General features: G+C 37.0%; 2 protein-coding genes across 2 annotated transcripts in view; one reads left to right on the top strand and one right to left on the bottom strand.

Annotated features, from left to right (window-relative positions):
- The first annotated feature begins 257 nt into the window (after positions 1–257).
- HDC (histidine decarboxylase) lies at positions 258–30879 on the top strand. The gene is made up of 12 exons (XM_051980621.1): positions 258–796; positions 4295–4467; positions 10526–10639; positions 11591–11713; positions 13508–13642; positions 15866–16009; positions 16309–16375; positions 18031–18193; positions 18282–18372; positions 23628–23726; positions 28882–28983; positions 29993–30879. The coding sequence occupies exons 1-12, from the start codon at positions 769–771 to the stop codon at positions 30740–30742; spliced, it is 1989 nt and encodes a 662-aa protein (XP_051836581.1). The 5' UTR covers positions 258–768; the 3' UTR covers positions 30743–30879.
- A 7511-nt stretch (positions 30880–38390) lies between these two features.
- Positions 38391–60948, bottom strand: part of SLC27A2 (solute carrier family 27 member 2) — a 68814-nt gene continuing 46256 nt past the window's right edge. The window contains exons 5-10 of the mRNA XM_051980620.1: positions 52840–53034; positions 50495–50585; positions 49394–49592; positions 47344–47441; positions 40649–40779; positions 38391–38890 (exon numbers count right to left, since the gene is read on the bottom strand). Coding sequence (XP_051836580.1) covers positions 38714–38890; positions 40649–40779; positions 47344–47441; positions 49394–49592; positions 50495–50585; positions 52840–53034 — 891 coding nt within the window. The 3' untranslated portion in view covers positions 38391–38713. The remainder of the gene's footprint in view (positions 38891–40648; positions 40780–47343; positions 47442–49393; positions 49593–50494; positions 50586–52839; positions 53035–60948) is intronic.

Genomic DNA, 60948 nt, shown 5'->3' with positions numbered 1-60948 from the left:
TGTGTGTAAGTATGTATGTATGTAATCATTTATAAAATGGTTTCTAAAGTATTTCTAGATCCCATACATCAAAAATCCCTTTGATCAAAGATTAGAAATAGTTTTCCTTTTCCATCACAACTTTACTAATAGAAATATATGATAGCAAATCTAGGGTTAATAGGATAATAGAAGGGTAATGGGATGAATGAAATCAGCATGTTCTTCTGGGTCAGATTATGATCAAACTAATGATCAGGTGGCTGTTCATAAAATTGTATGATATTTTGTTTTAGATTCCACTGATTGTAAGAATCACATGCAAGAATGATCTGAATGGCTGTCTACCCACATTAATGGGAAACTGCCCATATTTGGTCTTCAATCATATTAATTCAGAAACTCCTTTTTATCTTGACAAGCCAGCGTCCTGGTCATTACTCACAAAAGTGTGGAGTAAGAGTTTATTTGATATCAAAGGAAAAAATTACTGAAAAGGGGGGAAATTATATATAGATACATACATACCCAGAAGTCTCAAAGGCCAATCAACTGGATCCTGAAGGGAACAAAGGGGTGGGGTTGACACAGGAGAAAAGATGTTGCCTCCCTATGACGCCAGTCCTTTAGATAAAGGAGGGATAAAAGCTGCCTGGAGAATGAGGAACCTGAAGAGTCCTTTGAGAAAGCTGTGCTACTCTATCTGCTCAAAGCCTCCTACAGTGACTCTGCACATCAGGACAAAACCTAACTTGGTTGTAAAAGGAGCAGAGGATTCAGAGACGCATCATGGACCTGAGGGAATACAGAGAGAGAGGTAAATGATTTGTATATTGCTTTGTCTCTTTCTCCTAGAATTATCTGCTAGGCAGCTCAGATTTCTGGGGGTCTGCTATGAAGTTTTGGAATATAACTATGGTGTACAATATTGTTTTTACTAAGTAATGTGAGACTGAGTGCATGTTCTCTCTCCTCTCTCTCTCTCTCTTCTCTCTGTGTTTCTGTCTTTCTCTTCTAAAAAGATCTGAGGAACTTCACATTCTGTCAGGGACAGTCAGCATATATACAAATAAATACAAAGTAGGTTGGGAGAAGGGCACTAACAACTGGGGAGGGTGGGTAATAGTCAGGAAAAACATCTTCTAAAAAGTAGAACTTAAACTGATTCTTGAAGGAAAACAAGGTTTCTAAGTGGTGGAGATGAGGGAGACTGCATTCTTAGCATGGGGACAAGCTACTACAAAAGCATAGAGATATGGAGTATATTATTGTTGGAACAGTATATGTATAGCTTATAGAATGTATGGTGAAGTATAATGTATACAAAAGATTGGAAAGGTAGAAGTAGGCCAGTTGTGAATAGTTTTGAATGCTTATCAGAGGAGTTTATATTTTATCCTGGAGGCTTTAAAAAAGGAAAAAAAGTAGTTTTTTTTTTTTTTTTTTACAATATACATATATATCTTATCTAAAATATTTTTTCTTTCTTTCCATTCCACATATAAATATATTTCTAGAGCCAATCTTACTATCTCCTCTCCTCAAAGCATAGTCTTGTCTCAACCATTTCATTACTCTTCTTGTGTCATTAAATTTTTTGGCAGTCTGGTGAAGCCTAGGGACTTGCCAAAATAATGTTTTTAAATACATAAAAAATGCGTAACATTACAAAGGAAACCAATTATATTGGAATACATTTATACATATCTCTGTGTACATCCATATATGTACACACATATTCATGTGCATATAGAGAGAGATGTATGCATATGTGTATATACACACACCTATCTATTTATTTAATGAGCTCCAGGTTAAAGATCCCTGTAAAGAAGGATAACATAACTGTCTATCTTGCATGATTTATGGGGCTCTAAGAAAGCTTTTCCCAGTGTTCCCAACCCAACATATTTCCTCTACTGACCTGCCTTATTTCTTGATATTCCACTATTAGGGAGTTATTCTTTTAGATCAAAGGAATTTCCTCTTAAATATCCCATAGGAATAGAAATATACCAACTTGGTCTAAACTCATTTTAATAGATTTCTTTCAGAAAAAGACAATTACTTCATAGCATTCCTCTCTGTGGGTATTTGTTCTGAGACAAGAATCCATGGGAGTTGGAGAGGAAACTAAAGAGATAGTGCAGATGTCTTAGAGTATGGAAAGACAGGGATAGCTAGGTGGTGCAGTGGATAGAGCACCAGCCCTCAAATCAGGAGGACCGAGTTCAGTTTGGCCTCAGACACTTACCACTTCCTAGTAGTGTGACTCTGGGCAAGTCACTTACCCCCAATTGACTCAGCAAAAAAGTATGGAAAGAACTATCTAAGTGGTGCTGAACCGGAGAGAGTTCTCTGGAGTCTGGGTCAGGCAGCAAGAGCACCTTTATGAGGGACTGAGGGAAACAGAAAGGAAAGGTGGGAAAGATGCTTACAACAAACTTGACCTGTTTCATAGTTTTGCCCAAGATCACCAGATGAGAATTTTGCATGGACCTTATACCAATGAGAACTTGACTGAAAATAAAAAGGCTAGGAACAGCCATGAAAAAATAAGAGGAAGCATTTGTCAGAGGTACCAACTCAGCTTTGGGGAATTTCTCCCCCTTCCCCTTAGACTCCAGAATGCTGCATAAACATACTCTTTCCCCTTTTTATTGATAGAAAATTAAAATCTTATGTCTCTTGAGAATTTAGAGAGAAATGATTATGATTTCAAGGATCAGGATGTGGTCAGAGAAGAGTGTGTGTGTGTGTGTATGTGTATGTGTGTGTGCATGTGCGTGTGTGCGTGCATGTGCGAGTGTGCGTGAGATGAAGCATTGGTACAGATGTTCTTAAACATATTATTTGTTTTCAGATGGCTTTGATGAACAAAATGAAAAGATAAAAGAACTCAAAAATTTCTCCTTAGAACAGGGAAGAAATAAACTTAATGACATTCCAGTATTGTCATTTTTATTTTATTTGTATAGACTAGTCATGAACACTGAATATGTCCCACATTTTAAATCATTATTTCTTTAGGAGCATTTTGTAATTGAATCTATATAAACTTTATGTTAGTCCATGGCTTCTATAAAATGATTCCAGAAATTCTTTTTATATTAAAATGGTTCTATAAAATGGGAAAGGAGAAAAGATTACTTCATTTTTTTCTTATTTCCTTAAAAAAAGTTTCATTTTTAATTAACAAGAATTTATTTTCTTACCCTTTCATTCCACCCTCCCAATTTAACAGGGAAAAAAAAAGAAAAGAAAAACAAAATCCTTGGAACAAAGGTACATGGTCAATAAGAAGAAATTCCCACATTGATCATGTCCAAAAATGTTTGATTTGGTTTGCATCTTGAACCCATTGACTAATATCATGAGGTAGACAACTTCCATCTTGAGTCCTTCAGGATTCACAGTTAGTCATTACATTCATTAGAGTTCTAAGTCTTTCAAAATTATCTTTGCCATGTTGTTATTATATAAAATTGTTCCTCTGGCTCTTACTTTTTATTGTATAATTGTTCTTACTTTATTCTGTATCACATTTTTTTTTCTCTTAGGAGTAATAACTGGTCCAGAATTAATAAAGATCTTAGTGACTAGGCATACAGGAAATATATTCCCACAAGGGAGAAATGCATGTAAGCTGAAACTCTCCCCAAATTCAACACATTGCCACTTGAAAGTAAATAATAAGATATAAAATTTTTGAATATTGCTAGTGAAGAAGTGTGTTTTGATTTACTGTGAATCTTTGTTACATGAGTTTTGTTTTTCTTCTTTTTAAATTTCTCAATGGTGGGCAGTATAAGAGCAATGAGGAATAATGATAAGATTTTTTTTTTAAAGGAAGAAAGAAAAGGAAAAGAAAGGAAAGAGGGTCATTGAAATGTCTTTTTTTTTTTTTTAAATTCAGAGAAAACAAAAAGCATGGCAAAAAGAATCACAGACAAGTAGGATAACATTGAAAATTACAAGTTAAACAAGCTTACTGTATACTTAAAAAGCAGTACTATATCCTTAAAAAGAAAAGCAAGCATATACAGTAGAGATCTGAAGTTTCATGTATAATTCTCCTTTTGCTCTATTACATATGTGGAAATGTCTATTTTATTTGATGTTCTTAAAGTTCATAATAAAAAAATAGGGGAAAATATTGTTAGCTGAAGGAGAGCTCTGAGCCATCCCTTTTTTCTCTCTTCTCCAACATGTCTCAGTGTCACTTTTTAGGGTAGAAGGCATGATGAGGTCTGGATAATGATATGAGTACCTTTAAGTCACAAAGAGTAGCCTCTTTCTTCTGCTCTCTTTTCAGGAAAGGAGATGGTGGATTACATTTTCCATTATCTGAGCACTGTGAGGGAGAGGCGAGTTACACCTGACGTGCAACCAGGTTACATGAGAAGCCAGCTGCCTGACAGTGCCCCTGTGGAACCAGACAGCTGGGACATCATTTTTGGAGACATTGAGAGAATCATTATGCCTGGGGTAAGAAATGGGCACAATACCAAAGGGAAAAGGGCAGACAATTCTATTGTACCAGTTTGAGGATAGGAGCAGATACTTGGTGTGAGGTGATGCTTAACTTGGATTTTCTAGAGAGTCAAGCAGGACACTGGACACAGTGTCAGCACTTACAGATGTGTTGATGGCGACTGTCAATGCTTCATTTGCCTTGTTGAGTTGGGCGTCTCTAGGGCACTGGATTTCAGGGCTGGACTGGACTTGTTTTAACATTTTAAGACTTTGTCATCATCAGTCATAGATTTGGAACTGGAAACTCCCACTTTAGGGGTCTAGTCCAAACCTTTCATTTTGTAAGTGAAGGAAATGAGACCAAGAAAAGATTACACCGATAGTTAAGTGGTAGTCAGGATTTAAACCCTCATCCAAGTATTTTTTCTGTTTTACCACACTGATCTGTTCCTCACTTTTCTTATGTCAAGTGTCAGCTAGTCCTTTTGTTGACAAAATTCTTCCGAGTCTGCCTCCCCACTGCCTATAAGGAGGTATGTGTTCTGTGTTACTTTTCTAGTTATGGGGATTGATTTCATAGAATCACAGAATGCTTAGGCAAGAAGAGACTTGAGAACATATTAAAACAGAAATTTGGAAGGACTTTGGAGTTAATCTCATTCAACTTTCTCATTTTACAGGTGAGGAAATTGAAACCAAAGAAGTAAAGTAGTTAGCCCAGGATGGAATTGATGAATGAAGCATACTATCTTATATTCTTTTGCTTATCTCTCTTGGGTGCAAAAGTCCATTTTAAATTTATTTTTTACAGAACACATATATGTGATAGAACCTGAGTTAGAGATGTGGTCTACATCAGTGGAATAGAGGCAAGCAAACTAGTGTTGGGAGTGGCAAACACATGCCTTTTCTTTTCATTCAAACAGTGATCTCCAAACTCGTTTGATCTCATATACTTATCAATAAAATTTTTTTGAGCAAAATCCCCAATATGTGTATATTTACGTATTTATAATTTATATACATGTGCTACTGTACTAAAAATTGTATAATTATAAAACATACAAAAAAGGAATACCACGATGAAATAATATTTTATCGTAAAATCAACTGGGAGTCATCCCACTTTGTTGAATAGGAGAGTGATATAATCAGACTTGTATTTTAGAAAAATTGGGCATCTGAGTGGAGGATGGATTGGAATGGAAAAAGATCAGAAGAAGGAAGATAAATTAGTAGGCTATTGCAATAGTCCAGGAGTGAAGTGATAAGGCTGACTGTGAGTAGAGAAAAGAAAGTAGATAGAGAGGCAGAACCAGCAAGACTAGAGGTGAGAGTCAAATGAAAAATAATTATTTTTCATTTGACTCTCACCTCTAGTGCTTTGTCAATCTTAAAGTTATCAAATATACTAGCTATTTATTATTATTTCCTATTATTATTGTTGTGATTGTGATTACTATTAGTTCCTGCTAAAGTACTAGAGGAACTAATGGTTTTTTTTCCCATATGACAACTGTAGAAATGGGGACATAATTGAGGTATAATTATGATTGAAAAGCCACTCACAATTAAGTGGCTTTCTGAGTTTAGACTAGAGTCACATACTCCTGTCCCATCTTCCAGAATTCAGCTAAAATGCAAAACTTTTTTTTAACACTATAGGATCTTAAACCTTGGAAAACAACTTAAGTTGCTAATTCAACCTGTGTCATTGAATGTGACTCACAATGTATTATTCACAATTAAATTGTTATTTATTGTGTGATCGTTTCTTAAACTGCATAGAGGCTACTTTTGTAGTGGAAAGTGTGTTGAACTAAGAGTCAGCAGATTTCTAGTCCTGACTCTGCCAGTGACTCACTGTGTGAGCTTGGCCTTACTATTTCACTTTCATCTAGATTTTCAGTTTCCTAATCTGTAAAACTTAGTTTCTTCTTGTTCTAATATTCTGAAATTTAATGACATTATCAATATGAAATGCTTGAGTCCTAGTATTGTTCTATGTGGCTTAGGAAAACCATTATACTTCCTGAACATTTATTAAGAATCTATTATGTTCAAAATTCTGAAGATAGAAACAAAAAGCACCTATAATGTGCAAGGCACTGGAAATAGAGACCCAAAAAAGTCCTTACTACATGTAAGTCATTGAAGATAGATTTAAAAAAATGTTACTTGTCTTCAGAGAACTTATATTTTATTGTAGTGTAAGGTGGAGTGTGATGGAGAAGGAGAATATGTACTCAGATATGTAAATACAAAAGATATATGCAGCATATTAAAAAGTAATTACAAGTACTAGTAATTGGAGTAGGTGGTAGAGTGGAGATCAGGAAAAATCCTTTGGGGGTGGCAATTGAGCTGTCCTGTGATGAGATTCAACTCTAGTTGGAGGTGAAAATATCTTACAGATTTGGGGAGCTATTTTTATCATGAGTGGTGTTTGTTGGAAACAACTGGTAGCCCATTATGACTAGAATGGAGAGTGCAGTAAAGAGAATCAATTAAAGTAAAAGTGAGTCATGGCAACAAAATGAAGGGAAGACGTTTCTGATAATTCTAGTGCTTTTTAAACCACCCAACACAAAATACCATTAAAAAAAAAATACAAGTGAAACTTTATCAGAAGGAGCTGTTTCCTGGATGAGATGATCAGTGATTGCATTCTGTAGGATGACCCTTCTGCTAACTGTAATCTGGAAGCTGCAATCTCCTGTCTTCTTGCCTAGAAGGAAGCAAGCAAAGTAACGGTCAAAAAGTGTAGGAGAAACATCTGATTTGCTTGATATAATGAAATTTAGTGGTTGTTGCTAGGCAGAGCCAAAGATGCTTATCTTAGAAAATAGGTGCCTGTCTGCCTTTGATAAAGTCTCATCAGTATTAGATAATTTATCTAATAAGAGCTGGCGATTAAACTCTTGATATAACCACTAGATGGTAGCAGTTGTGAAGGGGAACACATCAACAGTTATTGTGGAAGAATGATAATAGGCCATAACCTTTAATCCCAAAGACTGAACCAGCTTCCTGAGATATATCTAGGGGCAGTAGTTCCTTGATTTCTTGGCTCTTCTGGAAGAATATCTTTGATTAGTATGATCATCCATCTATCCATCCATCCACACAGCAGTCATTAAATGCCTGCTATGTGAACTTTGCTGTTATGAACATCTCTGGAGAATAAAGATGAATAAGATACTTCAGTGGGTTTATGGTCTATTAGGTTAAGACTTGTGTGAGGTACAAGGGAAAGAATTCTGACAATGGAATCGAAGGACCCCCATCAAATTCCCACCTCTGATACTTACCACGAGTGTGACAAATCTCTGAGGCAAGTTTCAAATTAAGATCTTCCTGACTGCAATATGCAAGGCCCTTGTACTATTTGCTTGATTTTAGCATAGTGCCTGGCACATAGTAAGTGTTATATAAATATTAGTTATTACTATTGTTGCAACTATACACACTGAGAGTTAACAGTAAAGTCAAGAGGTTCAGTTCACTAAATGTTTAGCAATTCAATAATACTTTATCAAGCATCTATGCTATGTGCTATGCCCTGGGAATAAAAAGGTGAAAACAAAAAGGGAAGCCCTATAGGAAATTATCTTCTATAGTGCAAATCAGTGTGCACTTAATAAATACAAACTGTATGCAAAGTAATCTTAAGAGGGAGAAAGTATTAATTATTGGGGCAACAGGAAAAGAAGTGTGTAAGAAGTAGACCTTAAAATGTGCTTTTTTGGAGGGGGTTAGAGATGATTTTTATTAATTTCAGATTGGAGTTTTGCATACAATGTTAAACTCACATAATAATTTACAAGATTTGTGAGTTGATAATTAACATTAGTAAAGCATCAACCCTTCAGTTATGGGAGAAGTAATAAAAAGTTCATTCTATTTTATGGAAACATTTATGGAAAATGATATGGAATCATTTTGTTAATATATAGGAGAAGCAACACAATTGTGTTGATGAAGGAAGTGGTAGAGAAAAGGCAAGAGGGACACTGTACTTCAAACCACATGATCTGGTTTACGATTCTAATTTAGGAAAACTATTTCAATTCTCCAGGCCTCAGTTTGAAATGAAAACATTTGACTAGTTAATATTGAATTGCCTCCAACTATAATATTCTATGATCTTCTGAATCATATAAGCTATGCTTTTAAGGAAATTAGGGATATACGTTGTGAAATTTAGGATGTTCCAAAAGTCTTAGTGTAGTTTTAAGCTGTTAAAGCTTAAGATACAGTATAGACCAATTTGTTCATAGGAATTTAGAAAGGAATGAGGAGTTTAGTATGGTCATCACTGGACTGGAGTTGATAGGGAAGGACTGAGGAGAAAAGATTTGAATTGGACATTGATGAATTAGTTAAGTTTGGATAGACAAAGAGAAGGAGGTAGGAGAAGAGTAGTAGATGAAGCTTCGGGGCTATCTCTAGCAAAGATGTAGGGACAGGAATAAATGTCAGGGTTGCAGACAAGATCAAACCGGGCTGAAGCAGAAGACTTGCGGGGTAGATTGGGGGAGTAGTGGAAGAGGAAATTGGAGAGAAAGAATAAAGTGTAGGAGAGTAAAAGCAAACATGATCAAGAACAGGCTTCTTTTTTGGTCTTGTCAAACTCCTCATTTAATGGTGTAGTAACACCAAATTTGGAATGAAAAGATTTCATTTTACGTATTATTTCTACCATATGCTAGTTGTGAGCTTAGCTTAGTGACAACTTATTTGAAAAAATGGGAATTTTTTCTATTTGCACAATTTGTTAGACACTGGGCAGCTAAAGCACCATGAAAATGCCAAAAACACCATATGTGCGTCAGGCAAAAGTCCATTTACATAGAATTGCATATCAGAATCCCAAAGGCATCCATGGGTACACTTAAATGGCCTTCCTTGGGAATTGTGTGATGATTGAGCATTTATTTCACATTCCCATGATGCTGCTACAACCAACCAATCAATCAATGAGCATTTAATTAATATCTACTGTGTGCCAGGCACTGTGCTGAGCTCTTCTTCTATAGTGCAACAGTTCCTTTCCCAAAAAGTTTGCATTTTATCAGGAGATGCAATATATATAAATAGATACAAGGTTGTTTGTGCTAGCAGCTGAGGGTGATGGTGGTAGTAGTCAGGAAAAACTTCATGTAAAAGGTGAAGCTTGAAAAGATTCTTGGAGAAAACCAGGGTGGAGGTGGAGAAGAGTGTGTTCTGGGCTGGGGACGAGCTAGTGAGAGAAAGCATGGCGATATGGGGTGTAATATGGTTGGAACAGATGTGTGTATGTGTGTGTGTGTGTACGTGTGTGTGTGTGTGTGTGTGTGTGTGTGAGAGAGAGAGAGAGAGAGAGAGGAGAGAGAGAGAGAGAGAGAGAGAGAGAGAGAGAGAGAGAGAGAGAGAAAGAGAGAGAGAGGGAGGGAGGGAAGGAGGAGAGGGAAGGAGAGGAAGAGAGAAAGAGAAAGAGATACATAGGCCGTATGGAGTGGTAGAAATGAGCCAGTTGTAAACAGCTCAGAATGTTAATGGGGCAGTTTTAATCTTATCTCAGAGGTTCTAAAACATGCCACAATGAAGGGGGGAGACATTCAGAAGAAACGTACCTCACTAGTGTGAAACATTAAGATTATAAATAGACTGGTTATGTTATAAATATAACCAATAATTTCTTTAATGTGGAAATGCTGTATTAATAGACTTTAAGTTGTCTATAACTTAGAGAATTTCCTAAGCTTCAGAGTAGTTGGATTTGCCTATGGTCATATAGCTTGTGTTAGCCTCTCTGGTCTCTGTGATTGCAAGAACCAACCTTTAGATCAAGCGATCTCTCGTGTACGCACATGTATATCTGTCTGCCTCTTGATTGGATGGGACGAATTTGTCTCCTTTCAATTTTCTGGGATATGAAGGATTTCAGGTGATTTTAGAATTGATGGAGGGAAAATGTTCTTTGAATTTTGCTTCTAAAGAGTAAATAGCCTCCTGTCTATGTCCTTTCATGGTGCTGTGGAAGGAACTTGGGCCTCAGATGTGATGTTCTTTGCATGTTCTCTCCCAGGTGGTCCACTGGCAAAGCCCCCATATGCATGCCTATTTTCCAGCCCTGACCTCCTGGCCATCTCTGTTAGGAGACATGTTAGCAGATGCTATTAACTGCTTGGGATTCACCTGGGTAAGTAACAAGGTCAGGGAAGCAAGCTGTTATTTGGAGGGGGAACAAGAACAGGAATCGTGGCATCTTCCATCAGACTTGTGGCCTCTTTTCCTTTTTCCTTTCTCTGATTGTGGTGACAAAGAACGTTTTGTGAGAGAGCGTAGTTATTCTTCTTGATATGGAGATGTATCATCTCTCTACTACCCCCAAGTTCCCTTCTGTCATTTTCCTAACACTCCTTAAACTATAAGTTTTAATCTATGTTATTTCTATGGCAAGAGTTCTTAACCCCGAGTTCCCTAGTTTGTGGATAAATTTGAAGATGTCATGAACTTGGATGGGAGAAAATGACATCTTTATTTTTAATATAACTAATTAAATATAATTGATGTATTTTATTTTATGCATTGTAAAACATTCTGAGAAATGGTTCATAATAAAAAAAAAAGTTGAGTAGTAATTTTGTTCTGAGTAATAATATATTTTTTTCTACTTTCTGCATAAATTAATACTTTATTTTATTTCCAAAAATTTCAAGGTTTTAGCTATCCCCTACTCCCCAGTTCTGCTCTTATGGGGTATGCTGGGAAAGTTCTTGTTTATCTAAAATCTCCCCCAGGCATATTCTCTGTTGTTAGGTCAGAAGGAATTAGTGACCCCCGGCCAGCATTGTTAAGGGATTAGCTGAAGTCTAACTGAGAGATAATCAGCTGCCTGGAAGCTCCCTCCTCCCCTTTCCCTTAGCCCACTTGAGAGCTGGAGGGTGGGAGGGAAGTGAAAGCCGGGAGCTTGCCTGTCACTCACTAATCTCTTCGTGCTCCGGGAGATCTTTGCTTCCCACGCTGAGGAAGGTGGTTTGATCTAGGGTTATGCAGATGAGTAGCTTTTTCCCAGTTTTATGGATGGGTGGGTGGGAATATTCCTTGCAGGTTGGATTTAGGTCTTGACTTTTTCCTTTCTCTGTTCCAGGCTTCCAGTCCAGCCTGTACTGAGCTCGAGATGAATGTCATGGATTGGCTGGCAAAAATGTTAGGCCTCCCGGAACACTTCCTACACCATCACCCAAGCAGCCAGGGAGGAGGTGTCTTACAGGTGTCTCAGATGATGGCGTGCTTTTGCATTTGAAATTAGAAAAAAGTGCTGGTTTAGGAAGTGAATGACAGATCTGTCTTTTTAGCTCTCTAGGCCTTCTGTTTATAAGTATACCTTTTGTACTACACACACTATAATATATCCTTTTAAATTTTACTTTCCCTAACCGCTTTTCCTTTTCTTTTTCTTCTTCCCAATCTCCTATTTTTCTTCTCCTTTCCTTTTCATTTTTTCATATTCTTCCCCTCATCCTTACTTCTTCCATTTCATATTTCCCCTTTTCTCTTCTTTTTGCTTTTCTTCTCTCTGTCCATTATCCCTCTTCCTTTTTCGCTGTCTTCTTTCATTAAGAGAAAATCAATAAATCATCATATTACTATATTCATATGAACCTGATTTCCCCTATTTCCCTCCCCAGCCACCCCCAAACCACACAGAGACAGAAACTCCTTCCTAACCATATTGTGAGATTGGATAATCGAGGATTGTAGATTACATAGGAAATTTAATTCATAGCTTCTACAAAACTGGAGAGAGGGGAGAAATGAGCAGGATAAGTTTGTAGCCTTTATATTCTTTTCCTATGTTGCTCTCTCCTAAGATTCTCTAAGCCAGAGTTACTTAAATGTTCAGTTATTCTATAATTTATTGAAAATAATAGAGCCAGAGTCTGGGTGTTAAATTGCTCATTGTTGGAAGAATCTGTCACCAGGATACAAGTCAGTATTTTGGTACAATTCAGCTAGAGAGTATCAGGATCTGGCTATGTTGTCCTCCACAAGTCTGAATGCCTTTGTGTTTTGTGGAATATGAAGCAATTTAGAGCGTTCACTTGAGAATTTTGAGCTCGGAAAGTGAAGATTATAAATAAGGAAATATATGAGAACTCCAAATGAAATGTAAGGTGATATTCTCTTAGTATGGGACTTCACTTATTTTCATAGTTTAGTCCTTCCTCATTAAATTCCTGATTAGCTAACATATGCTTTGACCTGGGAAGAAGGGAAGATGCCATTTTACAGATGGAGAGATTGAGTCATTTTCTCTCATCCAAGTCCATGACTCCAAGTTCATAACTTTTTAAAATTTAGAGCTAAGGACTTTGTGCATGCCTTGTAGCTGTGCTTCCTCCCTCTTCCTCCCTCCTTATTATCCTTCTCCCTCCCCCCCCCCCCCCCATCTCCTCTCTTTCTCTTTTTCTCTCTTCTCTCTCTCTTTCAATTGGGTTTAAGTGACTTGCTCAGGGTCACACAGCTAGAAAGTGTTTGGAAGTCTGAGACCAGATTTGAACTCAGGTTCTCCTGACTCCAGGGCCAGTGCTCTATCCAGGGCCAGTGCTCTATCCACTGCATCATCAAACTGCCCCTATCTTTTTTTTTTTTTTTAAGTGAATAAGTTTAATAAGTTTCCATGTGTCTCTCTGTCCTCCCCTACCTCTCTCTTCTTCCTACTCCTCAATATTGGAAACTTAAATTATTCACCAGGGAATGGTTGTTCTCTTCTCATTTCCTGTGCCTTCCAGGATAATTCTTTTGGTATTGTGGGGTTTTTTTCCTTTTTGAATTTAGTAAATTAGTAAGAGAGATATTCAGATTAAGTACATTTCTTGGTATACTGTGGACATGGGACAAATAGAAAAGATGATAGAGATTGGAAAATAAATGGGGAGGTTGAGGACCAGCCTTAGGCAGAGATCGTGTTCTTTCTTAGGGAATAGCATAGAAAGCCACAAAACCAAAATAAAATGAAATCTATTCTGGAACATTTGAACTCAAGACCTCTCTCCCTTCACAGAGTACAGTCAGTGAATCCACCTTGGTAGCTTTGTTAGCAGCCAGAAAAAATAAAATCCAGGACATGAAAGTGTCTGAGCCAGATGTGGACGAATCTTTCTTGAACTCTCGGCTTGTTGCTTATGCCTCAGACCAGGTGAGATCTCCTATACTGAGAGAGGGAACTAACAAGAGGGGATTGAGACTTTGAAAAATAATTTTTCTTTTTGGTTATTATGAACGTGACCTATATCAACAATCACAAACATTTTCATATACAAAAAAAGGCAGGAAATGAGAATTATATATGATAGCACCAACATTACCATGTCTATATTCTCTTCTGAATTTACTTCTATTTTCTTCTGTGTAATTTAAAAAATATTCCGTATTTTTTTTTTTAAATCACTGTCACTCTTTTCTCCTTTTCCCCATAATTCTTTCCCTCCCCTCCAAAAAAAAGAAACCTTCCCTTGAAACAAATGAGTACAGTCAAGCAAAAATAAATGTACATACTGGTCATGTCTGGAGATGGATATCTAAGTCTGTACTTCTAGCCCATCGTCTCTGTGATTCAAAATGAATCTTCTGGAGTCTTAGCTGTTCATTATATTGATCATGGGCCGTAATTCTTACAAAATTGTTTTCTCTCACAATGCTGTAGTCATTGTACAACTTATTCTGGTTCTGCTCATTTCACTCCTTATAATTTATATAAATCTTCCCCAGTTTCTCTTAGTGTGACAGATCTGTCACACTATCATTTATCACCTTTTATCATCTGTCACATTTTATCTGATGGCATGATAATATTCCATTACATTCATAATCTATAATTTGTTCAGCCGTTCTTCTGTTGTTGGATATAGCCTTAATTTCTAGTTATTTGTTACAACAGACAACATTCTTATAAATATTTTTGTCCATATGAATCATTTCCTTTTTCTGATATCATTGGAGTATAGACCAGGTGTTGTTGGGGTTTTACTCTTGGGTGCCAGTCTCTGGAGGAGAGAATGAGTTCTTCCTTCCTATCATGACTGTCATCTTTATACTTTTCCTCATGATCTTCTCTTGGTCTGGATTGACACTATTAGGGCAGGGGTGAGCAAATTACTATCTGAGAGCCAAATCTGGCTAACTGTGTGTTTCTGTTGTAAGCTAAGAATGGTTTTTACTTTTCAAAATATGTATTAAAACAGGCAGTGGACCAGATTTGGATTGGGTCATAGTTTATTGACCTGTGTTCTAGGGTCCTGTCATGCCCACTTTCTTTTTCTATCAAAAGTCTTTGTGAAAGATGAAGGCTGGACTCTCTCTTTCCTGGTTTGTTTATATATATGATTTGCCAATTATTGCTCTGCCTTCCCGCCTCTGTCCTCCCCTCTCCCTAACCCCATCCTTTACTCAACTGAATTTGTCCCAGGCATAAAAATTCCAAGTTGTCACTGTCTTCACAGGGTGAATTCTGAAGTCAGTATGTGATATTCTAGAGCTTCTTTATTCTGAAGTGACATTTAATCCCCTTTAAATCCTGCCTCAGACATTCCTAGTGTGACTCTATACAAGTTACTTAATTTTTTGTGTTTAAATTTCCTCATCTGTAAAATGGGAATAACAGTAGCAACTACCTCACAGGATTGTTGTGAGGATCAAATGAATTAAGATATGTAAAGTGCTTTATATAAAAAAGTAAATATATAGATATATATGCTTATATGTATATACTATTATCATTATTATTATTGTTACAAAGTTGTTACAACTTTACTATGAGTCGGCCTGAGAAAGTATTTGATTTAGTCTTGGTTCAAATCCTGCTATAGATATTTAACAGCTGTAAGACCTTAAATTCTCTCAATCCATTTCTCTATCTCTTTAACAAGAATAGTGAAAACATTTCTTTCAAAGTGTGTGATGTGATGCTCAAATGAGATAAAATACATACAGTGCTTTGCAGAAATATATAAAATAGTCCAATGGAACCCCTTTTAATGTAAATAAATATATAAAATATGTAAAGTGGTTCAGGGGATCCTTTTTACATGTAAAAATATAAACATTAAAAGGAACTATGTAAAAACTCTAAAGTGCTTCACTGGATCCTTTTTACATGTCACTATATAAAGGAAATATATAAGATATATAAAGTAGTTCAGTGGAAAGTAATGACTGTGGAGTCAAAGGACCTGGGTTCAAATGTAGCTCCAGCTATTTTATAACATTATGACCTTAGATAGACCACTTAACCTTTTTTTGGCTCCTATTTCCTCATTTACAAAATGGAGAGTGGGGCAGGTGGCAGGATTTAGATTAAATCTGTGATTTTATAGTAATATCAGGTGTCAGGAGTTGATGATTTTCCCTCTCATCTGTTTAGGCCCATTCCTCAGTTGAAAAAGCTGGTCTGATTTCACTTGTGAAGATGAAATTCCTTCCTGTGGATAAAAATTTCTCCCTCCGAGGTGAAATCCTTCAGAAAGCAATTGAAGAGGACAGGAAACAGGGCCTAGTGCCTGTTTTTGTAAGTTGGAATGAATGAATGCACATCATGAGACTTGAAGGGGACTTGAAGGGAGCTAAGTTGATGTGATTTTGAATGATAGAAAATGAATGTGGGAAAAGGGCTTTTGATGAGAGAAGATAAGTAATATGCTAAAAAAAAATGGAATGGAAATAATCTAATATTGTAGGTGATGCTAGAGTAACTGGTGACTTAATATTTATGATTGGAACTTCATTTTAAAAAGAAATCAGATTTACAAGTTGAGCCCATCTATCATGATAATCTATCATGATAATGGATTTTTTTTTTTTTTTCAGGTGTGTGCTACCTTAGGGACCACTGGTGTCTGTGCATTTGACTGCTTGGCAGAGCTGGGACCTATTTGTAAGTATATACCCTGTCTGACTAAGATGACTTAATCCAATGATTTTCTATATTTGTTAGTCAGCTGGAGGTCACCTTGAATTCTTTGAAGCTGTGCCAGCAGAGCATTGAATCTGTTAGATCCAGTTACAAAGCTGAAAAGACTTTGAATGTAGCCTTGGTGACAAAATTGTATGTTTTTGTCCAAGGATCAGCTTACTTAAATTCAGAGAGACTTATCATTGATATTTATTATTATTTTTAAATTGAGAATAGAGTAAGGAGAAAAGATACAGTAATTCACAGACTACTAATTATGTCTTGAGGGGCTCGTGGTCTAAATTGGTGAAGGGAATTAAACACATCAATAAATTTACAGAACTCTTAAGTATTGACAGTATTGAACTGCTTTGGGGGGACTTCACTTCTACCTTTCCTTGAGCTGTCAAGATCTGTCTAATATAGAAGCAGAAGAGTCACAGAAGGTAGCTAAGAGCTCCCTGTTAGCTAGTCAATATTATTGTTCTCTCAGTGACTATTGCTGAAAGGAATAAATCTTAGCTTTGTCCAACTTTGTTACCTTTCTTAGGAGTTAGCCATACACAAATCTCAGAGACTTCTATTCCTGCATCTGAGTGAGTACAGACCAAGTTATTAGGATGGATGGGGCCTTCAGTAAACAAGTCTCAATTTGAGGTCAATGGGAGATGTGAAGGTAGGGGGAAGAGACAATGGAAAGGAGAAAAATGGTAGGAACTCCAAATATCATTGTTTGGATTTCAAAGTTAGATAATCTGAGAGAAGAATAACATTTGTTCTGTAGTTTAAGCTAGGATCTGCTAGATTTGTTGACACTTCTTTCATTAAAATGGAAGAAAATCACAATAACAAAAATCATATTGACATAATGTTTTAAGGTTTACAAAGCACTTTTCTACCAACAATGCTTTGGGTAGGCTTTGCCAGGCAGGTCTTAACCTAAGTCACAAGACTCCTTGCCCATGCTTATGTATATCTTTCCTTAAAAATAGAAGAAAGGAACTGAGATGATTTATGGATTATTTTATATGAAAAAATAAAAAAGTAGGTTATCTTATCCCTAGGATTTAAGCAGGAATGAATTTGGACTTCTTTTAAAAGAAGAAAGAGGATGTCATGTCCCATCTGCCCTACTTCCATCCCTTATCCTTTTGTTGTTGTTGTTTTGTTTTGTTTCAGACCCAAATTGAAAATGCCTTATGCCATAGATCTATGTTTGGGCTCCACTTTGCATTTGGACCACAATCAAATTTCAATCAAGTCCAAACTTCAGAGGAGAAAAATTCTTAAACTCCTCTATGAAATCAGGATTCTGATGATTTCCAAGATCCCAACTCTAAATCCATGATCCTATTACCTTCTGCCCTAGTGAATTAAAGAAATCAAATACTCAAATTTCTTTTGAGTACAGTCCTAGAACAGGACAAAATATTACTGTTTTCTTTACTCTCATCATAGGTGATTTCATTACTGTCATGGTGTGAACCCTGAGATGTGTGCTTCTTTTAAATTCAAATGATTGCACTGAAATTAAGAATAGATAGATATGGACAGACTCAAAATTGCATTATCCATCATTATGCATGATAACTTATTTCAAGAATTCTTGGATTCATGCAGATTTTTTGCTTTTACAGGTGCTAGAGAAGGCCTGTGGCTCCATGTTGATGCTGCATATGCAGGAACTGCTTTCCTTTGCCCTGAATTCCGGGTGTTTTTGAAGGGTATTGAGTATGCTGATTCGTTTACTTTCAATCCTTCCAAGTGGATGATGGTTCACTTTGACTGTACTGGTTTTTGGTGAGTGCAGCTGCCAAGTCACACATGCAGCAGCATCATCTACCTCTGAAGAGGCTTCAGCCAGCAATGTCCATTTTACTACCCACAGGGTCAAAGACAAGTTCAAGTTGCAGCAGACCTTCAATGTGAATCCCGTCTACCTCAGACATGCCAATTCTGGAGCAGCCACAGACTTTATGGTGAGAATTATAGAGCCCCAATCCAGCTCACAAGACCTTAGGTCCTATATTTAGATAATGTTTTTGGACACTCACTCATTCATTCACATATATTTGCCCACACTAAGCTTACTTTTTAAATAATCATTTATACAGGCTTCTAATTTGATCTACTGTAATCAGCAAACTGGGAACTTTTTCAATGTGTAACCTTCTTCCATATCGTGGATATATTTATTTTAAAATATGAAAATTAGTCCTGCTTTTTAAAAAAACTTTTTACATCTTAATCTAGAGAAGTATTTATCTCTGTACCCCTCATTAAAAAGCATTCCCTTTAATCCCACAATGACTCAATTTGAAAAAAAAATTGTCTTTTCTGAAGAATCTTATTAAGGGTTTTCAAGTCTAAATAAATTAAATCAATAAGTTCTTTTTTAACTAAACATGAACCGTATCCCTAGACCCAATATGCCACCTCTGTGTTAAAGCAGCTAAGTAATATGATGAGTGGAACACTGGACCTAAATTCAGTAAATTAATTAAGATTTATAAATGCCTACTATGTGTCAGCCACTGTGCTAAGTTCTGGGAGTACAAATAAGGGAAAGAAATGCAATCTGTTTCTAAAAGGAACTTACAATCTGATAGAGGAAGATAGTATACAAAAGGGAGGTGAAAAGAAGATGATGTTGATGGGATTGAAATTAAGCAGATCAACCTATGGAAAATGAAGTCTGCTGGAAAATCCTGAGCCCTTCATAAAGAGAAAATTTAGGAAGAATTTATTGTTCTGCTTTTTGCCTTCCACTCAGAAAGGAGAGGCAAGTGAAAGTGCTTAGGAGGCTTTAGCATTGAGCATCAAAGCTGAATACACAGAATCAGAAATATCTGAAGCTCAGTTTTGCCTAAGACACCTAATGAGTTGTTTGATTCTTGTCAACCTCTGTGGGCCTGTTTCCTCTGCTGGGAAATCAATGATGACTTCCAAGATCCCAACTTAGTCTATGAATCCTATGTCCTTCTGCTCTAGTGAATTAAAGAAATTGGGCACTTAGGCTGCTTTCTTGGATGATAGTCTTCTTGCCAGATCAGGGCAAGATCCTGTTGTTTTCTTTACCTCTCATCACAGATGCTTTCATTACTGTTTTGGCCTGAGTCCTGAGTTATGTGCTCCTTTTTAATTCAGATGGTTGAACTGAGAGTAAAAATAGATAGATATGGAAAGACTCAGAATAGCATCATATATCAATGGTCTCATGAGTTGACTTCTCTGTGACCTCTGAGAAATATTATTACCCTAAGATTGGCACTGAGCATTCTGACATCAAAGACAATCCCACTACTCCTAATGGAACTATGGAGCAGGGTTGTAGTGAATTAGCAGGGCAGTAGTGAATTTGAGGCACCATCGCTGAGGCTGTGAGGGGACAGTTTGTACCTGTAAAAAAGGGTCATAGGCCAACAATCTTTGCTATAGCAAAGGTCCTTCTTCCATATCATGGATATATTTATTTTAAAATATGACGTTATACTTGCCCCAGAACTAGTGTTGATTTTTTAAAAGAAGAGCTAGACTTGGGATAGCCAATGACCTTTGATATAAAAGTGCTCGTGGTTCACAAGGGGTATAGAAAACTCTGTAATAACCCAAATCAAAAAAGAGCTAGCTAGACTTGGGGATAGCCTTCTCAACCCCTCCATGCTCCAGGCTCCAAGATTTGTTTGTAGAACCAGTCTGTTGAATCAACCATCCTGTTAAATCCTGTTGAGTTAATTTCAGATTTTAAAAAACCAAATTTATCATGATGGGCACAGTTCTAACTAGCAATATTGGTGCCAAGGGTAGGCAACTTGAAATAACACATAGGGAAAACAACACTGCTCATACCCTTTGATCAGCTTTGTAGTTCATATCAGGACAATATAAAAAGTAATTGAAACAAATACAGCTGATCAGGAGAGGAAATTCAGGGCCCTGACTCATGGTAGGGAATTGGAGCCCATTATTCCTGGTTCTGTGTTGAGATATACCTCAGGCAGAAGCATATTTAGGATTTTTTTTTTAAACTCACAAACAAAAATAGTTATATGCACAATGGAACTCAGAGGTCATTTAGTCTAACCCCCTCATCTAATAGATGAGAAGATTTAGGAACATAGAACATCATTGACTTACTGGAGGTATTGCATAGCTAGAATTTGAACTCAGATTCTCTGTCTCCAGATCAATTGCCTATCTTTTTCCTTGTACCATGCTCCTGGCCAGTGGTTCTCAAAATGTGATCCAGGGAATCCTGAAGGTCTCTGAAACCCTTTCAGAAGTTCTACAAATTCAAAATTAGTTTTTATTTCTAATATGATGAATACAACCCACATAAACAAAAACTTTTTGGAATGATTCTCAATAATTTTTTAATAATACAAAGATACTGAGAGCAAACATTTGAGAACCCCTAATCTAGACCAACAGAGGGGAAGGGGTTGAGGAAGTCCAGTCATCTGGTTCAGTGCCAAAGTCCCTAGCTGCCCTATTTTAATTATAAATCTGGCTTTGTAACTTATCATGGTAGGAACTAGGGAGATTGCCCTTTATCAGGGAACAGTGTAGGGTCAGATCAGAGAGAAACTTACCTGGTAGACATCCACTGAGAGAAGGAAACTACCTTTTAGTAACTTCTATCTTAAATAATTTTTCTTGTTATCTAAATGTTAGTTAGAGGGGCATCATGTAGCATTGGATAGTCTGGAGACCTAAGCTTACTCATATATTGGCTGTGTGATCCTGAGCAGACCAGGGAATTCTCCACAATTACAATGCAGAGTAGGTACCAATATATATTTAAGAAAAAGGGAGTTTCTTCCTTGGAAATTCCCTATGCCAGTTAAATTACAAGTATGGTCCTCTCAAACTAGGTGCTAACTTTATTAGTTTCCATTCTACAAAAAGACTGAAGGTGATAGATCTAAATATACACTTAACACACTTGCAAATTACACTCTTTAAAAAAATTTTTTATTTTAGTGTCTTGGGATAAGTTTCACTTGACCTGCTCCAGTTACAGTCTGGTGCTCTTGGGAGCTAAGCACATTTTGAAGAAAGCAAAGTCAACATCCTTTATATTTATATTAAAATGAAAGCAGCATAGCAAACTATAACCATTTGGAAATTGAATGTTCTTATTATCACTGTACAAACGGAATTTTGGAGTCAACTTGACTTGTAGGAAAAGCTAGTCTTTTTATTTACTCTCATTCTCTGTCTCCCTCTGCTGGGCTGCCTTTGAAAAGAGAATTTATGGTATCTGAATTTTACTTAGAAAAACCAATATAGACTGCCCTTGATAAGAACATTTTAAACCAAAATAGAGATGTCACATACATATGCCTGTTAGGAAACAAAGAACAGGGACAGAGATGAGGAAACTAGGATAGGATTGGGTAAGTATATTTGCAGACTTCTAGTGTTATTTGATAGGACAGTCAAAAGTCCGCTATTGGAAATAAGGAGCATCATTAGTGATGGTGGATAAGATGATTGCTAATTGTGGAGGTGGGGAGAAAGGGAGATGTTTCCTGTGAACATGATTCACCTATGGCTATTTTGTTATTTATCAAAGGATCTGCAAATGTTTTTTGCCTTTGGCTAATTTCAAAGTTCTTAGGGATGGTTTCACATTATTTCCTTGGCTAGACCTCTTAGGTTAGAGGGATTGATTATCCTTGAACTTTCAGCTATATTGATTTTGACAATTACAAGGACAATTTACTGTGTTATTAGTAAATTCTAAAACAAATCACTAAACCACAGAGGGGTAAAGTCCTAAGAATCTGAAAGCCTTAAGAAAAGTTAACTTGAGGCCAACAAAAGGCCAAAAAGAAAATCAAGCAGCTTGTGGTGTTGTTCAGTCACATTCAGACTCATCTTGAGTATTGGGTTTTCTTGGCAGAGATTGAAATGTTTCACTATTTCTTTCTCTGGTGTGTTCCCATTTTATAAATGAGGAAATAAAGTAAATAAGGCTTGCCCAGGTCACAAAGCTAGGAGGTGTCTAAGACTGTATTGGAACTCAGATTTTTCCTTATTCCAGGCCAGTGCTCTGTCCACTGTATGTAGCTGCTCAGTCAGTATTTATTAAGCACCGATCATGTTCCAAGCACTGTTCTAGGTGCAAAGATGCAAAGGATACAAAGAAATTATACCATTTGATCTTGTGGAGCATAATTCTTTGATGACTGTCCCAGAAACAGATAAAAGATTGAATGTTATTATTTAACCTTGGAGGCAGCATGGCATAGGGAATGGCCTCCAAATCAGGAGGAGCTACATTCAAGTATCACTTTGGCCACTTGCTAGTTAGGAATCTGTGGCCAAGTGCTCCAGGCAGCTCTCTGAGATTATAAATCACAGAGACCCATTCTGCATTGGTAGAAGGTTTCCTCATCTGTTAAGTTCCCTGTATCAATTAAGTGACAAGTACAATCTCATGTTTGTGGTTTTGTTGTGTTCACTTGTTTTTTTAATCATGTTTGACTCTTCATGACTCCATTTGAGATTTTCTTGGCAAAGGTACTGAAGTGGGTTGCCATTTCCTCTCCAGCATATTTTACAAAAAAAAGGAAACTGGGGCAAACAGGGCTAAGTGACAATCCCAGGATCACATGTGTCTAAGGCCAGATTTGAACTCAGGAAGAGGAGTTTTCCTGACTCCAAGCCCAGCCCTCTGTCCACTATGCCAGCTAGCTGCTCTATTTAATGTAGCTCTATTTAATCTTGTGTTGGTATAGTGCTTTGTACTTTTCAGTGGTATTTCCCCCACATATCCTAGCTTACAAAATAAAATATTAGACTATGACTTTTAAGTTTCACTCCCTGATATTCACCTGTTAAAAGACTTTAGGGACTCTTAGTGGTAAACGAAAGCCTGGCCAACTCAAAAACTAAGAAAATAACAGAACTGGGCCTTATTATTTAAAATTAAATGACATTCAGAGAAGAAGACTCAGTGACCATTTCCACCTTCTTCCTTGGGCCTGACTTGCACTAGCCATAAGGGATTCAGTCCCACAGTCCTCTGGGAGAGGTTGTTTGGTCTCACTTTGTGGATGGATATGCCTCATCCTCCCTGGAGGCAGCAGACTCAGGTGTCATGGTGATGGTGAATGTCCCGAGGAGCAGGGAGAGGGTGGGGGGTGGGGTGGGAACAGGGAACCAGCTGAGGCTGGGCTGTGCCCACCTTTGTTTCTGACCTGTGGACCTGTTCTTTTGTTCTCAGCACTGGCAGATTCCTCTGAGTCGGCGGTTTCGTTCTATCAAGCTCTGGTTTGTGATCCGCTCCTTTGGGGTGAAGAATCTCCAAGCCCACGTCAGACATGTATGTTGGAAAAAATGATGCTATATGTTATATAATTTTCTAACAAGGACGTAAATTAGGTCAACCTGATCAGAAAAACTATGGTAGCTGGAGCAAAGAGCATACTGGAAGATCCTCGACATGTATTTATTCTCTTTCTCTCTTTTTTCTCCTCTTTCCTCTCTCTTGTCTCTCTTTTTTTCCTTTCTTTTCTTCTTGTTTTTGTTTCTCTTTTTTTGTTTCTCTCTGTCTCTCTTAGAAACACAATATTTAAATCAACCACATACCCAACAATTTTATAATTTTTTTTTCAAATTAAACAATGACAAAATTAAAATATAAAATATAAGCTGTTTTCTGCAGTTTAGAAAGTCCAACATTATGGTATAGACAGAGAAATTTCTATATCAGCTTTTATGTCAGAATCTGTGATTTCATGAGATCTCCTTATGAGAGAACTCCAAAGTTAAATCAGTAAGCATTTATTAAGCTCTTACTAAGTGCTAGGCACTGAAAATACAGGTATCAGCAAAAAAGAAAGATAGTCTCTTCCCTTCCATTGGTTGTAGATTCACTCCCTATGGTTTAAAAGTCCCAGGAAGCTAATTGAGTTCAAGAGAGGTTGAGTTCAGGGTCTTGTAATCTATTTCAGAGGGAAGATTCCTGACTCTAAATCCTCTCTCCAGTACATCACATTTTCTCTCATGTTTACTGCTTCTTGTTTGTTTTTCAATACATTAAAAGAGCTAAGATTTCATCCATGCCAATGGTCCTGCCATGGATATAGATTATTGCTTTTCTGTGTCTCAGTAGACAATCTTTATTAGTTGCTATAGCCAACTTTCTTTCTTTCTTTTTTGTTTAATAATAACTAATTATTTTTCAAAATACATACGAAGATAGTTTTCAACATCCACCCTTACAAAACTTAGTGTTCCATATTTTTCTTCTTCTCTCCTCCTCTTCCCCTAGACAGCAAGTAATCCAATATAGGTTAAACATGTACAATTCTTCTAAACATATTTCCACATTTATCATTATAAACAACATTATACAATGAGCCTCTCCAATATTAGATTGGTTTTTGGAAAGCGAACACTAGACTTATATGCAATGATTTTTTCCAACCTTCCAATCCTTTAGAAGTTGAGTTCCACTGACATACTCTTCATTCACCCAGGTTTATTTATGGCAGCATGAAGCATCAGAGTAGGACTTTAGTTTGTTTACATGGTCCTTTAGGTGTTTAGTCTTGTGAAAATTTTTTCTGACTTTTTGTTTTTTCATGTTGATAAACTTTTCAAAGGGCATTGACATTTAGAGAAATGACAGTTGTACTTGGGATTCCAAAAAAAATTGCTGTCTTGTGCATTCCACAGCTAATCAAATTAGGGAAAGCTCAGTACTGAAAATTAAATGAAGCATTCTGTCACTCATATCTCTGGTGAGTGTTATAGATAAATTGGCTCCATATTCAGGGCCAAGTTTCTTGTCACAGACACTCCTGAGGGTTGTTCTCATCCATTCATACCCTTCTATGCCTTATCGACCGCCAAACAAAGTGTACATGGTGTCTGGGTTAGGTTGTTTCAAAAGACAGGGAGTAAAGGTTGGGAGGACTGGGGATAATACAATTAAACCTGTGGTCCTAGGAATCTGAAGGTTAGTTAAGAATACAGGTCATGATTGTTACACAACTCTCCCAGATAGACTTCCCTTCCAGCTCTAGATTTATGGTTCTATGATCTTGTTACTGGTCAAGTCTGAAATAATATTTGTATCCAACAATATTGTTTTCACTTTTGTACAAGATTTTACTGAAAAAGTATCTATTGATAAATGCAAGCAGTTTAGATCTTATTAGTTTAAACTGAAGGATACTTTTCATTTCCTTCTTGCTTCTGTACCATTCCCCCTGCTCCCCCTCCCCCCCCAACAAACAAAACAACTATTATAAACCCTTCAAATGGTAACAGCTGCTAGTTTTTTTTTTTTTTTAATAGATTAGTGATTTAGAATGGCATGGAATGGAATGGAAAATATGGATAAGATATACTCATCAATCTATAGACTTTTTTTTTTTTTTGGTCCTCATTGTAATAATGGTAGATGGGAGGAGAAAGATTGTGTGCAAAGGTCCTTGGTGGCCTGGACCGAGTGGCTGATATGCAGGGTAAGAGGGCAAGTAGGGCAAGTGGTGAGACGGCTAGATGAGAATCAGGAAAGCCTAACTTTTTAGAAACAGTGAAGTATAGCTGGATTTGGATTTGGCAAGTTGTTGTTCAGTCCTTCAATCTTTGTGTCTGACTCTTTGTGACCCCATTGGGGGATTTTTTGGTAAAGATTCTAGATTGGTTTGTTTTTAACTTCTTCAGCTCATCTTACAAATAAGGAAACGGAGATAAACAGTATTAAGTGACTTGCCCAGGGTCAGACAGCTAGTAAGTGATTGAGGCCAGATTTCAACTTGGGGTCCTCCTGACTCCAGGCCTGGCACTCTATTGTCCATACCAAAGCTTCTTAAACTATGGGTAGGGACCCCATCTGGGGTCACATAGCTGAATATAGGGGTTGCAAAAAATTTGGCAACAGTAAAAGATATCAAATATTCCACCAAGATTTAATTCTTTATGTAAAAATAGACAAGCATATCCATCTCACTAGTATACAAATTTGTTTTTGCTTCAATAAATAGTAAAATTATATGTATACCAAAGAATTGGTTCAAAATAAATTTCTTTATGATTTATTATCAGTAAATTTTAATTTGTACACCTATTTTATATATCTACATAACTGGGGTCATGTAAAAATTTCTTATGAGTGGAAATCATTGAAGAAGCCCTACTTTATACCACTTTGCCATCTCTTGGACCTTAATTCAAATCTTTGTTCGGATACTTACTAGCTGTATGATACTAGCCAATTCCTTTAATGACTCAGCCTCAGTTTTCTTGTCCATAAAATGAAAAGGATGGACTCAGTGCTCTTTATAGTCCCTTCCAGCTTCAAATCTGTGATCCTATAATATTGATACCTCAGCTAGAAAATACTGATGTCATATACACCTTGACTAATCTCCCTAAAATGTTGCTCTCATAAAGTCAGTAGCCCTTCAAGTGCTTGCCCCAGACATTCAAGAATTTTCATAAACTGGTCCAGTCTATTTCTTCAATTGTTTCATCTCATCCCTTTTTACTAATGCCATTATGGTTCCCTAGGTAACCCTTTCCCAAAGCCCTCTTTATTGGTGGAGATGAATATTCTGACCTGCATGGTTCCTCCCTTCACACTGATTAGGGCATTCATCTCCACCAATAAGGAGAGAATCATACATCAATGAGCTTTGGGACAGGGGTTGCATCAGAGCAGGCAATGGTTATTTCTATCTCTCTGCCCTTACTCATCATACTGTTTCTCTTACCTAGAATGTCTTCTCTCCATTCTTTTATGGATCCAAATTTTAGCCATCTGTCAGTAATCCAGTTGGAGTTCTACCTTTTTCATTAGCCTTCCCACGATTGTTCAAGCTTCACTGATTTCCCCATCTCTATATTCCTGCTATCCGTAATTAAAATCACACAACTCATTACTTAATTGTTTCAAGCTCCCTTGCTAGATCCATGTCTGCAGGAGTACAAAGACTGGGCTGAAGGCTTATTTTCTAATCTGAACAGGGCAGAATGTGTGTTGGGACTGGTGGAGGAAGAGTCCTCAGTAAATACTTAGTAATAGGTCAACATTTCATTTTTTACTTTGTGTCATTCATTCAGTCAATAAGCATTTATTAAGTACCTACTATTTGCCAGGAATTGTGCTAAATGCAGTGGATATAAAAAAAGGATGGAAGGGAAGGGGAGGAGGGGAAGTAAAGGAGAATAAGGCTCTAACTGAGCCTTACCCCTTCAACTTCAGGATTCTGGTTAAGGCTATTATCTCTCAGCTATACTCAAAGTAAAAGTAGCACTGCTAATCATAATATTTTTATTTCATAGCATTATGAATTTCAAGCTGGAAAAGACCTCAAAACTTACAATCTTGGTATTAACAGAACCCTGAATGATGTGAAGAAATAGAGGCAGAGATAATCTACATAATCAGTGATCTAGTTCAAAGAAAGTTCTGAATTATTTTAAGAGGCACCTTAATGGTTCCTTATCCAAATTTTAAAATGGCTTATGCAGAAAGTTAAGAATGAGGAATAATAATTGTTCTGCCATCACTAGCTAGGAAAAGAAGCAGAGGAACTTAATCTGCATCCTAATTCTACTAGTAACTGTGTGATCTTAAACCATATAACCTCTTCAATTCTGTTTCCTTAAATATTAAATGCCTCAGTCAAAGTCCACCGTTTTTTGTGTTTCATGGACCCCTCTGGAAGTTTGATGAAGCCTCAGGACCCCTTCTCAAAATGTTTTATTATCTATATTCTTAATTGAGAAAGTGCTAAATTTCAGCTAAAGATTAGAGAATGTACAGATAGATAGATACATATAGCAGATAGATATAGATAAGTGGATAGATATTCATGAACTTAAATGGGAAAAATTACTTCTTTATTTTCACTAACCTATAACTAAAATTTAGCATTTTCTTTAAAAGCATTATTCTGAGAAGGGATTCATGGACTTTAGTAGATTGCCAAAGGAGTTCATGACACAAAAAACTGTGAGAACCCCTGTATTAAAGTTTTATACTAAATTCTAGAACTGGAGGACTGAGTCAAAGATGGGTAAAAGTGTTAAATGGAGTATGTTATAGCATAATAGGTAAGAGGACATCTAGCCCATGCATGCATGAAAAAGGCCTAAGAACACATAAAACTGCAATTGTAGTGTCCAAGGAATCAGAAAGAGTATTCTAGATGCAGGGGGTGGCAGAATTTGAAAGGCAAGGGAGAAAGAATAAGAAGTTCTGGAAGAGAAGGGTAATGGTCAAAAGTTATAAAAATAATGGCAGCCTAGTATGCAGTGTTTGGTGGGAAAATTGGTGGGTTTCTAAGCCTGGGAATCAGATGAGTTAAATAGGATTTGAGTAAGATGATATTAATGTATAAGAAAGTGATCAGACTGATTAGTGTCTCCCAAAACAACTGTGTGAAAGTTGATGAAGTGTTTGTTACTTCCCTGAAATGCTTACTTTGTTATTTGTTTTCTCTGTTTGTTTGATATTCCAGGGTACTGAAATGGCCAAATACTTTGAGTCTTTGGTCAGAAATGACCCCCTTTTTGAAATTCCTGCCAAAAGGCACCTTGGCTTGGTGGTGTTTCGCTTAAAGGTAAAGGTATCTTCAGGACTCCCGTTCTGAACAGATATAGTTCCATGTGCCAAAGTGAATACTGAACTTCAGCTTTATATATATATATATATATATAAATATATATATATATATGTATATGTATATATAAACTTAGAGATAATTATAGAGGTCATTTGGTTCAACCTTCACATTTTATAAATTAATTCATTCATCCAATGTAATCAGTAAACAGTTGTTAAGCTCATGCTATGTGCCAGGCTAAGCGTTGTTGATATAAAAAGAGGCAAAAGATAGTTCCTGCTCTCAAAGAGTTTACAGTCTAATAGGGGAGACAATATGCAAAAAAATACAAACAAAGCAACTTATATAAAGAATTAATAGGAAATAATTAAAAGAGGGAAAGTACTGTAACTAAGACATTGTGTTAGGAATGCTTCCTAAATCAAGCCAGAGAAGCTAGGTGGCACAATGGATAGAATGCTGGGTCAGGAGTCAAGAAGACTTATTTTCCTGAGTTCAAATGTAGCCTTAGATAGTTAATATCTGTGTGATCCCAGATAAGTCATTTAGTCCTATTTACCTCAGTTTCCTCATCTGTAAAATGTGCTTGTGAAGGAAATGGCAAACCACTCCAGTATCTTTGCCAAGAAAATCCCAAATGGGGTCACACAAAGAGTTGGACACAATTGAAAAATGACTGAAGAAGCCAGAAAAGTTGGTAGTTGGAATGGAGTGGGGAGAGCATTGGGGAGAGCATTCTAGGGATGAAGGACAGCTGGAGAAAAATGGCTAGAACAGAGAGATGGTGTATCTTTGAGAATATTGGGGCCTACATAAATTAAGTGACTTGCCTTAGGTCATACAGGTAATATTCAAAGAGGATTTGAACCCAGCTCCTCTGCTCCAGAGTTTGTATTCTTTTTACTGTACCATATTACCTTACGGGAGTTACAGAACTGCTAGAGGTGCCTCTGGGAATGTGTTATTCTATTGACATGGGTTTTCTTTTTCTTCATCCACCTTACAGGGTCCTAATTGTCTAACTGAAAGGGTATTAAAAGAACTTGTTAAATCTGGATGCCTTTTCCTCATCCCAGCCATCATCCAGGACAAGTTTATTATCCGCTTCACTGTGACCTCTCAGTTTACCACCAGGGAGGACATCCTGCGAGACTGGAGCCTCATCCGAGATACTGCTACACACATTCTGAGCCAGCACTGCACGTCTCAGCCTACGCCCCAGGATGGGAACGCCATCCCAGGGGCCGGTGGGCTCAGGCCTGTGGTCAACGGCAGGTCCCCTCAAGCCCAGGGGAATCTGGGAGAAGATGCGTCAGGGGAACCACCTCAGTGTGTGGGAGTGCAGCCCCCGAAAAGAGAAGTTAGCCAGCCTCTTGATGATCATGTGTATTCCCTTGACGACTGCTTTTCAGAGGAGGGTCCCGAAATCACTAAGCATAAATTATCCTCCTTCTTGTTCAGCTACTTATCGGTTCAGAATAAGAAGAAGACTGTCCGTTCCCTGAGCTGCAACAGCGTGCCGATGGGGGGAGCTCGAGAGCCCCTGGGTCAGAAGCAAGGGCTGGCGGAGGCCCCTGGGAAGAGTGGGGGCTCTGCGCGGATCAAGCTCTTGTCAAGGTTTCCTGAGGAGATGATGATGCTGAAGAAAAGTGCCTTCAAAAGGCTGATCAAGTTTTACAGCGTCCCCAACTTTCCTGAATGCAGCATCCAGTGTGGGATCCAACTGCCCTGCTGTCCCTTGCAAGCTATCATTTAAGCTAGTCCATTGTGTCAGTCCATTTCAGCCGGCCCGGCAAGGGAAGGAGGGCCATGGTGAGCTTCTGTAGGCAGTCTTCCCAGCTTCTGTGGTTCAGCTTATGGAGAAATAAACATGTGCTTGTCCCTAAAGTAAAACAGTTTCTATTGTGATTTTATTGATTCCCAAAACTGAACTAAGCCCAAGGAAAACTCTCATGTCTAGACTCTTTGGGGTTTCTGTTTCCCTTTCAGAAAATGTGAAGGTGTTTGAGTTTGCACTGTGTAAGAAGCCCAATTACTCCAGAAATGCCTCTTGTTGATTTCCCTCTAGATGTAGGTGTAAATTGGATGAGCCATAGACATCTTAAATTGAACATGTGCAAATAGAACAGATTTTTTTAAAATAATATTTTTTTTCAATTACATGTAAAGATAATTTTTAACATTCACTTTTTAATAAAATTTTGAGTTCCAGATTTTCTCCCTCCCTCTTCCCTAAGGCAGTAAACAATTTGACATAGGTTATATATGTGCAATCATTTAACATTCATTTAAAAAGAAATTTTGAGTTCCAAATTTTCTTCTTCCCTCCCTTCTCTTTCACCTCCCTCAAAAGGTAAGAATTTTAAATAGTTATAAGTGTGCAATCATATAAAACATATTTCCAGATTAGTCATATTGTGAAAGAAGGAAATGGAAAAAGAAAAAAAAAAAAACATGAAAAAGATAAAGTGATAAGAGTGTGCTTCAGTCTGCGTTCAGATTTCATCAGCAGAATTAATTTTGCTTTTCCCACCTTTCAAATTCTCCCTCTTATGAAAAGTCCTTATTTTTAAAGGCACCATCACCAAGGCTTACAGTCTAGGAGTCATCCTTGCAAACCTCCTCCTCTCTCCATCTGTCTCTGTCTCAGTTTCATCTCTGTTGCTATCTCTGTGTCTCTCTCTTTTTCCTTCTCTCCATTTCCATCTCTGTTTTTCTATCTCTCTCTGTGTCTCTGTCTTCTCTGTCTCTTTAATATCCAATGTATTTTGCCAAATTCTGTGTTTCTCCCTTTGGAACACCCGGTACACTCTTTTATTTCTTCTTGTTCAACTGCCACTTAGGAATAGGCCCTTGTCACTTTGAGCATGAACTACATTATATATGTGTGCATGTGTGTATATATAGATTCCAGCCCATCCTCTACTCAGCTGCCAAAGTGATTTTCTTAGAGTTCAGATCTGACCTTGTCACTTTCCTTCCCAGTAAGTTCCAATGGCTACCTTACTACCTTCAAGATCAAATACAAAATTTGGCTTTTATAAAGCCCTTCTCATTTGCCTCTTCCTACTTTTTCACTTAATTTTTATTCCTTTCCACATACTCTGTGATCTAGCAACTTGACTTTCCTGTTGTTCCTCACTCATGAAATTCCATCTTCAAATTCCACAACTTTACCACTCTATACTTAGAAAGCTCTCCCTCACGGCCTCCCAGCCTTGTTCAACTCTCAGCTTAAATCTCACATTGTCCAGGTGGCTTGTCCCAGTCTTCAACTAGTGTCTTCTCTCTGACCTCCAATTTTCTCTGTATATATCTTGTATGGGGGTTGTCTCAGTCAAACTGAGACCTGTTGAAAGTCTTCACTAAAAAAGACCAAGGTCTTCCCTTTCATCCAGAGCCACGTCCAGTCATCTTGATCTATATCTGGCCATTGGATCCAGATGGCTCTGGAGGGAAAAGTGAGGCAGGTGACCTTGCCCAGCCTCTCTCACTGAAATCCAACTCCCTTGCATGTCATGGCATCCCCTCCCTGATGTCCTGGTCCTCTTCAAGAACGAAGGACAAACAATCTTGTGTGCATATAGTGATTTGCATGTTGTTTTCCCCTTTAGAATATCAACTCCTGGAGAGTAAGAACTATTTTTGCCTTTCTTTGTATTCCATAGTAGCATGCCTGGTACATAGTGTCACTATATTATACTTCAGTTTCCTCATCTCTAAAGTGAGATTTAATGGCTCCAAATCTCTAACTCCATAGTTAGGGATATCTTGCAAATAAATACCCACTGTGAACTTTTTGTTTTTTCTCCACATTAAAGTAGTGGTGTTCAAGTGTGTTATGTAGCCAGGGGAGGAGGAGATTGGGAGACCTCAGAGTTAGCAGAAGCCAGGTGGCTGAGGAAGAAGAGCTGGAGGAAAGGGAATTGTTTAGGAGAATACAATATAATACAGCAATTAAAATACATATACTAAATATTTACTAAACCACTTCCCATAAAAGGAGCCCTCAGGACATAAAATTCAGACACTACACAATTCTCATCCTCCAAGAGTTTATAGTATAGTACTGATGGTTGGTTTGGCTGATTTCTGGCAAGTACAGGAGGGGAGAAAAGAGAAGCCAAAATATAGTCAAGGTCCAAGCCTCCTGAAGCATCTTTGCAGGCTGGACATTTTGGTGTCTCAATTACCAGGTCTCTTTTGTGATTTTTGAGCTGCTGAATGACCTTGCAATGGGCACCATTCCTGCTTATGACTCCACTCAGTTTGACTGGATTCCCAGTGATTCAACAGCATTCAATCATATCCTTAATAAAACAAAGTCCAGGTTATTTCTTTAGTTTGATTTTAGATCCTGCCTGAGATATCAACAGATCAAAGATAAAACTTGCAAAATTGTCAAATGCTAATGCACTGATAAGAGGAGGGGCAGTACAGTGGAAAAAGGAATGACTCTGAGTTGAAGGACCTGAGTTCTAATTTTACCTCTGATGTTTACTTCCAGGATGATCTTGGCCAAGACACTTGTATCCTTAAGCCTCAGTTTCCTTACCTTTAAAACAAAATAAAATGGATAATATTGCTGCTGAGATCCTTTCTAGCCCTAGATGTATCATCCTTTGATAAGAATGATGAGTCCCAAGGGATAATAAAGACATTCACTTTCACTCTCCACCACTGTTTTGCATTATCAGTTACTACAAAATCTTTGTTATTGCCAGCATGGAGCTGAAGCAGGAGTTCTTAGTGCTCAGGGGTTGCAGAGTGGAAAGTAGGGTCCTAGGAGCCATTGAATCATAAATCTAGGGCTGGAAGGGACCTCAGAGGTCTGGAATAATCCTTTCAATTACTAGATAAGGAAATTGAGGTCCTAGAGAAGTGAAATGATCTACCCAAGCTCACATAAGTAGCAAATGACAAAGGTGTGATTTGACATGTCTTCCATGTCCAAATTCAGTGCTCTTTCTGTACTATACTCCCTCGGAACATCCTCAGCTTAGCATTCAAGTACAGACTGGAATGCAGGTAACTGTACTTCTGGCAATATTTCCTTGATAGTCCCTGATCATTTGTCTTTGCCTGACCAATGCCTCATGGGAATAAGATGGGAAACCAGAACGCTGGGAAAGGGACATCCTTCTCACTCTTTACTATAGTATCTAGAAGGACAAGACTCTGGTCACCGTACAGAAGCATAGAGTCCTTGGTGGTGATCTCTTCGCAAGCTAAGATGGAAATGTTTCTCCAGAAAAGCAAGAGGTAAGGGTGCAAAGAAATTGCTATGTAGTGTTGGATGTGGCTGCCAGACAACATTAAGTGCTGGATTTGGAGGTATTACCACCTGAGTTGCAACCTTGCCTCAGAGAATTACTAGTAGTATGATCTTAAATTATTTAATCTCAGTCTTTTGTATAATGAGTATAATAATAGCACCTACTTCCCAGGATTGTTATGAGGATTAAATGAGGTGACATGTAAGGCACTTTGTTAAGCATTAAAGAGCTATATAAATATGCTAAATAAATATAAGTATATTCTTAAATTTATTATTAAAGTGAGGCTGAGTTAACATTGAAGACCAAATCTCTCAAAGAATCAGAGTAGCAGAAATGGAAAAATCCTTGGAAACTACCTTGTTAAATCCTCTTGTTTTTGAGAGTGAAGCAGAGATGCAGACTCAAGGTGTTAGGATCTGTTGATTACCAATCTATTACTCCAACATTGCAGTTGTTGAAATTTGCTCTTTCCTGGGGACTGAGGCACTCCATTTGGGATTTTTTTGGCAAAGATACTGGATTGGTTTGCCGTTTCCTTTTTCAACTCATTTACACATGAGGAAACTGAGGCAAATAGGGTCCAAGATCACACAACTATTAAGTATCCGAGGCTGGATTTTCTAGACCCAGCACTTTACTACTCCACCTACCTGTTATTAATTAATAATTAATTACTCTCTTGCCTAAAAATGTTTGTGTTGTTTTTCTTATGTGAAAGACAACATGACATAGTGAATCAGGCACTGGACTTTGATTTAGGAGATCAGAGTTCAATTCTTAACTCTACTACTAATTGCTTTACAATAGGAAAGTTTTTCTGAGGCTCAGTTTCTTCATCTGTGAAATGGAGACAAAGAGAACAAGCATTCATTAAGTACCTGTAATGTGCCACATGCTCTGTTAATCACTGGTAATTTAAATACAAAAACAAAGTAGTCTATGCTCTCAAGGAGATAATATTTTCATAGGGCAGGCACTGTACATTATATGTATACATATCTATAAAAGTTATAAATTACATGGAATTACACATCTAGGCATGTATGTATGTATTATCTATAAGATAATATGAAACATCTTGGTTATCCTTGGGAATGGGGAAAGAGGAAGGAACTAACACAGCTGAAAGGTACAAGAAAAGACTCATATATAGATATTTAGAAGATATTGTTTGAGCTGAGTCTTATAGGAAATTAGGGGTTCCAAGAGCAGAGAATGGAGTAAATTCAAAGCATATGTGGAGTGGGCAGAGGGAGGAGAAGGGACAGGACATCAGTGACGCATGCAATGTGGTGTTATATGTGAAGTACATTATGAAACTGACTCATTCAGAACCAAAGTAATTGGCAACTGGCAAGGGCTTACAGCACCCTCATGCCTCTCCCTGGGGCTTCTTAGAGATTTCTTAAATTTTTTTTTCCTCTCTCATTATTGTGAACTTGACAAATAATAACAAATATTATCATTTTCATATATATAAAACACAAAAAGAGGATAATACATGCAGCTATGAATTTGTATTACATGAAGTTTTAATATATAATTATAAATAAACATCTATATGTTTATATAGAAATATGTATAATGTATTTATGTAGCATAAATACATCATACATAAATTTAAACATTTATACATTTATAATAAAGATATTTATGCTATAATAAATCTAATATTGTAATTCCCAGATCCTCCCCTATTTTTCTAAACTCTTTTCTGGTCTATTCTCTGCATTTAAAAATATTTCACTGATACACTTAAAAAAAATACCACTAGCTCTCTTACACCTAGAACACTTTGCCCTTCTTTGCAATGCTCTCCTTTATAATAAATATGGTAAAACAAAACAAATTTCCATTCTATCAGCAGTACCTGAAAATGTATTCCTTGCTCTATTCTTCTAGTCCATCACCTAGATTAGATAACCATTGAACTCCCTTTTAACTCTTGTTCTATGACCCCATGATCCTCTCTATTCTGCCAAGAGGTGGGAAATTTGAGTCATCTATGTGCTTCTGGAATTATGATTGGTCATTGCATCGATTGTATTAAATTTTTCAAAGGTTTCTTTATAATATTATGTGACTTATAATGAGATTGTGAGTTATATTTCCCTCACTACTAGTTATTTCGAGCAATTTAAAAACCATGGCCATTAATAGATTTTTATATGCCACCAATAGTACTGATGGTTATTTTTAGTCTTGACTTTCTTTGAATATTGTGATGTTGGGGAATCCTGATTATTTCTCAGCATTACAGGACATCACTTGTCCATGAAAATATCCTAGCTTCTCCTTGTGCCAGCCCCCATATATATACTAATCCTTCATGTAAAATTACTTCTATAGATATTTCAAAGTGTATACTATTGGTCAAGGGTACTACTGACCCTTTGCATATGGATTACATGCAGAAAAAAAGGGGAAAAGTGGGGTGGAGGATAAAATGGGAACTTTAAAAAAATGCCCTCATATGTTTTTGATTACTAAGAAGGGAAGTAAATACATATTGTATGCTAAGCACTGGGCTAAATGCTTTACAAACATTAAGGACCATTATGGCAAGCCCCTTCCAGTTAATACCACTGTATCACAGTGTCTAACTTGCCCACTGATAACTCCATCCATCTTTGTTTTTCTCTTTTTTTCCTCCTTTTCATGAATGCTGTCCCAGTGATTGCCCTTGATGCAAGTCTCTCCCCAAATGCACATTTACAGTCAAGTGCTGGTATAGTGTGGCTGTCATACATGTCTTCAAAGATTTCTCTCTGTTCATGTGGCTGCTGAAACCTCACCTCTTCACTTAGGAAGCAGTGTACTGTGACAGAAAATGTGTTGGATATCTATGTTAAAATCCTGGTTCTTTCAAATTTTATCTAGGGCTACTCATTTCATCTCTGGGTTACTTATCTACAGAATGGAAGGGGAGCATGGGGTGGATCTGATCAGATTTTCTCTAAGGTCACTTTCAGCTGTAAATCAGTGATTCTAATTGTTTAGAAACTGCCAGTTCTGATTATGCTAGGTTAAACTACCTGAGGGAGTTTGGATAAGGAAAAGGATTGGATACCAATTACATTGTTATAGGAAACACCATTCTTCAAGTGGCAGTCTTCCTGTGGCTTGTCCTTCCTTCTTGAAAAGAACCAATGATATCAGGAAGGTAATGTCTTGAGTTGCAAGTGAATTGGATTTGCTCTCTCCTCCAGAGCCATCTGGGTCCAGTGGCAAATTATAGATACAATATAGTATTGTAGACTCTTTGACCCTTGAATAAATCCCAAGGATATAACCTTGGGGATCATTGAGAGCATTTCTCTGAAAAAAAAATTCAGTATTCTACCAGCATATTAGTTCTGACCTGCAAATATGGTTTAAGCTCTGGTATTCCTGACAAATTGTCATTAGCCTCTGCTCAAACCCTTCTCTCTAATCATAGGGAAGTCTTTAATAAGACAACTCGTTCCAAGATCCTTAAAGGAATCTGTAGTCAAGTGGGAGGAGGATCACTATTTTGGCAGCCAAACATAAGGGAAAAGAACTAGCCCAAAGGCGCTAATCTCTAGGTTGACTTTGGAGAAGTTCCAGATCTTCCCAGTGGAAATACCAAGGCGATTTATTACCAGTCAATGGAACTTTGCCATCTAACCTCAATGGAGCAAGGATGCCAGAAAGGATCTTGGCCAGTATATGAGTCTTTGTGAGAGCAGCTGCAGCAGTAAAGGTTAGGGCTGAAGGGGATTTGCTATCTGCTACCCCACCGTGTATGAACTGCAGTTTCCATAAGGCTGTGAACTAGAACTGCGACAATGGGAAATGGAAACAATACTGGTAAATATGTTCATTGTTGGGCCCTGAACACCTGTGACTGGCCCATTTGCACAATACTCAATTACTCTTGATTTCACTGATGCTTAATTTCACCAATAAGGAAGAACCAGTGTCACCCTCCTGGGATATCCAGGACAACAATTTTCCCAGATTTCTGGTTTGGAAATCAAACCATTCCAAAGGTACATTCCTTGAACAATAATCTGAGTCCTTCATGTTATTGATATACTTGACATGAGGGCTACATTTGGAATACAGTTAATTAAGAACATAAGAAACAGCACCATCACACACTTTATTGTTGATCTGTTTTATTAGTATTTTTTAAAAAAAATATCCCCTCCCCTCAATAAATTCAGTTTGCAAATACAAACAGTAGGTGCAAATTTAAAAACAAATTAACTCTATATCTTTGCATTTGCAAAAGTTCAGATAAATTTAAGGAAAAAAAAAACACAACACAAAACCACAACAAAAAAACCCTTTTCCCTTATAGTATGCATCAGTTCATAGAAAATTATATTTTATAATGTTCAATCAAAGTAAAATTGGATTAAAACAAATGCTGAAATGGGTATAATTCAGAGATTATGTTGTAGTTACTGTCCTGGAAACATTTAGAGTTTCAGAGTTTTATTACTTATAGAGTTGTAAATGTCCTCAGTCATAGGTATGTACATTTTCTCTGTGTCATCCGAGAAATACAAGGCATCTTTGATGACAGCAGGATTGAATCCGTCTTCCACAAGTGTCACTTTACGGTGTTTAAAAGTTCCAGTGATTTCAATGGTATCCTGAAAAACACCCAATAATTTGTTTATTCATTAAACAAGCATTTATTAAACCCTAGCCCTCAGGCAATATTTACAGCATCTGCCAATCTGATTCTACTTGAAACCCTTCCACCTTGTAGGAACTGTCAAAGTTTGCCCTTCACTGCTATGGCTTTTGATAGTCACAGTTACCTTGCAGAGGAATAGCAGTTAAGAGATGGTCATATTATCTGAACAAGGAAATATATGGTTCTTTGCAGATTTAAAATGTTCACTTTTCTTCCTGCAGATTTCCATGGATTAGAGAGGCCTTGGGAGTCTTACATAAACCTTTTGCTTTGGGCACATGGACTCAGAGGAGGCAGCATTGTCCATTGCACAGAGGATCAGAGATTTAAAATTGCGAAGTACCAACCTACTCATTATACAAAAGCTTAGAGAAGATAATGACTTGCCCAGGATATAACTATTAATAAGAGGCAGAACTAGAGTATGAATGCAGGACCTCTGATTCCAATGCAGTGGTCTTTACAACATGAGATAGAAAGACTAGGAAGATAGAAGACAAATTCTGCCAGCAATATAAACTAACAGCATGATATCGGGCCAATGACTTCTCTTCCTAGGCCCCCTTCCTTTAGGAAGTCATATGCCTTGCTAGCATCCTCAGATCCTAGATTAAGAGCTGGAAAAAATCTCAGAAAGCTTTAGCACAACAAAAATACTTTTCTTTTACAGATGAGGAAATTGAGACATGTAGATGTTAAGCAGCTTCCCTCTAGTTTTATCTATCTACATTTGTAGATGGAGTCTTCCATTTTGAAATCACACATCCTTCAAATCTTCTGTATTTAGAATTTTTTTAAAAAAAGTAATTGATCCACTCTGGACAAGTCACTTAATCTCTCAATCTCCTCATCTATAAAGCAAGAGAGTTAGACTAGATGACCTCTGGGCCCCTTTCATCTCTAATTGTATAAACAGGTATAAGTGGTCCCAGAACATTAATTTTTCTTTCTTTTTTTTTTTTGGTTACTTTAAAAAAAAATAGCATTGGCTAATCCAGATAAGGTCTTGAAAGCATTCTAGAAGGAATCCACTTTCTTTTCCCTGTTAGAGATGTTCAGTCTAGCATGGTTCCAAATGACTGAACCTATACAGTTAAATTTCCCATTGTACAAAGTCAAAAAATTTTATCAGATGTTTCATTGCTTTGTGCTTGAAGCAAGAAATCCTAAACCTCCACAATGAGCTGCTTAAGTCAAGTTTTCTCAAGTTGGAGGTCCATAAACCTAAAAAAAGTTTTGATAACTCTATTTTAAGATAATTGGTTTTCTTTGTAATCCTCTGTATTTTATTTTGTGCATTTAAAGCTATTCTTCTGAGAAAGGATCCTTAAGTTTTATCAGACTGCCCAAGAGGTCGAATGAAAAAGAATATGAACTATAGACTTAATAAATATCTATCAAATTGAATTAGGCTTTTAAGTAAGCCTTCCTCCAGCAAAGATTTCCAAATGAACGAGCTGTAGTCTGTCTGCCCTTTAGTGGAATTAGCCTGGAGAAGTTCTAGGTTTCAGAACTACTTACTTACAGTGGCACACATTATCTATTATAGCACCTTTCTTACAAAGCCACTGCATTTTCTGATCCAAAGGGAAGTGGTAATCCATTTCTCAGACCTTACTGAAGCCACATAGGCACTCTAAAGGGATGGGCCAGGGTACTAGGAATTTCCTTGGAGGGAAAAAATCGTTCATTGCCTCTTTGGTATTCGTACCTGAATTCGAATGAATCTAGGCCTTGCATAGCCAGGCAGGTACTCAGCCAGGTGAGTGTAAAGCCTTTTCCCATCAAATTCATGGTTCTCCTTTATCCGGATGGATGCCATCCCTATTCGACCTTCATGACCTGGAGAAAAAGTGACCAATAATATAATAATGCTTATTGAGACAAGATGGGAAAGCATTTAAATGACTAAAAGAACGGTCCTTTAAACTAGCATTCATGAAACATCTACTAGTTTTCATGAATCTTTACCTATCTTATGCAGTTTGGGGACCTACCTCCAGAGGGGGTGCTATATTTATTTTTAAATATACTAAGTTATTCAGCAAAGTGACTATCTACCCAGTTGTGAGCTAGCTGGGACTTAAGCTTCTCTTCTATATCTCTCAGTTTTTCTTATATCTCATTTCATTGGGATTTCTCCTAGAGGGTAGGTAGGGGAAAAAAAAAAAAAACTTCAAACACAAACCAGAAAAATCGGTTCTCTATCATCAGCTCTTATAGGTTTGGTAAGGGGAAAAAGTCCAATCACTAGATAAAGTGAAGCTCTGGGATTACTTAGGAATTAGTCATTGTTATTGACATATTCCAGTTGCCATGAATAATTGAGAAATTGAGAAAATATCAGACATTTTATTGTATATTATTATATGTAGTATACTATACTATACTATAATGGTATAATATTATACTATAATGATATAATATACTATATTATAATAGTACAATATACTATACTATAATAGTATAATATACTATTAAAGAAAACTGAATCAGTCCAATAGTTCTAGAAATAAACTTGGATTATGTTAGAATTAAGTTGGGGCAATGGATAGAATGCTGGGCCTGAGGTCAGAAAAACCCAAGTTCAAATCTGGCCTCAGATATTCCCTAGTTGTGTGACCCTAGATAAGTCACTTAACCTAATTTGCCTCAGTTTTCTCATCTGTAAAATGATTTGGACAGGAAAATGGAAAACCACCCTAGTATCTTTGTCAAGAAAACTCCAACTGAAGTCCCAAAGAGTTGGATATGACTAAAATGACTGAACAGTAGAAATGGGATTTTAATAGGGACCTCAAGGAATCCAGGGAAGCCAGTAAGCAGAGATGAGAAGGGACGATATATTCCAGGAATGGGAGACAGTCAAGAGAAAATCCTTGGAGCTAAGAGATGGAGTATTTTGTTCAAGGAATAATAAAAAGATTGGTATCATTGCCCTGAAGAATATTTGGTGGGAAATAAGAGTAAGAAGGCTGTGAAAGGTAGGGAAGGGGGAAATAGTTAAGTAGGATCCCAAGGGCCTTGAATGCCAGAGTGTTTGTATTTAATGCCAAGAAAACCACAAATGGGGCCACACGACTGGATAAAAATAACAAAGGGGAGAGGGGAATAAAAGTGAAGCAGAAGGCGGGATTATTTTATGCCTTTACAGTAAAGCAAGTTAATACAATAAAGTAAACCAGTCCTAAGGGCAAGGGATTTATCTCGCTCTAGGAGGGCAGTAAGTGGAGAAGTGTTGGGACAATCACCACAACTGAACCTAATAGCATTTATTTCCTCTTGACCAGGCAGGACAGTAAAAGGAGAGGTGTTTTTAGAACAATTATCATTGTTTTCTTGTGAGGCCAGTAGTAATTGAGCTTAATATCGCTTCTACCCAATCTTATGGCTCTAGGGGAGGCTGGCTCTACTTCCCAGAACTACTTATATGTAATCAGAGAGAAGGAGGAGCCAGCTTACTTTAGTCACGAGGGCCCCGGGCTTTTGAAACCTCTCCCAAGGTGATTGTGTGTTTATATCTCTCTCTAATGAAGGTAGAAAACAAAAAGGAAACACAGGAATGAGGAGGACTAAACTTAACATCCCCCCACCTCTTTTTTGTTTCTACAGGTAGTTAGTTACCATAAGGCAACTCTTAGCAACTTCCACATATTTCTCTATAGCCTAATTGACAAAAAAATTTAAAAAAAAAGAAAAGAAATGAAGGTGCACTGGATGTAGAGAGAGTTCACCAGTGTAAACCTCTCTATTCCTCTAGGTTAGCATGGTAATAGTAGAACATATTGGACAGAGCCAAGAAGACCCATGGTCAAATCTTAATTTGACAATAGCTGTGCAACTTTGGGTATGTTATGTTAACCTCTTTAAGCTAATCAATCCACCAATAAGCAATTATTAAGCATTTAGTATGTACCAGGCACTGTGGTAATCAATACACAAAAGACAATCTCTGTCCACAAAGACCTTACACTCTTAATTGGGGGGACATCATCCAAACAAATATATACAGAGATATGATAAATAGGAAATAATTAACAGAGGGAAGAATTAAGAATTAATTAAGAATTAGAATTAAGAGGGACTGGGAAAGGCTTCTTGGAAAAGACTGTTTTATTGTTGTTCATTCTTCATTTTCAAAGAGTGCCAATGATAGGTTTAGTAGGAATTTAGGTTGATGCAGAGATGAGGGTAAGAGCGTTATAGCATGAGGGACAGCCAGAGAAAATGTTAAAAGATGAAGTGTTTTGTTTGTGGAATAGTGAGAAGGCCAGTGTCACTGATTAATGAGTATGTATTGGGGAATAAGGTGTAAAAAGAGTGGAAAGGAGACTTAAGTTATGAAGAATTTTGAATTGGGAGCATTCTGTATTTGATCTAGGAGATAGGGAGCCACTAGAGTTTCTTTCTCTTTCTTTCTTTCTTTCTCTCTCTCTCTCGATTGCAACTTTACTATAGGAAAATCACTTTTCTGGCTAAACAGAAGAGGGTCTAGAGTAGGAAGAGGCTTGAGATAGTCATTTACTTTCCCTCTCTACAAAATGTTGATATTCAAATGAGATAATTTATATATAGTGTTCTGCAAACCTTAAAGTATCTTATAAATTTAAATTATTATTCTCTAATAGGAAAGGCAATGTACTCACCAATAGCTACTCTTCCTCTGCCTTTCCAAGAGGTAACCTAGTTCTGGTCCAGGCCAACTGGTCATCCCTTGCCTAAAGAGATGATCTCACTGGGAATGATTCTAGCATCACGCCTGGTTCATGTCTGTGCTAGGGATAGTACCAGACATTCCAAGTCTACCCCAAACAGGTAAGAACCTTTATGTTGGCTCCACACCTAATGAAGTTCTCATGGATATGTTAGATAAAGCGTGGTTTGAGATAGGGCGAATGCCATGGTCCAGACCTCTACTTTTACCATGAGTCTAGATCTAGACTGAATTCTAAGGCTTTGAATATCAATTAACAAATGCCTTTCCTTTAAATCCATGATGGATGGTTATTTTGCTTCTACTAAAATACTTGTAATGAGCTCTATTGCAGAGGGCACAGCTCTGTGAAGCTGGCTACATTGTTTGGATGCCAAATGTACACTTGCCAAAATACTATTCTACAGAGAACCGACACAGGGCAGGCGCTCACAATGTGGTCAGAAAAAGCGCTACAAGGATACTCTCAAGGTCTTGTTTAAGAACTCTGGAATTGATTGTGGGACATGGAAAACACTGGCACAGGACCACTCAGCATGGTGTGCCTTCATCAGAGTAGGTGCTGTGCTCTTATGAGCAAAACAGAATTGAATTAGCTCAGAAATGTAAGATGTGCAAATTTAGAAAATATACTCCAAATGTTCACATGGACTATTTGTTCTAGACCTGTGGTAGAGAATTCTGAGCTTATGTTCCTTTGATCAACCATAGTTGGACATATTGTAACTTGACTCTCACATATTAATATCATTTTGGTCCTTGCAGAGAATGAAGGACAACTATCAACCACTTTCAGTGATGGAGACCTCACTCCACAATAAGGCAGCTAGAGCACTGTGTTGTAGAAACACTCTTAGGTGTTTTTTTATTTTTTATTTCTTTATTTTGAGGCAAAAATGCCCTTTTGATTTCCAGCCACTGGTTCTAGGTTTGTTCTCCAAAACAAGTCTTATACGTGGGCCCTTCAAATAATGAAGATAAAATGATGTCCCCTCATAACACCTTTTTTCCAAGCTAAACATCTTTAGACACTTGAATCTCAAGAAGTATAGTTTCTATTCTGATCATATTTTTATGAACATATTCTAGGTTGAAGCTTCCTAATATTTTAAGAGAGCAGTTGTTATGATGTGAATTCTTTCCTCTCTATAAGTGGACTCCAAGCCTTCTGTGTTTTTATAGATGGTTGGCTGATGGTGGATGGTTCCAGGAGTTGCTATGGCCAAAGAAGTCATCATCTGGTGGGCCAAACTTTTGGGGAAAAGCCTCAAATTCAGATTAAATAGGCTGGTCTTCCTGTGACAATCCTAATCAAAAGGCCTACATTTGTAGTTTCCCCAGGAACTGTTAAATTTGTGCTTCACTGGCATGGTCTACAAGAGCCTAGAGTCACCTCAAAGTGCTGTGACCCAGTCCTGAACATGGTATTCTAGACAGGTACTATAAACAGTATTGGGTTTGGAGGAAGGGATAGTATACCAACTTGTTATCTAAGGGGATATGGAAAAACCACTGAGTCCTGGTTGTAAAAGGGTCCACTGTAGCTCTAAATCTAGGACCTAGAACTGAAAATGAGACCAACCCCCTCACTTTACAGATGAGGAAACGGAGGGCTTCAATAACTTGCCCAAGATTACACAGGTAGTAAATATCAGAGTTAGGCTCAAACTCAGATTCCCAGTCTTAAAATCAAACCTTTCCCTATCTAAGAATAAAATGAGACTATTAATTTCCACGGGCACAATGGGGAGCCACTGTGTGCAGAGCGCTAGGCTTGGAGTTAAGAAGCCTAATCTTCCTGAGTTCAAATCCAACTACAGACACTTACTAGCTGGATGACTCTGGACAAGTCACTTAATTCCGTTTTTCTTAATTTCTTGTTCTGTAAAATAAGCTGGAGAAGTTAATGACTATCTATGGGGATAGTGGGGGTGGCCACTCCAGTATGTCTGCCAAGAAAACCCTAATAGGGTCATGAAGAGTCAGCCGTGACTGAACAATTAAATCCCATAATCTGAGCACTATATTTCATTTAATACTTATGTGGGCTAAGATTTAATTAGCTACTAAGTACAGTCTTCTATGTAAGGATTCTGTTTTTTATAGACTCTCTTAAATTTTAGCTACCTGGTTCACAGTTATAATTTCTACCATGAAATGAAGATCTGGCAAACAAGTGCAACTCTAGAAGCCTTATTTTTTATTTTTATTTTTTGAAAAGTAACCTGGTCCAATGACTGTCCTAGTATGTTTAGAGTCAGTAGACTGCCATGGGAATCCTACCTCAGGTGTGTAGGGTTCACTTAATCTTTAAAGGTTTCAGATTCCCCAGTAGTAAGATGAGCATAATAATAATACATAACAGTATTTGTACCTCTAACCTCTGTAACCTTGAGGTAAGTGTTAAATTGTGTTAATCATTAGTATATCAATCTTTCTTCTGCTTAGGAGAAAAGAGAACTTTGGATTCTTGCTTGCAAAACAAGTAAGAAAAGCAAAACATTGCTTCTAAGGCAGATAAATGGTACTATGCCCCAGTGTAATCACTTGGGGTGGTGAGTCGTATGCCTGAGGGACTTGATAAGAAGGAGAGGAGCTTTTTTCTATCTTTTCTCCTTGGGAACCTCACTTGCTCTGCTTTTCTGCCTCCATGTGCAGGTGCAAAAAAATCAAAGGAAATATTCTTTGATTTTTTATTTCCTTCCAGACCTCATCTATTTTAGAATCATAGTTAGAGCTACAAGGGATCTTATAGGTCATATGCTACGACTCTCTCATTTTATAGACTGAAACCTTCCCCTCCCCGTAGACTTGTCCAAGTTCATACAGTAAATTAGTCTCAGAAACAGGATTTAAACTCAGGTCATGTCAACATTTGGCATTGTTGCCACTGAACTATGGTGTTAGCAAATCTGAAAAATGCTGACATGAAACCTAGTCCAGCCTGTTTAAAGTTTTGCCACACAATGACCAAGAAAGCTTATCTCTGAGAGAGTTATCTGTTCCCTTGACCATAAATAACAAATATTGATGAAAAAAAGTAGTTCTTAATTTAAAATGTAATGACCTTGATTTTATAGAAACACAAAACTCAGCCCATCTCCCACTTTCTAGTTATTAAAATAATAATGATGATGGTGATAATAACAATAGACATTTTGTTTTTCCATCACTTTTCAGTCATGTCCAACTCTTTGTAACCCAATCTGTTTTTTTTTTTTTTTGGCAAAGATACTGAAGGTCATTTATCTCTCCAGCTCATTTTAAGGATGAGGAAAGTGACGCAAACAGATCCAGAGTCACACAGCTAGTAAATTTCTAAGGTTGGATTCAAACTCATCAAGATGAGTCTTCCTGACTCTAGGTCCATTTAGATAGGATCTAAAATTTTGTCAAACCTTTTATGGACGTTTGAATGTCATAATTTTAATCTAAAAGAAACTCAATTCCATGAAGTATTGGCTATCTTTATTTTTTCAGATAAAAATTCAGAAAAGTTAAGATACTCACAACACTCAGGCCTTTCTAACCCTAAGTCAAACACTCCAGTCACTATATAATACTCAAAGAAAAGAACGATTCTTTGTGGAATAGTTTTTAGGGAACAGACAGCAAATTTTGTGCCAAGGTTAAAACTACATTCCATTAATCTAGAAGTTTAGTTTAAGTTTTCCAATGGATTTTGCATGTACCTGGTACAGGCACGCCATAAACGTTAACTTCTTGGATAAAGTCAACCAGCCCTATGATATCTGCGACTTCCGTGGTTGCCACATTTTCCCCTTTCCACCTGGATTTGGGAAAGAAAGAGGGCAGGTTAATTTCTGTCTAAACTTATAGTAACACATTTGTCATATTTCCATTATATATCTAGGGTTCGGATGTGGTTTAGTCTGGCGTAGCCTGATCTTATTTCATAATCACTCTTGGAAATTCCCAGACCTTATTTTATACATAATTTTCCTTCATGCCCTCCTCCTATGGCGTGGCCAAACTGACCTTGAAGATCCACCCAGGATACTTTATCGCTCCTCTTTGTGGCTTTGTTCCCAATGTCTGAAAAGCATGTTAGCCTTCTCCCTTCAATCTTAGCACTCCTGAGTTTGGCAAAGCTTTGGATTCAACTCCCTTGAGAAATCCTTTCCAATCCCTCCAACTGCTATTGCCTTCCCTTCAAAAAAACACCACAGATTGACTTTGCCCATAATTTGTATATATAATTGTCTGCATGAGCATTCTCCCCAGATACCAACTTTTTAAGGGCAGGAACTGTTAATTCCTGTCTTTGTATCTCTACTATTCAGCACAGTGCCTAGTACAAAAAACTGTGCTTAACAAATGTTTGTTAACAATGATATGCTTGTTAACAGAAGAACTGAGTAATAACTAAAATGTCTGTCAGTATAGAATGACATCGATTTATTCCTGAAAATGTTTTAGCAAAAGCACAGACTTAGGGTGAAAATTGTCGTTTTTAATAACATTTTTTATCTTTGAAACATATGCATGGATAATTTGACAACATTGACCCTTGCATAACCTTGTGTTTCAGATTTTCTCCTCTTTCTCTCCACCCCTTCATCTAGATGGCAAGCAATCCAATATATGTTAAACATGATAAAATATATGTTAAATCCAATATGTATAAACATATTTATAAAATTCTCTTGCTTTCCAAGAGAAATCAGATCAATGTTATGTTGTGATCCACATTCAGTTCCCAGCAGTCCTCCCTCTGTGTTGTTGCTTTTTGGACATTTTTTTCAGTCATGTCACTCTCTGTGATCCTGTTTGGGATTTTCTTGGCAAGTGGTTTGTTTCATTTTCCAGATGAGGAAACTAAGCAAATAGGGTGAAGTGACTTGCTTGGCTAATCACACAGCTAACAAGTGTCTGAGGTTACATGTGAACTCGGGAATAAGTACTCCCAACCTCAGGGCAAGCACTCTATTTACTGTTCCACTCAGTTGCTGGGTGAAAGTCACCCATCAGAAATATAGGTTGGAGTAAAGATGGTTCCATTATTAAAATATAGGCTTGATCTAAGGAAGATGTCACTCCCTACTTCTATAACCAATATTTGATTTTAATGAAATTTTACTTCTTATTTCATTTAACTAATGAATTTCAGAATTACATTTAACTTTATACTTTTAAGGTCCACCTCAGTTTCCATATCTGCAAAATAGCAGGAGGAGGAAATGACAAACTACTTTGGTAACTTTGCCAAGAAAACCCCAAATGGGGCCATGAAGAGTAAGAGAGACTGAGAGAAGACTTAACAACAATAACATTTGTGTTGATAGAGATAGCTATTAAGTATTGGCAGCAGGATTCATCTCCTGACTTTCTCCTATACTATGCTGCCTCGGTTTCTTGACTCTCTCTATGGCAATTCTTTACTACTAGAAAAGTTGCAACACTAATCTATATTAATAAATAGAATTCCCCACTGAAAAGTCTCCTCTACCAATGAAATCATATTTTCATACCCTATCCTTACAACTAATGTGGGCTAAAGATTACAGTTCCAGTTTCATTAGTTTTTTTGTTTTTTGTTTTTGGCTGAGACAGTTGGGTTCAAGTGACTTGTCCAGAGTCACACAGCCAGGAAGTGCTAAGTGACTGAGGCCAAATTTGAATTCAGGTCCTTCCTGATTTCACTGCTGGTCTTCTATCCATTACACCTGTCCCATTAGATATTTTTTAAAGTGTTCTGTCTAATAATAAACAGAAACCAACCTGAAAGTATCTCCAATTCTGTCATGGAAATAGACGAAGTTTTCATGATCAATTAATAAGAGATCACCACTGTTAAAATAGACGTCTCCTTTCTTAAAGACATCTCTTAGCTTTTTCTTCTCTGTTTGAGCCTTTCCTCCAGCATAGCCAGTGAATGGTGTAAGTTGTGTGATTTTGCAAACTAATAATCCTACTTCACCTAAGACAAAAAAAGGAAAAAAACAGATATTTTCATTGTCATCAGATTTCACCAGAAACTAGCCCTTTGACTAAAGTCAAATGAAGAATGGCTACTAGGTTTGACTCCACAACAACAATAGTCACAATAGTGGCTGACATTTTTATTGTATTGTTTCAAGGTTTGCAAAGCACCTTAGTGACATTACAGCATTTGATCCTCCTGATAATTCTGAGACATCAGTGTTATTATAGGGAGGTCTTATTTAGTGCAAATAATGAATCTGCTGAAGTGGGCACGAATATATCTGAATTCATTTGAAGTTATAATTATGTAAAATATGGTAAGTACTTCCAGCCAAATGGAAATAATGTAGTGCAAATTTGCATCATGTGACCTTTTGAAGGGATTCACTATTTGCTCCAAAGGGGACCTGGCTGTATTACCTATATTCTCACAGCTAAGAAGATAAAAGGCTTAAAAACTAAGTGATGACTTGTCCATAGTCCAGAAACAAGGTTAAAAACAAAGATGAGATCTGAAACAATTTGAAGGGATAGGCATATACCCAGACATCTATAATTCTATATGTAGAATTATATATCTATAATACATCTATAATTCTAATTCTTTTTTATATTTTCAATAAAGTTTGAGGTTAAAAGTTAAAGACATCAATAAACTCACTCTTTTTTCTCATATGATCATAGAAACATTTACTGAATAAGGAGTAAAAGAATGACTTTTTTATATAACTGGTAGTTTGGAGCATTTCATTTATGGTTCCTTAAAACTTAAATGAAACCTTTATTTCCAAAGAGATATAGCTTGTGCTACATTTATTCTACCTTGATGCTCCTTAAAGGACATTCTAACAGAAAAGAGAACAACAGATTATTTCATTTAATAAAAGTCAGTGGTACCTTTAGGAACTTTTATGCAGTATCCATTTCCATCTCGGACGGGTTCATCTTTTTCTACATCATACTTAATCAGCTCATATGAAACAGCTTTCTAGCAAGAACAGAATCAATCATAATTGTGAGCACCATCTCTCTCACAAGTAGGTTTTCTGAATTCTGAACAGATCTATGTCGACATTCTGCCATCCAGAGTTTGGCATTGTTAGCAATGAGTTCCCCTTCCCAACAATGAGCGTGACTTAATTTCCCACTATTTCTCTCTATGCATTCAATATTCTGTCAAGCTAAATTACTCAGTGTCCCCTCTACACACATGCCATACTTCCCTCTTTTTGTTCCTATGTTCATAGCAGAACTCTCCTTGGCATGTCCTTCTCCTCTGTCTCCCTCTCCCCGTCTTGGATCAGCAAAATCCCACTGATCTTTTGATGCCCAAGAAGGTAAAGAGAGCTCTGGGGGGATGGGTGGGAAGATGATGTTGCAGAATACAAGTCATGGTGCTGGAGTCAGAAGACCTGGGTTCAAATCCTGCTTTTGACATTTAGTTCCTGTGTTACCTGGAACTCTTGTCTCTTCATTTGTAAACTTAGGAAGTAGGAGTGCGTGACCCCTGAGATCTCTTCCAACTCTAGATCTATGATCCCAGCGCAAAAAACTTAGGGGAAGGAAGATCTCATATTAAAGAGCAGTCTGACAAAAATCAGCACTTTTCAGTCAGAAGAGATGATGACTAAAGGGGGAGGGGCAGGAGATACAATTATAGATTATAGACTTAATTGGCTGAATGTAGACTTGCTCACCAAATCCTGGGACACTAGAATTAGGGATAAAGTCACTTTGAAGTGTGAAAGAAGTTCATTTACAATCAGTAAGTGTTACTTAGAAAGTCATGAACCTATAAGATTTTTTTTTATCTTAAGAAATGATTTTTGTTTTTGTTTTTGTTTTGAGTCTGGACTTGTAATTTATTGGTTTAGGGAATTCCTGATAAGAAAAAAAATCCACCCACTAGTGTAACTTGGAGAGTCTTTTCCAACTTCTAGTGTTAAAAAGCTACTTTGAAGCAGTGAGAAGATAAATAAACTAGTCCTAGTTACACAGATTGAATGTGTCAGAGGAAGGACTTCAATTTTGGTCTTTATGACTCTCTCTTCCACACTATACCCCTCACAAGAGATACAAAGAAATGTTGCTGTCCAGAAATACAAATGATAATTTAGTAACATTTTAGATAAATTAATGGATGATAGAACCACTGTTAGTTATGAATGGAAATTAAGATGAGGACACACAATGGTAAAAGAGCATATCCTTAACTTGTCAAGCTTAGCAATATTGAAAACATATAGGACCTTTTATAATCTAGCTCTTGACATCCCTCTCAGAGACAGACTACTGGCCTAGGATTGATTTAGTATGATAACTGTTATGTTCTGAAATAATGCTTAAGAAATACCTGAATGTTAATTTTAACCAGATCGTCTTGAAATACATTTTTTGTCTTTTGTACTGTTTTAAAAGGTATTATGGTACAAAATCACTTTCACTAGTTTTTCTCTTCCAGATACTCCTCAGTACTCTTAATCTTCCTCCCCTCTTCCTTCCCTCTCTTTATTTCTTTGTTCTTTCCTTTCTCTTTTTCTAGACTGTGTCTTCTTATGTTTCACAGACTGTAAGTACATTAGCTACTCATAGACATAAATTTCACTAATGACCAGAAACAGAATTTCTGACATGGTCCACTTCCAACCTGGTAGCTATTTAGGTAGTCTGGTACCCTTGGCTGATGGAGATTCCACAAGTGTGACATTTTACTGCAGATATTTAAATGGTTATTGTTCTGGGTAGCTCAGATTATCTGAGTTCAAGTGATCCACTAGCCTCAGCCTTCTCAGGAGCAGAGACTACAGGTCTAGTCACTACACTTGGCCTCCACTTGTTTTTATTAAAAAAAAAAAAGAATGCATTATGATTGTCTAATTCTATTAAGAAGCCCCCTGATATTTTTTTTATTGATATTGCACTAAATGTAAATTAAATTGGGGAGTTATTGTTATTTCTGCTATTTTATTTTGATCCATCCATGAACAATTTGTTTGCGCAGTTATTCAGGTCTTCCTTTATTTTAGACAGTAAAATTTTATAATTATCTTTAAAGAAGTCTTGAGTATTCCTAAATAAGTTAATGGCCAAATATTTGATAGTTTCTGTTATTGTAAAATGGTTTTTTTTTGCTTTCTTGATCTTTATTGCTAAAAAAATAAGAAAGCAGATGTTTGCGTACTAATTCACACTCTGTAACTTTACTAAATCCATTTTTTATCTCCATTATTTTTTTTTCTTACCTTCTGTAAAAAGTTTTGTCTTCCCACAGCACCAATCTTTCTTGGGTAATTAAAAAACCCTATATTTCCTTCAGTGGATGCATAGAATTCATAAATATGAATGTCTCCAAACCGCCGGATGAATTCCCTCCAAACATCTCCCCGCAAGCCATTACCGACTGCTAGTCTCACTCTGTGATCACGATCATTGGGTTTCTGTGGGAAGAAGAAGCAAGGGTTATGGAATAAATATATTTCAGGGCACAAAAACAAATAACAACATTATATGTTAGTGATGACCTGAATTTGCCATGTGATCCTTTAATGCAGAGATAGAGTGAGGTGAAATGAGAAATAAAGGACTTCAAATCCAGTCCACAAGGGAAAGTCACCTGAATGCCTCTTAGAAGGGCAGTGAGTAAATTTACTGTTAGTTGAGGTGGCTAAGAAATAGAGTGATGAAGCAGTGGATTAAATTTGATACACAAGACACAGTAGGCAATGACCATAGTAACTTAGTGTTTAATAAATCCCAAGAGTGATACCATAAACAAATTAGAAGGGTAAGGATCAGTCTACTATTCAGGGAAAGGGAAAAATTCATGACCAAAGAAGATATAAAAGAGCATTACAAAATGCAAAATAGATAATTTTGATCGTATTAAATTTAAAAGCTTTTGTATAAACAAAACCAAAGCAACCAAGATTAGAAAGAAAGCAGAAAGCTGAACAACAATCTTTACAAGTGTCTCTGATAAAGTATTTCTCAAATATACAGAGAACTGAATCGAATTTATAAGAATACAAGACATTTCCCAACTGATAAATGGCCAAAGGACATGAACAGTTTTCAGATGAAGAAATCAAAGCTATTAGAGGCATATGAAGAAGTGCTCTAAATCACTTTTGAATAGAGAAATCAAATTAAAACAACTTTGAGATACCAGCTCACACCTATTAGATTGGCCAATAAGATAAAAAAGAAAAGTGATAAATGTTGGAGAGGATTAAGGAAAATTGGAACATTAATGCTTTAACTAAAACACTAATGTAATGGAACAATTAATAATTGGTGGAGTTGTGAACTAATTCAACCATTCTGGAGAGCAATTTAGAACTTTACCCAAAAGACATTTCTTGAAGAAAGTGGTATCAGAGTTGACTGATCCTCAAAAGATCTTGATATTCTAAGAGATAGGGGTGAGGAGGGAGAACAATTTAGCAATTAAGAGATCATGGATAACCATTCTGGAGAGCAATCTGGAATTATGCCCCAAAAGTTATCAAACTGTGCATACTCTTTGATACAGCAGTATTCCTACTGGGCTTATACCCCAAAGAGATACAAATTAATTAATTAATTTTTTAAAAAGAGAGATCATGGGTAACTTTGCAGACAACTCTGAGTTGGGGGGATGGAAGCCAGATTACAAATGAGAAGTGAGGGAAGGTGAAAAATTGGAAGCAATGAATATAGAAAGCTTCTTCCTAGAAGTCTGGCTTGTGAAAAGGTGGAGATGGTGGAGAGATTTTTGGATTGTAGAATGAGAAATGGTGAAATCCAGTAATGATTTTTCTATCTTTATGAATTTTTACATGCTATTCCTCATAACCAGAACATATTTCTGCCTTGACTTTATCTATTAAAATCTTTCAAGGTCCATATCAGATGCCACCTGCTTCATAAAGCTATTTTCTGTAATTTCTCCCATTTCAAAGTGACCTTCTCATAATTTTCTCAGATCATTTTATCTGGATCTATCTTTTTTCATTTTTTCATTTTGCTTGACGGATTCTTGATGTCTCATTGAGTTATTCATTTCCATTTGTTCAGTTCTGAATTTTAGTGAATTATTTTCTTCATTTACTTTTTAAATTTCGTTTTGTATTTGTCCAATTGAGTTCTTAAATGAGTTGTTTTGTTTTATGGATTTTTTTTTTTTTTTTTACCATTTCACAAAGTCTGTTTTTCAGGGAGTTATTTTTTTTCCATTTCTCAAATTTTGTTTCTTTTTCCATTTTATCAAATCTATCTTTTAATGAGTTATATACCTTTTCCACACCCTCTTGCAAAGTTTTCCTTTCCTTTCCCCATTTTTCTTCCAGCTCTCTTTTAAGATCCTTTTAAATTTCTTGTAGGAGAGCTTTGTGTGGGGACCAATTTATACCATCCTTTGGGGCTTCATCTGGAGACAATCTGGTTTTAATCTCCTTAAGGTTTGAAATTTATTCTTTTCTTTCACCATAAAAACTCTATGGTCAGAGTTCTCTTTGTTTTGTTTTGTTTTGTTTTGTTTTTTTTTACAAATTAAAAAAAAAAAAGTTAGGGTCTGCTTTTAGGGCAGGGTAGGTTGTCCAAGCTTCCTGTACAAGTGGTTGGCTGCGCAGTGTCCAAGCTGACTCTCCTGGTGCTGGGTGGATGTGGCCAGATCCCCTGAAATTCTGGCTTTTTGGGGTTCATTATTTACCTTTTGTGTTTGTGTTGGATGTTTTCTAACTTCTCTGCTGATCTACTGGCTTACAGCCAAGATGGAGTGGCCAACACTGCTGGAGATTCCTCCTTGTAGATTCTCCGCTAGGAGAGCCCACACTGCCCTATGTCTATGCTGTCTACGCTGGCGTCTGTGCTCAGCTGCTTGTACTAGGCTGCCTCTCTGCATGAAGGAAGCTTTTCTGGTGATCTTCAAAATTATCTTCTGCTGGTAATTTGTTGCATTCCCAATATTCGTGGATTCTGCCATCCAGAATTAATTCAGAGGCTGGATTTGCTAGTTAATCTAAGGGTTGTGGGAGAAGATCAGAAAGAAGTATGTATCTTTTCAACCATCTTGGCTCTGCCTCCTATCTGGATCTATCTTTTGCATATTCTACTGTGCATTATACTTACTTGTATATGACACATGCTCCTAATTGTAACGTAAATGTAAAGTGTTATACATGTGGCACAGACCACAATTCCCCAAACCAGAATATACTGTAATTAGGAAATGTCTGACAAAATAAAAATACAATTGAACAGAGATAATGTTATCATGTGGATTTTCTAATTAATATGCAGTCCACAGGTTTTTATGTGAGTTTAATACCACTGGTATAAACCAGGGGAAGACACAGAGAAGAGTTGTACAGCAGGATGGGCAAGCATAAATAAGTTAAAAGATCTGCTTTGCTAATAAGGTCACACAGCTACAGGAGGACATTTATATGCAGTTCTCTAACATGTATAATTGATATCATATTGCTTGTCTTCTCAGTGGGTGGAGGAGTAGCTAGAGGGAAAGAATTCAGAACTCAAAAATTTTTTTTTAAACTAGAAATAAACAAATAATGAATTGAAATTTTTTAAAAAAGAGAAAAGAAATATCAGCCCTTGAAATACACCAGCAGCTCCTTGAAGGAAGACTCTGGGTTGCACTTCCAACATCATATTCCTAATACCTTGTACAGGACTTAATACATAGTAGATAATAAATATTTGTGGAATTGAATTGAAGGGCAATTACAACATGGAAACCTTCTAGTGAAATCATCTTTTTTTCCCAAAGGGCACAGTCCTACCCTACCATACATACTTTTAAGTTTCAGAATAGTCATCACTAGGGACTCTGCAGCTAGCTCCTCTTAGCTTGGAGAAACCAAAGTATCAACTTGGACAATCAGTTAATCAACACTTATTAAACACTCACTATGTGCCAGGCATAATGCTAAGTGATGGGGACATAAAAAGGGGCAAAAAGGGTTCACAATTTCATGGAGGTGACTGCCCTTAAAGAGTTTACAATCTCATGGAGAGGGGCAAGGGAAGAAGGCGGGGGCGGGAAACAACATGCAAATGAACATATACAAAGTAAGCTATATACGGGATAAATGCTACTGAGTTGTGTGTGACTCTCCATTACTGCATCTGGAGTTTGCTTTGCAAAGACACTGGAATGTTTTGCAGTTTTCTTCTCCAACTCATTGTACAGATGAATAACTAAGGTAAACAGGGTCTCATGACTTAGTACACAGTAAATATTTAAGGCTGGATTTGGACCCAGGGCTACTGCAGTGCAAGTGTTCTGTTCATTTGCTACCTAGCAGTCCATACAGGATAAATACAAACAAATCAGAATGAAGGCATTAGAGTTAAAAGGGACTGGTAACACCTTTAAAAGTCAATAAAACATTTATTAAACTTGTACTGGATGTCTGGGGCTCTGCTACTTCCTGGAACCAAGAGAAAAGCCGGAGACCATTGCCCTATGGGAGAAGTATTCAACTAGCAAAGAATTAACTAAAAATAGAAGCAAAGACTATTAAAGCTACAAAGGACCTTAGAGATCAGCTAGTCCAACCTTTTCACTTTATGGAGAGGTTAAGTGACTTAAACCAAGGTCACCCAACTCATTAAAGGCAAAACTGGTACTATATAATACTGCCCCAATGGAACAGGATGGGAAGAATGAGAGGAAGCTATCTCCCAGTTGCCTCCCGTGGCCTAGGAGGAATATGCTTTGCTATAAATAAGCTCTAAGAAAAGACTTCAATTTGAAAGGCTGAAAGGAGGGTTTATGTTAACAAGTGTTTGTGTAAACAAAGCAAGGAGCAAGTTATAAAGGGGGAAAGTTTGTTTTTATTTTTTCTCTTGACAGCAATCAATCAACAACATTGATCAAATGTTTACAATGTTCCAGACACTTGGGAAGCATGAGGCACAAAGAAAGGTAAAAACACATGGTCTATCCAGCAGGATGAAAACAGAGGGGCTTGGAGAGACTTACATGAATTGATGCTAAATGAAATGAGCAGAACCAGGACATCATTGTACACTTCAACAACAATACTATATGAGGACCAACTCTGATGGAAGTGGCTATCTTGGCAATGAGAGGATCCAATTCAGATCCAATTGATCAATGATGAACAGAACCAGCTACACCCAGAGAGAGAATGCTGGGAAATGAGTGTGGACAGCTTGCATTTTTGTTTTTCTTCACGGATTATTTTTATCTTCTGAATCCGATTTTTCTTATGCAACAAGAGAACTGTATAAACATGTGCACATATATTTTAGATATACTTTAACATATTTAACATGTATGGGACTGCCTGCCATCTAGGAGAGGGGATCGAGGGAAGGAAGAGAAAAGTTGGAGCAGAAGGTTTTGCAAGGGTCAATGTTGAAAAATCACCCATGGGTATGTTCTGTCAATAAAAAGCTATAATATAAAACACATAGTCTGTGTCCTTAAGGAGCTTCATATTTTAATGCAATTAGCTATATACTACACAGTAGATTTGCAGCTTTATGAGCAATCACCTTTTTAAAAAATTACACTATGTTGTGGAAATGCTTGTTTTATTCCATAAATTAAAAATACAATAAGATTTTAAAAAAATAACTATATACTTTAAAAATACACATAGTGCCAGAGTGCTTACTGTCTTGGGGATGGGAGAGAAAAGAGAGGGAGAGAGAAAATCAATCTTATAAAAATGAATATTGAAAACTACCTTTACAAGTAATTAGAAAAAAGAGAGAAAAAATAAACATATAGTGTATCTGGATGGTAATTTTAGAGGGGAGGGACTAGCAGAACATCCCCTTATTTATCCACTCAATTAAACATTTAAGTGACTGCTTTGTGCCTGGTGCTGAGTTAGATGCTAAAGATTCAGATTCTAAAATAAAAGAGCTTTGCCCTCAAGGTGCTTATTTTCTTTGGGAGTAAAACAAGTACACAGAGAAATAAAAGTCAAATTTGTCCAAGATTACAAGTACTTTGCCTTTCCATCATAAGATCCATCATAAGACTATACTTTAGTCTGCATTAAAATCACAGTTATTTCTTCTAGAAATTCCTATATTTGAATCCATTTTCCTTAATTTTGACATGGAAGATATAGATTTTTGATTAGAGAAGAAAGGCAGTGGGGATGGGAAGGATGGGAAGAGGTCACTTTGGCCAGAGGGAACCACTGAACAACAATGTCTACTGAAAAAAAAAAGGAGAAGCTCTCAATATGGGGCTCAGGAAGTAAGGCAACTCTTCAATCAATCAGTCAGTCAATAAATATTTATTTGGAGTGATTTGAGGAATGGAAAAAAAATCCAATATTGGCAAATGTAGGCTTAGGTGGGAACCAGGCATGGGAGAAGGGCACAGGCTCTCCAGAAGTGGGCTTCTGTACATATTTTTCACCTAGATTCTTAATCCTGTGTAAGCATGTAAAATGATCCCTGTGTTACATGATGAAAACTGAGCCTGTGGTATTATGACTATAAGCTCTTGCTTACTCCCAACCACAAGTAAGCTCTGCACCTGCAAGGTACTGCCTGCTTCCCACGCACCCAGAACACCTGCTCTAAATATTGCATCTTCTCATTTCTGTCTCTTGATGGAACTCTATTTATGCAGATTTCCCAGCTGAGGCAAGGACATTGCTAGGTCAGAAAGGATGCTGCCTGGGGTTTTTATGTTTCACTTGTAGGATTATTAATTTTTTTGGGAGGGTGGTGGTGGTGGTAAGCCTGTCATCTGCAACTGTTATTATGTCTTCTTTTAAGTGTATTTTCTGAGGTGGAAATTGGGATTTATTTAGATAGCCTTAGAAAAGCAGCAGAGTAGTAGACAGAAAGTCAAGAAAGACTGAGGATATGAAAGATGGGAAAAGGAAGAAGGAAGAAAAGATAGAATAAGATAGAAAAGAAGTGAATAAAAAAGAAAAAATAGAGAAGAAAAAGGAAGCCATTTTCAGAGTGAGGAAGAACTTGGGTTCCAACATATATTGGCTGTGTAATCCTGACAACTTCTAAGTCCAACAGGAAATTATAAGGCTATAAGTTGCCAAGCAGTTGTTGGAAGCTCCATTAGCAGAGGCAATTTCCTTACCAAAAATTCCCTATAGCAATATAAAGAGAAGTTTGATTTAATGCCCTCCTTCCCCACTAAATAAAACAAAACATTTGACTAAGCAACAACCTTTCAACTAACAAACTTGGTATCAATATGTACCAAGAGCTTTTGGTAGTTCTTATGGAGGTATTTGGTAACATAAGCACGAATCAGTTCCAACAGAGAACAGGTCAGATTACCTATGGATGCTACTTCTTCTTTGGGACTGTGAGAATCCGGAAAACTCAACTGCAGAAAGGCATTCAGGGAAGGTGGTAGAGTAAGTCAGAAATTCCCAATTTCTTTCACAAACAGAACACTGCCACAAAATGGATGTAGAGCAGCAAAAATAAAGGGACAAAGCAACTGTCCTCCTCAGACAACTTGAGAGGACCTTGGGCAAGATAGGACCTCCAGAGCTGAGGTTTGGCTAGAGTGAAATGAAAACACCTAAGACTTTCTGTTTTCCTGATTGCTTCTAGTATGGCACTTTCTCACCAAAATTATGCCCAAAGGACCAATCTTAGGCTGACATAAAAACAGAGCTGAAGGGCACTTAAAAGTCATTTTAACCCCTCTCATTTTAGAGATGAGGAAAAAGACCCAGAGAGTTAAGGTAATTTACCTAAGATAACAAAGGCATTAAGTAACCTTAGATTTGAAATCTTCCAAATCAACTTCATATGTTCTAGTTACACATAATAACAGATGGCATTTATAGAGTTCTTTAAGATTTTCGAAGCACTTAATCATTTGATGATGAATTAATCCCTCATTTAGTCTTCTCAGTAACCCCTTGAGATGAGTTACAGGCATTAATTTCCCTATCTTACAGATGAGGCACGAAGGGGTAGTCACTTGCCTAAGATCACTTGACTATTAAATTGCCAGAACTGAGATTTGAACTCACTGCCTCTGAATTTCAAATTCAGACCCCATTACACTAAAACATAGTCACATAGCAAGTGAGTGGGAGAGGCAGGATTGAAACAGGTTTTTCTGACTTTCACTCTTCTGGCAGCAGTAAAATGAAGCTACTTTGACAAATGTTTGATAACAATATTTTGACATTTTCCTGTTTCCTTAGTTAGAATATTACCTTTAAAATGGAGATTCACCATTTAATTTTGTATTTCCAGTACCTTTCATAGTGCTTGTCCTATAATAGGTGCTTAATAAATGTTTGTTGATTGGATAATTGCCTAGTTGTGAAGCTAACTTGATTATGAAGTTGTTTTATTTCCATGTCTAT

Source organism: Antechinus flavipes, chromosome 2, assembly GCF_016432865.1.
Source record: "Antechinus flavipes isolate AdamAnt ecotype Samford, QLD, Australia chromosome 2, AdamAnt_v2, whole genome shotgun sequence".
Lineage (NCBI taxonomy): Eukaryota > Metazoa > Chordata > Mammalia > Dasyuromorphia > Dasyuridae > Antechinus > Antechinus flavipes.
The sequence above is the reverse complement of the archived record's forward strand: the minus strand, read 5'-3'. Positions and strand labels throughout refer to the sequence as shown.

Coding starts and splice junctions, on each gene's coding strand:
- HDC (XM_051980621.1), top strand. CDS start 769: ATGGACCTGAGGGAATACAGAGAGAGAG. Junction 797..4,294: donor GAGGGAATACAGAGAGAGAG/GTAAATGATTTG, acceptor CTCTCTTTTCAG/GAAAGGAGATGGTGGATTAC. Junction 16,376..18,030: donor GGCAGAGCTGGGACCTATTT/GTAAGTATATAC, acceptor TTGCTTTTACAG/GTGCTAGAGAAGGCCTGTGG.